The sequence below is a fragment of the Schistocerca piceifrons genome, chromosome X (genome assembly GCF_021461385.2).
Source record: "Schistocerca piceifrons isolate TAMUIC-IGC-003096 chromosome X, iqSchPice1.1, whole genome shotgun sequence".
In the NCBI taxonomy this organism is placed as follows: Eukaryota; Metazoa; Arthropoda; class Insecta; order Orthoptera; family Acrididae; genus Schistocerca; species Schistocerca piceifrons.
This window is the reverse complement of record NC_060149.1, coordinates 504,404,108-504,476,196: the sequence shown is the minus strand read 5'-3', so window position 1 is coordinate 504,476,196 and position 72,089 is coordinate 504,404,108. Positions and strand designations below refer to the sequence as shown.

Here is a 72,089-nt window from a genome sequence, read left to right as displayed (position 1 = left end):
CACCTTCCTCGGTATGTACGGCCACCGCTGCCGTGGAGCCGACTAAAAGGACGCACGCCAACCTTCAGTCAAGTGAGTCTGTTAGTTCGGTTCTGCCTGTGTAGTCTAAGTGTTGTCATTCAGCCTCTGTTGTTACTGTGACTATCGAACCAGCCTGTCTCAAGGATTCGCTGGGATTGTGCTCTGGACTTGCTATTATTCAACTAAAGTAAAAAAAGTTATGAAACACTAAGTGTGTGACTCATTTTGCTCTCTGTGTTAGAACCTACCTACACTTTGACATCCGCCACCGGGACGACCGCCGGCCGGAGTGGCCATGCGGTTCTAGACGCTTCAGTCTGGAACCGCGCGACCGCTACGGTCGCAGGTTAGAATCCTGCCTGGATGTTTGTGATGCCCTTAGGTTAGTTAGGTTTAAGTAGTTCTAAGTTCTGGGGTACTGATGACCTCAGATGTTAAGTCCCATAGTGCTCAGAGCCAATTAGCCCGGACGACCAAACAAATGGACGCACACCAAAGCAAGCAAACAACAACGACTGAAACACAGAATGCCAGGGGCCATGTGTCGCCACCTCCCTTCCACTCTTTTGATGCAATGGATAGAGTACCACCTGCAGCTAGAGAAGCATTTAGCAGGATAAAATATATCCGGCGAATGACGACGCTTCATTTTTTCGTGGTAGGAGTGTATATTTCTGTCGTGTAGGAGCTTATTCCCTCACTTAGTGCTCCAAACCCTACCCTATGAAGAAATTTCTGGGAAACTAGATGTCTTCTTCGAAGCTCAGATTCAAGTAGCTGCTGCTCGTTTCAGTTTTTTTCGTGCACATCGATTCTTTCAAGGAATGAATCGCTTAACTTATGGGTATGAATATGAACTGTAAATTTAACTGTTCTTGTGGAGCCTCAAAAAATGTCTCTTAGCACTATGGGACTTAACTTCTGAGGTCATCAGTCCCCCAGAACTTAGAACTACTTAAACCTAACTAACCTAAGAACATCACACGCATCCATGCCCGAAGCATGATTCGAACCTGCGACCGTAGCGGTCGCGCGGTTCCAGACTGTAGCGCCTAGAACCGTTCGGCCACCCCGGCCGGCTGTGGGGTCTCATTTCAAGACGAAATGCTGCGCAGTGACGCAGTGCCATTATTTAAAACACTGCTGATAACAAAAAACTATCTGAGATTCTAGTGTATCACAACCGTGGTCTCAATGACATGCTTAAAATGATCAAAGTTGCAAGGTCACAGCGGCCCCACTTTCCCAGGGCACACGCCAACCGCTGCCACAAGCAACAGCCTACACAGCACGAGGCGTTCAGCTGCTTCCTTGGCTAGTTAAACTTGCGTGAAATGTTGTGTAACGTATGACTGCAAAAAAACATGTGGAATGCCAAGACTACCATAAATAAGGACACACACACAGCAAATGTGCATGAAAAATAAGCGCAATGTAAATTCTGACCGCGGGACTGCTACGGTCGCAGGTTCGAATCCTGCCTCGGGCATGGGTGTGTGTGATGTCCTTAGGTTAGTTAGGTTTAAGTAGTTCTAAGTTCTAGGGGACTTATGACCTAAGATGTTGAGTCCCATAGTGCTCAGAGCCATTTGAACCATTTTTTGTAAATTCTGTTCCATACAAATCTCGACTTGAGAAAATGCAAATAAGTATGATCTCTCATTCTGAGTCTTTACCCACTGCTCGTAGCAGCCCACACAGGAACTGTGAACGAAACTGGCAGAGTCGCTCAGCGAAACGTTCGGTACAAAACTCTCCGCATTCTAACCAGCTCTCCTCTAGTACATGTACAGCTAAAACTTGGTTAATCACTACTCAAAGTCAGTCTTCCGAATGTCAGAACAGATAGACACATTCAGAGGACAATCCGCAGACTGTTCATTTCTCTGCAGATTTGCAATGACACAGTCAGAGGACAAACCGCAAACTGTTTATCTCTCTGCAGATTTGCATTCAATCTCTGGTGTTTCAGTTGGATTTGGTGCATTGGTCAAACCGATTAATCAAAATACTTATGAACAAGTGGGACACCGTTGACTACAAAAATCATCGCTGTACCTCGCAGCGTACAATGGTGTAAGTATCTCTGTTCTTGGAACATGCGCTTTGCAAGCAAAATGCAGAAATACGGCAGCACCATTGCCTTTCACAGTAGTTCAGTCACGTTCTAGTCCCAATATTTTTGAAATGGATGCTTTTGATTTATTCCCTTAAGATCTTCAGTAAAATGTGCCTGCTAATGGTACTCAGCTTTCCCATGCCAGTTTTCATTATTTGTGTGAAACATACGGACATTTGTTCGACGGCACGCTGGGACACACGGAGAATTTTCATGCACACACTGCGCTCAATGACAATGCAAACCTGTTTTAACGCACTCGTCAGGACCCCACGCCATTCATGATCAAGTTATGTCTCAAGTCAATGGGTTAGAACAAATCGGAGTTTTGGAACACATTTCCGCTTGTGGTCACTAGAAAAGCAAACATGAAGATCAGACTTTGTGCCGACTTTAAAGTTACAATTATCATTCAGACAGTGGTTGATTCTTTCCCACTTCCATGTATTGACGTAATTATGGATCGCCTAGCAGGGGGACAATTCTTTTCAAAATTTGATTTAGATGATATATATTTTCAAATTCTCGTGGATGAGGAAACAAAAAAATTCCGGTGATTGACACGCACATTGCCGTGTATCAGTACCAGCACCTTCCTTTCGGAGGTGCCTTTGCTGCTGCGTAATTTCAACGCTTTCTTGAACAAGTGACATCTAAAGTTCCGTCCTGTTAAAATTATTTAAATGACATCACTGTATCCGTACAAACACCAGAATAGAATCTGAAAAATTTGGTGTCTCTTTTTCAAGTTTTAACTGACGCAGGACTCAAGTGAAATTTACAGAATTGTTCATTTTTCAATACTGAAGCTGAATATTTGGGATATGTCATGGACCCCCACGGCGCTCGTCCCTCAATTAAGCCTTTAGAGGCCATACGGAGATTACTTTCTCCTACAAATGTGCGAGAACTCGAAACTGTTCTTGGAAAGCCGACATACTGTATCAAATTCATTCCGAGCGCAGCGCAGACAGTCGCTCATTTCATCGCCTCCAACGTAAAAATGTTCCTTTTAAAAGGACTGAAGAATGTGAGCAATCTTTCGGGAAACTGAAACATGCGTTGATTAGTCGCTCATGTCTTAGGCATTTCGGCCTGCAAAAACCTGTAGTTCTTGCACTTGATCCAGCATCTCATGAATAGGGTCAGTTTTATCTCACAAGGTTGGCAAAACAGAATGCCCCATAGCATTCGCTTCTAAGACGCTGAACAAGGCCTAAATCAACTACAATCTGCTGATAAAGGAAGCTTTAGCCATAATTTACGGTGTCACAAAATTTCATCAGTATTTGCATGGTCGAAAATTTTTCTAGTCGCTGATCATAAGCTGCTGACTGCACTTTTTCATCTGGGGAAATATGTACCTTATCGTTTAGCACACAAGCAGTAATATTGGACACTATATCTTTCCAATTATTAGCATGAACTTCTTTATTGCCCTATGTCACGGCGTGCAAATGTAGACATTCAATGTCACCTGCAGGCTTTTCCGATTCATTCTCGGCGGACTGCTAAGGCTACTGCACAAGATTATTCATTGCGATTGCTCAAGTACTACATTTGGATTGCTTTGCCTCGTACTCCAGCCGGCCGCTGTGGCCGAGCGGTTCTAGGCGCTTCAGTTCGGAACCGCGCTGCTGCTACGGTCGCAGGTCCGAATCCTGCCTCGGGCATGGATGTGTGTGATGTCCTTAGGTTAGTAAGGTTTAAGAAGTTCTAAGTCTAGGGGACTGATGACCTCAGATGTTAAGGCCCATAGTGCTTAGAGCCATTTGAACCTCATACTCCAAAAAGAATCTCAGATGCAGTAATTCACAAATAATTTGCCCAATGGAACACTCATTCTCTTCGGAATGGTGTAATTTTATTGCATTCTGCTACTGAAGATACACGAGTCCTAAGTTCCACACCATTGCAAAACGCGGGTCTCAAACTGCCACTTACAGGACATTTGGGAATCGTTAGAAAATTGGTTGAAATGGCTCTGAGCACTATGGGATTTAACATTTGAGGTCATCAGTCCCCTAGACTTAGAACTACTTAAACCAAACTAACCAAGGACATCACACATAGCCATGCCCGAGGCAGGATTCGATCCTGCGACCGCAGCAGCAGCACGGTTTCGGACTGAAGCGCCTAGAACCGCTCGGCCACAGCGGCCGGCAATAGTTAGAACAAAGCAGCTACTTCGTCAGTATTTTTCAAGGCTCGGGTTGAAAAACAGATTGAAGATATGACCACCCGCTGCCGTGCATGCTTGGATAACAAGGCAGCGGCGCGTCAAGAATTTCTCAAGTGGCCTCGACTTGACCGTCTTTGGCAATGTATTCATATTGATTTTGTTGGTATTTTTGGAACGCAAGATGGAGTATTATCATCGACGAATACAGCAAATGCCTTCCTGTCATTCCATTGCTTTCTACTACTACGCTAGCACTATCAAAGCACTCGTTTCTGCCTGTTGCATAGAGGATTTGCCACAAATAATTGTTCCAGACAGTAGTCTGCAACTTTCTTTTGAGTTTTGCAGACAAATTGGAACTCGACACATCCGAATTGCAGCTCTCTCTTCTCAATGGAACGGTGAAGCCATCCAAGTTCCGTGATTTGCACTTGAGGGAAAATGTTTTATTGTTGTTTATGAGCACCTATCGCACTATGGCTGCTCACGATGCTTTGCCAACAGAACTCTCACATCGTCGTCGCCACCATACTCTGCTACCTCTCTTTCACCCTTACCACATTGTTTCCAACGCTAACTTCGCATCGAAGTTGTAATGCCGGAAATGCATATCCTCCTATTTCTATCTATTGTACTATAAATTTTTTCGTTATTTTGTTACCTGAAGATATGACATTTCTACATTTCTGTGTCTTTATATATATATATATATATATATATGTCGATGTACAATTGGTTTGTTTTGTAAATACTATTTGTATTTTTTCGCTGGGTCTTGCCTAGGGAAAACTATGCTAACGAACGATTACATCGATAGGTCGTGTGGAGAACCAAAGTGTTTAGGATCTTTGGCAGTGTTAACTCTGCCGCATGGAGCGCGGGCAGGGGGAGTCTGGCTGGAGTAGGGCGGTGGAGCAGGTGTGTTGTGTGACGCTCCCGCGAGTTGCCGCACTTTCAGGGTTTGGCAGAATGTAATTGCGCACGACTTGCTATGATAGTTTCTGACACGGTGTCGCGGACGGGAAGCATTAGCTGGCGCACATCAAGAGCCCGTTTCGCCTGGTAACCGTGTCGAGAAGAAGTCGCGCCAGCATCCAGCTTCTGCAACAGCGACGGCCGACAATGAGTGACTGTCGCCACCTCCTCGATCGACGACTTCAAACCTTCAATCAGCCAACAAGGAAGACTGGAAGCACGTAAAGTTTTAGAAATGCATGGCAGACCTCAGCTTTTCAGACTGTTCAATTTCCCTCACAAAATTACAGCAATGTAGCATGAACATTTGTTGCTCATTGTCCCAATTGCATTACAAAGCAGGGCCCCTTCCTTTTCCGGAATGAACCCGAGTGTCGTCGAAATTCAAACGCCAGCATTAAAGTAATATCATTCCATTTCACTGCTTTAATTTCAAAGTTTAGTTAAAGTATTCATAGCTGGCCACAGTATTTAGATTACACAAGTACAAATGAAGAGTGCGAGTTTTGTTACCATATTTTCGCTTACCTGTGACTGCAGCTCAGCATGGTACGTACTAAATTTTACTATTGTTAATTGTTCAGAATCATTTAATTCAAGTTCAAAGTTAAATCTCTTATTTCTAAATTGCTTAGATTCAAGTAGCTTTTGAAATGATTGTTGAAGTAGCCCAAGACTAACCTTATTTTATTGAATTTCGTAGTGCTTCAGAAACAAAGTTCACTGTTAATTTCAGTCACTAAATTAACTTTCAATTTTCTAGTTTTATTAATTCTTTTGCTAAATTAAGTCAGAGTGTAGCGAAATTTATTACTTCTGACAAACATTCAATTTTCACACAACATGTGTCAACCTTCAGTTGCCACGTTTTTAGTGCTAATTATATGTGCATTAATCTTGCATTTTCAGTTATTATAGTAATTGTCCATAGAACTGGCGACCATAATTTTCCCCAAATCTCAAATATCTAATTAACGCCAATTAATTGTTAACGTAACGACCGCACATTTACTTTCTTTATTAATTTTACCCGTTTCTCAAAATTAATTTCCACCAATTTCGTTTGCATTTTTCCTTTCATTTAGATGTAACCCTTTCCTCCCTCTTTACCGACAAATTAACATTGGTGACGATTGTTTTTCCCAAATTTCCATTAGGTGCTGGCGGTTTAATTTTTCACTGTCATTAAGGTCGATAAGTGAGGGGGAGGTTACAAAGTTCCACGTGAAGGGTAAAGTTTTCTATCGTGTCTATAACGAGTCTCGCAACTGGGAATCCGGTGTTGCCACTCAGACGTCTGGCAGTGCTCGTCATACCATTCACGACTCATCGGGCAACCATCGATGACACCAAAAACAGCTTTGTTTCTATGATTACAGCAATTCTGCCGTAGATTCTCATTTTTCAGACACGCTGCCTGCAACCCGGCCTGTTGCCACCGAGCAGCCCTGCTTATGTCTGATATCCGCTGCACGGATTTTCTGACGACTCCATGGAGATCGACCCATGCCCACCTACACAGCCGCCGCTGCTGCAGTTGACCCGCACCCCTTGCCATTCTCAGCTAAGGCAGTCACGGACACCTAGCCTGCTGCACCCCCTGTGCTCTTGGATGGACGTCCTACGTTCGCTTTCTTAGCAGACTTTTCCGGTGGCTTGCAAGACGAATATTGGGACGTGGGTTGGTTGGCGTCATCTGCAATCGTGCCACAGACTACATCATCAGCAGCGCCACGACACAGAGCTCCACCTATGCGACGACAACGCGAAGTTTTCGGGGGCAGTGGGAGGGGGGGGGGGGAGGGAATGAATGCAGTGTCGGCGACATCTTTGTCGACCGCACGCAGCACGCCGAATGCCATGCACTGCTCACAGCTACGCGGGAGACGGTAGATTTAAACCTGCCTGCCAGTGCGCTACCAGGCGAGCTGAAGCAGCCACACTCAGAACTTCGCTTCAGATTCACTGTATCTACAGACTTATCAACATTAGTACTGAATAATGCGGCAAAGAAATTACTTTAACGTAACTCGAGGCTATTTAGCTTTATTAGCTACCAGTGACTTACCTGACTGTATAAGTATTCAAGACTATTTGATTCTATCAAGAACATTCCTCTCATTGTATATGACTTATCAAAACGAAGGGAACTATAGTACTTCAAGGTTATTTATATCTCAGTTATTAAGTGTACATTTTGTAAATAAACTTGTTAATGAGTTATCTTTTTGTAGATGTCTGATTATCTTTACTGGCCACCTCCATTACTGACACATCAGAAAGTACCTGTTCGTACTTTCAGGCCACCATTACCTTGGAGTCGTGCCAAAATATTTGTTCGTATGGTTTTGCTAAACCCAGAAGTCATCCAGATAAACCACAGTAATATTTTCCTCCGTATGCTACAAATTCATACTCCGGAAAAATATAGCTCTCTAGGCGGTAATTTCCATTCTTTCTACAAGAAATTTTCGCCTATACGTACATTTCTTAAAATTCTTTTAGACGGTGAACAACTGACTTTTCGTAGTCTCATACTCACTTTCGCGTTGTATTTTGGCACTGTATTTATTGACCATAGATTAATCTCCATTATTGTAGTACAGTAGCACGGTCCTACAGACCACCTCATTATTGAAATCGTCCATTTGTGTAAATCTTCTTCCCCGTTTACATCCCTTTCGTGGCCAGCTGAAGGCAGTACTCACACCTGCTAACACACTGCACTGTTCCTTCCCAGAGTCCACATGATCATGCGGCAAATTTTTGTTCTTGGGCAAAATTAATATTCCGTCAAGCTTCTTCATAATGAGCAAGTTTGTTCAGAAACTTTATCATATTCGAAATTACATATTTATATTGTTAACTAACGTCCATTCGGAGCCGGCGTACATCAAGAATATGTGGGCTGGCAATTACGCTGTACATGATTACTCATAATTATTTGTAAATCAGAACGAGTTCCTATAACAAAGCGACACCAAACACACGGAAGAAGCGGACTAAGACGGCTGACCAGCCGGTAGCATACACCGCAAAATTACCTGGCAATCGGCGCAGCGGAATGATGTGTGTAACGTTGTGCCTCCATGTTTCGTGACAGCGGCTATAATGCAGCAAAACCAACATCTAGATGAGATAAAAACAGATATGGCAATCCTTTGTAGAAATAACAGAAGAAAGAGCACACTGACTCTACGATATGAGTTTCTGTACAGAAAGAAAGAAAAGAATAAAGCACAAATACCCAGTAATAAAAAAGTATCAACTGAAGAACAATATTCCCACTCATAAACACGTCACACATGAACGTCACACGCAGTGTCCACTAACACACCGTCCACCATTCCTCCCAGTCCAGCACCTCCATTCCACGGCCACCTTCTACACTACATAAATTTTCGCGGTGCTTCAGTTAATCGGGGAGCAAAGTAAAGTGCAGTGAACGGCAGTGTAATGAAATTCAGTGCGGAGAAAATTACGATCGAAATAATTTTGAGCCCAAAGGTGCTTATAGAAGAACCAAAGGATATAAAAAAGGCATATAAGTAAATGTTCAGCCAACAAACTTTACTTATGAATAATGTGGATACGACGTTAAAGTAAAAATCCGGCAATGAGACACTACGTATCTATCCAAACAACTCAAAACCAATGATATGTGGCTAAGCAAAGAATAGTTTCAATAGTCATTTTGCCTATTGACTACTAAAGTTGCTTGAAAAAATTACGTGAAAAATATTTAATTGAAAAGAAAAAGAATATTTAGTCGCAAAAGACAAATTGTAGTTTTTCTTATCTACAAGATAAAAAGCATTGAACTATCACCTGAGGAAGAATGGCTAGAAGTATTAACAATAGACACTCTGTAAAGTATTCGCCACGTAGAGTGCAGCATCAGAATATATATAAGGAGAAATGTTTCAAAAATGATGCAAATGTCTTGATGTAAGTGGCACAGAAGAATTCATTCACCCTCATGTATATATGAATACGTTGTTGTAGACTCTTACTAGACTGTCCAAATGAAACACAGGATTTCTCTTTTTCTAATAGTGGTTCTTGCTGAGGGTACTATCTTTCTAACAAACATTTATTACAGCTGGAAACTGCTGACATTTTGTTGTCAACATTATGCAAATGACATGAAATAGAGGCGTTTAGTAGTAATATATGTTTAACATGCTCCAGTCATCTACCTTTATTTTTACAGTTAATGTGTACACTATGTTATCGATTTCAGAGTTACATAATTCCATCAGCAAACATCCATGATACTGTCCAATCATTCGGTTATGAAATACAGTGAGCAGTTCCGTAGTCGATTCATTAGACAGTCATATGAATACTGGAAGATAGATTTACACTGAAGAGCCAAAGAAACCGGTACACCTGCCTAATATCGGGTAGGGCTCCAGCGATCACGCAGAAGTGCAGTAACTTGACATGGCATGGTCTCGACTAATGCCTGAAGTAGTGCTGGAGGGAATTGATACCATGGATCCCGCAGGGCTGTTCATAAATCCTCTGGACTACGAGGGGTGGAGATCTCTTTCGAACAGTACGTTGCAAGGCATCCCAAATATGCTCCATAATGTTCACGTCTGGAGAGTTTGGTGGCCAGCGGAAGTGTTTAAACTCAGAAGAGTGTTCGTGGAGCAACTCTGTAGAAATTCTGGACGTGTGGGGTGTCGCATTGTCCTGCTGGAATTTCCCAAGTCCGTCGGAATGCACAATGGACATGAATGGATGCAGGTGATAAAAAAGGATTCTTACGTACGTGTCACGTTTTGTATTATCGCGAAATATGGAAGAGAGTGTCACAGAAATGATATAGGATTTGGCTGGCCCTCATTAAAAGAAAGGAATTTTTCGTTGTGACGGAATCTTCTCACGAAATTCCAATCACCAACTTTCTCCTCCGAATACGAAAATATTTTGCTGACACCGACCTACACAGGGAGGAACGATCACCACGATAAAATAAGGGAAATCAGAGCTCGTACGGAAAGATATAGGTGTTCATTCTTTCCGCGTGCTATACGAGGTTGGAATAATAGAGAGTTGTGAAGGTGGTTCGATGAACCCTCTGCCAGGCACTTAAATGTGATTTTCAGAGTAACCATGTAGATGTAGATGTAGATGTCACCTGTCAGAGTCGTATCTAGACGTATCAGGGGTAATACGCCAACATCACACGCCCCACACCATTACTGATCCTCCACCAGCTTGAACAGTCTCCTGCTGATATGAGGTTTTCTCCATAGTCGTACACGTCCATCCGCTCGATACAATTTGAAACGAGACTCGTCCGACCAGGCAACATAATTCCAATCATCAGCAGTCCAATGTCGGTGCTGAAGGGACCAGGCGAAGAGTAAAGCTTTATGTCGCACAGTCTCAAAGCTACGCGAGTGCAACTTCGGCTCCGAGACCCCTATCGATGCTGTTTCGTTGAATGATCCGCACGCTGACAATTGTTGATGGCCCAGCACTAAAATTTGTAGCAATTTGCGGAAGGATTTCAGTTCTGTCACGTTGAACGATTCGCTTCAGTCGTCGTTGGTTCCATTCTCGCGGTATCTTTTCCGTCCGCAGCGATGTCGGAGATGTGATGTTTTACTGGATTCCTGATACGGTACACTCATGAAATGATCGTACGTGAAAATCCCCAGTTCATCGCTATCTCGGAGATCCTGTGTCCCATCACTCGTGCGCCGACTATAATACCACGTTCAGTTTCTCTTAAATCTTGATAACTGCCATTGTAGCAGCAGCAACAACCGATCTAGCAACTGCGCCAGAGTCTTGTTGTCTTATATAGGCGTTGCTGACGGCAACGCCGTATTCTGCCTGTTTACATATCTGTGTACTTGAATACGCATGCTTATGCCAGTTTATTAGGCGCTTCAGTTTATATTAAGCTGCACTAGATAATATATTGTACATGTACAGCAAAAATAAAAATAGCTGACTGGAAGATGATTAAAACGTATTATTAGTAAATACAGCTGAACGCCCTAGAACTTCATTAGGGAAAATGTATTCAGGGCCTGTTTAAGGCACAAGTGACACAAGTCGCCACTTGCTGTGCCAAACTCAGAGCAGTCAGAGGCGCCACAAATGTAAGATTTGTATAGAGGACGTAGTACAGTTAGTAGCGACCGCTTAAGTCGTCAAGCGTGGGGTGGGAGAAGGGGTGGAGGGGGATGGGGTGGCGTCGGCAGTGCAAAATTTGTATACAGTGTGTATCACCGTTAGTGGCTCAAAAAAGTGGTTCAAATGGCTCTGAGCACTATGGGACTTAACATCTGTGGTCATGAGTCCCCTAGAACTTAGAACTACTTAAACCTAACTAACCTAAGGACAGCACACAACACCCAGTCATCACGAGGCAGAGACAATCCCTGACCCCGCCGCGAATCGAACACGGGAGCCCGGGCGTGGGAAGCGAGAACGCTACCGCACGACCACGAGCTGCGGACTCGTTAGTGGCGAAAACCGACACTGGTAGAAGTGTAGGGGGGAAAAGGAGCGGAGACTGAGGTGCCAAACGATAAGTCGTTCGTGTGTAAAAATGCTCTGGAATTGGATAGCGTTTGAAGATTATATCAATGCCAACAGCTCTTCAGTGAAGATAATTTTAGAAAATGAACTGCATTCCCTTTGTCCATCTGATGCTCGCAAAGGGACAATTTCGTTTTGAATGCCTGTAAACTATATCAGCAGATCCTTACTCTAAAGTGTGGTGTTCATGTCTTTCAGACGGCTGATTGTATTGGCAAGGAATGCAAAATCACTTTTCGACGAGGGCTGTTTCAGTTCAGGAACACACACATTGCTCACTTCCACAAACATAAGTTTTTTATTTAAAAGACGCCAAAAATCTCGATATAACGACTTTCCCCGACTTAGTCAGCTCACCTTACTGTAATAAGCAAAACTTGCGGACTGGCTGTCGATGTCTTCAAGAAAGTTCCTGGCTATTGATGTCTTCAAGAATGTTCTTAAATTGGCGCACGATTCCGATTTCAATTAGTCATACGAATAACGCCACTCATTATATTTTTCAAAGAACAATATTCATCAACAAAAACTCGAATGATGTTTATTTTACTAAACGAATGCTCCTTCCCGCAGAAGCACTAACGCCAGACTTTCGTCTATCAGATGCTGATTTCCTCGTGCACAACATGACGGTAAGCTCATTTCGTACCGCGAAAGCGTTGAGGAGTAACTCCTCAAGCTCCACTGGCAAACGCTACAAGACAGGCGTTGTATATTGTAGAGAAATTTACTATTGCACTTCCGAGAGAGTATTTTCCAAGGAGCCGCGCGGGATAGCAGCGCGGACTGGGGCGCCTTGTCACGGTCCGCGCGGCTTTCTCCGTCGGAGGTTCTAGTCCTCCCTCGGGCATAGGTGTGTGTCTTGATCTTAGTGTAAGTTACTTTAAGTTAGATTCAGTATTGTGTAAGCCTAGGGACCGATGACTTCAGCAGTTTGCTCACGTAAGATCTTACCACAAATTTCCAAAATTTCCAATTTTCCAAGGAAACTCGGGAAACGTATTACTTCCTCTCACATATATCTCCTAAAATAACGACAACGAGGAATCTCAGAGAAATTTGAGGCACACCGACAGTTATTCTTAGCACACATTTTTCACAAATGGAACAGAAAAAAAGGAGAAATCATAATGCTATAACAAGTACCTTCCGCCCCAAGCCGTGAGACGATGTAAATGTGAATCAGGTTTCGTTGAATAGATTTTGAAGACATCATATTAGAGTCCCTATCACAGGTCATGAGGATCTATAACTTTTTGTTAAGGTAATCCAATTATGCGTTCACCTGTCGTGCTGGAGTACAGCAATGTCAAACTGGGAAACAAAAATGAAGCTAGGTGGCCAGCTAAGATACTACACTGATATCAAGGACAAGCGGAGTTCATACACACGTCCGACTGTAATAACGAAGGTTCGGCGTTGGTTGTCTAAATTACACCAAGAGAATGCTATGATTGTTCGCAGAAATTCCCGGTGTGTTTCCCCCACTTTTGCTCCCCTCCATGCACCATGCTATTTATTCCCTCCCCCCCCACCCCCACCCCCACCCCCACCCCCACCCCCACCTTGCATTACCTATCAGTCATTGTCACCGAGCGACGAGCCGTAATGGTTGAGACACGGGACTCCTATTCGGAAGAAACGTGGTCCAAATGCTAGTGGCACCATCTTAATTTGCTTTAACGGGCTTTCGCTAAATCAGTTGAGAGGTGAATGGCGATATGGTCACTAAAGAATGCCGCTGCTGACTCCTTCCCGCAGTTCATCATATTCTCGATGTTGACGAGACGTTAAATTCTAGTACTGAGAACTTACTAATAGTTATAAGCATCGGTAGAAGGCTGCCCGCGTCAGCTATTAACCATTACCAATTACAGCCTACGGAAGCGTGCAATTGCTACAGTAGTACATGCCACTGGAACTAAGCTTGTGTCGTTAGTATTATTTAACTGACTTGTATGTACTTAGAGACGAAGAGTTATTCCTTTAGAGAATAAATCTATAACTGGAAGTCTGGAATGAATATAATTAACCCAACGATGGGCGTATCGCCTAGTGTGCAAGGAATTACACCCCAGGAAAGAGGTTTCCGTCTTACGGATCATGTAATGCAAAGAAAGAAATGTTTAATTTTTGAGAAAATCTCTCTTGGAGATCAGCCGTCTATCTAAAATGCCTTAAAATGGATTAAAAACAGTCTTGACAGAAAATAAAATATTTATTTGTAATGGTAACCGGGTTCGGTCGGAGTGTGACGATCTTCAGACGTATTATACCGAAATATAAATACAGAATGGATTAAGAGGGAAGGCTGGTAATAACAGTAACATATAAATTAGGTATAACTAAAATTAAAAGAAGGAATCATACCAATAGTGGTAACTGACGGCGGTGAATGGAGCATGTGTTGTAGTTCGATGTACGTGAACTGCTGAGGGGAGCAACGGAGTTGCTGGAATATAGCATGCTCCGTCCATCACGTATTGCGTTATTACAATAATGTATATACAGAACAGTTACATCGAAACTAATAATGAACGAAGAATTGCGTATATTAAATTATATAAAGTAGCTGCTATAGTCAGAATTTCGTCAATATGCGACAAAAATATATGTAGATGAGATAAGTAACAATAACCTGTTGAGAGAACATCGATAGCCATCTATGAGGATCTGCCGAAAACTCGTAGATCGTATGCCAGCAAAGACGGTAGTTAAGTGCCGCCAACGATTCTCATGGAGATGGTGTTGACGTATCGATATATCTCATCTTTTTTTTTCTGTTTTTTCGGAGCGAACGTCACATTGCATCCGTTGAGTTTCGTTGTTGATCCCTTCACTCAGTTTTTTTATTACAGACAGCAGGCAGCTCTCTGACCGAAGATGCTGAGCTACCGTGACGGCATCAAGTGGTAAGTGGAAGTGGAAGACGATTTAAGAATTGCTACAGTTACTGGATATTAAAAAACGTACTGCCATACAGACGGACATGCAGAAATGCATGTCAGATTTTTATCCTGCTCCTAGATTACAGCGCCATTGAAAAGACTGCTTGCGTGATGCCGTTGTTTACCGTAGAGGCGGCGTGGAAGTGTCGATTTGCACGTTTTAACGGAAGACGATTTCAAAGCTGTGACAGCGAATAGCTGTTACAGCATAGTGGTATGCAAGTAAGACAACAGCAGCGTCGTGTGTTGGATACCCTAGATGACTGGAAGCAAGTGACCAACAAGATAATATGTAAAATATGAGTACATAGTATCCGATTATCGAAACAGTTTACATAAAAGAACGCTACGACACAAAATGTCATGGATCCACCAAGGTAGTCAAAATATAAAACAATAAGTATAAGTAGTCAAACTGTAAAAGATATTGTTTACAGTCATGAATACTGCATAAAACTCCGTGAAATAGGCGCACATAATGTCAGATTTGCGGAAATATAGGTAACATCAATGGAACATGACGATACAAAACATCACGGACCCATTAAGGAGGTCACTATTCATTATAAGGAACACACTTCAGGTTCATCTTGTAATAAATCGGTATTTGGCCAACACCTGACACATCATAGCCACTTGTTAGGATCTAATACGAATAACATGAGTTATTCACAACGCACCTAAAGGATTTCTACATAATACAATGGAGGAGACAGAAATTTATGGTCACTACAGAAATAAAATCTCGTCCATACTCAACGAACAATTAGACATCAGAGAAAAACAAACATGTGATCTTTATGAAGACTCCCTGTAGAATGTTTTTTGCTGTTTTGTTCCTTCATGACTGTAAACAACTATATTCACTGTTTTTAAAATTCTTGGCTGATTATGTTTTTTTGCATTTTTATTCATGACTGCCTTATAAGCCGAAGATGTTTGAAGATAATTGCCGTAACAATGCCTCCATTGATGTAATCTGACGATCTTGTTCTTGGCTTCTTACATAACACGTTTTCTCTTCTGTACGTTTTTATTCCTCTTTTTATTTTTCCAAATATTACTTATTTCATGTTTGTTGCTATTTTATGGAATTTTTCATGACGTCAAACAACTATATCACAGTGTCTTTTAAATTTTGCCGGCCGGGGTGGCCAAGCGGTTACAAGCGCTACAGTCTGGAACCGCGCGACCGCTACGGTCGCAGGTTCGAATCCTGCCTCTGGCATGGATGTGTGTGATGTCCTTAGGTTAGTTAGGTTTAAGTAGTTCTAAGTTATAGGGGACTGATGGCCTTAGAAGTTAAGTCCCATAGTGCTCAGAGCCATTTGAACCATTTTTAAATTTTGACTGCTTATACTTCCTCTTTTATATTTTGAATACCTTGATGGGTCCATGATATTTTGTGTCGTAGCGTTCTGTTGATTCAAGCTATTTCCATACATTGGATACTATGTACTCATATTTTACATGTTATCTTGTTGGTCACTTGCTCCCAGTCATCTGAGGTATCTAACAACACACAAGCTATCAATGTCTTAGTTGCATAGCAATATTCTGTAACAGCTAGTCACTGTCACAGCTTTGAAACAGTCATCCGTTAAAACGTGCATATCAACACTTCCACCCCGCCTCTATGGTAAACAATGGCATCACTCAAGCAGTGTTTTCACTGGCACTATGATCTAGGAGCAGGCTAAAAATCTGACCTGCATCCCTACAAGCCTGCCTGCACAGCAGTACAGTCAAGTAGCTGTCGCAACTCTGAAATCGTCTTCCACTTGATGGGGCATATCGACATGTCAACGCCATTTCCACGAGAACCGTCGGCGTCACTTAACTCCTGTCTTTGCTGGAATACGATCTACGAGTTTTCGGCAGATACCCATGGATGGCTATCGATGTTGACACAGCAGATTATTATTACTTATCTCATCTATATATGTTTTTATCATATATTGACGAAATGCTGTCTACAGCAGTTACTTTATATAATTTAATATACGTATTTCTTCGTTCATTATTAATTTAGATGTAACTGTTCTGTATATACGTTATTGCAATAACTACTTTACGTCCTGTATGCCTAATTGGCTGTTGCTGACGTAATACGATATGCGATGGGTGGAGCACCCCATATTTAAGCAACTCCTTTGCTCCCCTCAGCAGTTCCCTTTCGTCGAGTGACACCACCTGCACAATTCACCGCCACCAATTACCATTATCGGTATGGTTCCTTCTTTTAATTTTAGTTATATGTCATCTAATTTATATGTTACTACTATTATCAGCCTTCCCTCTTAATCCATTCTGTGTTTATATTTCGGTATAAAACGTCTCAAGATGGTCACACTCTAACCGAAACTGGTTACAATTACAAATGAGAATTTTGTTGCCGTCAAGACTGATTTTATGCCATTTTAAATAAATCTTCGTTCATATTCAAGCAAAACGGTCTCACTTTACTCCTGTTCATGCAGCGAACAACATTGGAATTTCCAGAGCGTGTTAGATGCGTACAATGTCCGCAGGACAAGAACGGAATACTGTCTCTCTGTATCGTGACTACAAGATGGAAAGGAACAGAATGTTGCCACTTGTTTAGTTTAGGATAAGTGTTGGAACGGAATCGTGGACTTACAAGCAATGGCAGAGAACACGAAAGCTACCGTGCATGAGCAGCTGTTGGCACTTTAACGCCTTGACAGGAAATGGTGAAATCTCTACACTACGTCGTCGTCGGTGCGTTAACGATCGAACACTTGGTCATTGAAGACTGCAGGAGGAAATGGGAGGGAGGGGGGAGGGAGTTGGTGAGAGGACCCGACTAAGCATTCGCCGAAGTTATTTACTTACGTAAACGCAATTATATTCCAAAGAGGAAAATCTAGAACAAGAAATATAACGTTCATCCAAAGATAGCACAAAAAGTGAAATTATTGGAAAGAAGCCCAATAATGATATAATATCTTCATAAAAAGCACAAAAAGTGAAATTAATTCGAAAGAAATTCCATTAATGCTCACTCAAATGTGTGGGGAATCATAAGCTGATCCTTTGGTGACGAAGCATTTACTGACGGAACAGCTGATTTTTATTCACTAAAACTTGGAACTCCAAACCATTAAGATTTAGTGGCTGATATGCGTACAACATTCTGCATGCTGATTATTAAAAGCTCTCTTGACAATCAAGAGTACTTTTCTCTTAATGATAGTGCAAATACAAATGGTTCAAATGGTTCTGAGCACTATGGGACTTAACTTCTGAGGTCATCAGTCCCCTAGAACTTAGAACTACTTAAATCTAACTAACCTAAGGACATCACAAACATCCATGCCAGAGGCAGGATTCGAACCTGCGACCGTAGCGGTCGCGCGGTTCCAGACTGTAGCGCCTAGAACCGCTCGGCCACCCCGGCTGGCGGGTAAATACACACAGATGTGAAATGTTCTACACAGATCAATAAATAATTGACTGAAATGTAACTCCTCCGGTCGTCGATATATGTGTAATTCTTAGCAACTATTTTTTGTTATCATATAAATGGCACGTACCTTAGAGTGCAACCAACCAATGTGGCACAGCCGTAACACGCTGGGCTCACATTTGGGAGGAAGACGATTCAAATTTCCATTTGGCCATCCAGATCTAGGATTTCCGTAGTTTTCCTAAATTTCTTAAGGCAAATACTGGGCTTGTTCCTTTGATAAGGTCATGGCCGATTTCCATCCACAGTTCGAAGGAAGACGGAAGGAAGTTGGAGGTCACTAGAAAAGGTGCACAAGCTCAGAACGTGGGAGGAAATCGGCCACGCCCTTTCGAAGGAACCATACAGGCATTTCCCTTAAACGCTTTAGGAAATCGAGAAAAACCTAAACCTGGATAGCCGGACGGGCATTCGAACCGTCGGTCTCTCGAATGAGAGTTCTGGCTTGGTCCCACTGTTAGGTGTTACACCCTAATGTCCTCGACGTTGACGGGACGTTAAACCCGAATCTTTCATCTTTCTGCCTTCATACTGTGCAGTGCTGTAAAAACAAAGCCTCGCTACTGACAGTATTCGCCGAATGATTACTTTACACTGTTCTATCATTTCAGGATCACTCCATTAGCGGAAGCGTCACACGTTAATAAAAATACGTTACTATTCCATCAAAGTATCTTGTTCAATATTTAAAAAAGGTACACTGTTGCTTTCTGAGCATTTGCATGCTAAGGTTCGCAACATTAGGAATTATTTTCGAATTACTCATATTCTTCGTTCTTATTGTTTCTTGCCTCACTCGGTATTGAACAGATAGCTGAACATTTTTGTGAAGGTGCTTTGGGAAATTTTTGATGATTTTCTTCAAAAGTTTTATGTTTGGTGTTATTACAGCAGTCTAATAAGATGAAAAAGCATCAGTTAGTAGTATTCGAGATAACAACATGTAACACCATATATATTTCAATAAATTTGATGCATATCAGTAACATATGATACATCCAACCTTCATTAATCTACGGTTCATGCAGTAGATTTTTGTGGCTGATAGCCTGAAGAAGAATGTGACATTTTACAACAGAAGGCGGCAACTGCCGTCAGTGCAGATCAACACACACAATGTCGACTGTGGCCACTGTAACAGCAACAAAGTATTTACTTAGAGTGATTTGTTAAACTACATGGACTCAGAGCGCACTTGTGTGAAACTTGGTGCAGTGCACTTTAATCCTAAGTGATCTAGTTTAATTTCTACCACTGCAAATCATTCCCTTTGCCAGTATTTGTACAGATAGGAGAGATGTCGGAGTGCAGATGTTAATCGGCAGACTGTCAGAATACTGCACCATGTTGAATACTGCTTTACGATGTGGCGACGTAAGTGAAGAACCGTTGGAGGAAAATGATGACAATTGCTATGTTCTGACTGGTCCCCTTTCCCTCATTTAACTTCCATACTCATACCTAAAAATGCAAACTTCGCTGTACGAAATAAGATTCATGGTGACAAAATAAGTAACGATTAGACAGATGAGCTTTTGCCTACACAGCCGGCCTCGGTCGCCAAGTGGTTCTAGGCGCTTCAGTCACAGGTTCGAATCCTGCCTCGGGCATGGATGTGTGTGATGTCCTTAGGTTAGTTAGGTTTAAGTAGTTCTAAGTTCTAGGGGACTGATGACCTCAGATGCTAAGTCCCACAGTGCTCAGAGCCATTTGAACCATTTTGCCTATACAGCGAGCCCTTCAAGGTGCTAGGAAACATTTGAACAATTATGTCTGTATCCTTTATGACTCTGGAGTGGTCAAATTAAACGTTCAGTAGTACAAGTAACAACGAGTCTGATAATAAAGTTACAATTAGGTAGGGGTATGTTACCATTGTCCTGGGTAAAAACTCTCTGTAAACGAGACAAACTGTACCTAATGGCGAAGAAAGTGAACATAAGAAAACGATCAGTGATATCTCGGACACAGAATGACAAGGCTTCCAAATATAAAAACAGAGTTATGTCACCAAGATGGCGGTACTGGTTGTTAGCACCTTCAGCTACGATTGCTTCAGAAAGCACGTACACTGCATGGGCGTGGCCGCATCATCATTATGGGACTGTAGTAATAAGAAGCCTGTCAGCTCTAACTTCTTCGACTGTCCGAGCTGATTCAAATCAGAAAGTGAATTGCTAGAACATACTGTGAATATAGACTGTTCTTTGGGTACTTTTGTGTCAATGCTGATTGTGTGTGTGTGTGTGTGTGTGTGTGTGTGTGTGTGTGTGTGTGTGTGTGTGTGTCTAAGTTGGAAAGCATGTTTATTAGCTGCGGTGTAGTTGAAACGTCCCCTTAGAAAAATTGTACATGACTGTGCTTAAACTGACACACAATATTTTTAGCGCAACGGAATCTGACTTTCATTAGCTGCGGTGTAGTTGAAACGTCCCCTTAGAAAAATTGTACATGACTGTGCTTAAACTGACACACAATATTTTTAGCGCAACAGAATCTGACTTTCAATAATCCCTACAAAAGAATGGCCCCGACTAACATTAAACTATACCTTTCACAAATCACTTACCTCACAAAAATATTCGTTACTCAAGCTACTGCAATACAGCGAGCGCCACTACTGCCAACTAAATAAAAGATTCAAACTACTGAAGGCACTAACTACTGATAGGCATAGTTATCAAATGAAAGATTTTTATAGAGAAAAAACAATGTATTTACCTTAATATTGTTCAAAAGTCATATTATATATATCAGTTCATGACATCCAGTCTTACAAACTTACTGTCTCTGTCCAGATCATCCGCTCTCACAACTCCGCCATCTCACTCCCCACATCCACCACTGCTGGCAGCTCACCTCCAACTGCGCAACGCTACGCGCTGGTAACAGCCAACTGCCCAACACTACAATAGCCAACAACAATGCAAACCAGCCACAGACTGCACACAGCACAGCCAGTGATTTTCATACAGAGCGCTACGTGGCGTTACCAATATAAAAACCTAAACAGCCTACTTACATAGCCCCCATGCTCCCCACAAAAAATTTTACAAATTGTTTTGGGCAGTGACCAATACTGATTTGAAAAAATTTTTCATAATTACAATAACAAAGAAATCAAATGCACACACTTATCGATACAATGTTGGTCAAAAGCTAAAATTTTCTCACAGTCCATAAAAACGGTCCTGATCGTTCATCACAGTAAAATTGCAGTGTTTTTCTCAAAGTCTGAGCAGTAAAAGAAAATGCACATGGAAGTAGTGGATTTCCATGCAGTCTTGAAGAAGTAGTGTTGTCCTTCCAACGGAAAGACAGTGCTGACTCTTGACCTGCAGACAGGTAATGGTCCACAACAGAGCAAACCCACCACAGAGTCAGTCGAAGTTTTGAAGAATATTGGTAGGTAGGTCGTCACAGAGCAGACCCACTGTAGTCCTGGTAGAGATTACGGTATTGGTGGGCCACCAGAGGTGCAGACCTACTGTAGTCCTTGTAGAAATAATGGTATTCGTGGGCCATCAAAGATGCAGACCCACTGTAGTCCTTGTAGAGATGGCTAGCAGCCATCCGTTGCGACTGTGCAGGTGCACAATCACCATCGAAGAGTCTTGTGGAGAATATAGCAAGTCCATAAACCACAACTCGTGCACTCACAAAGTTTTTTTCTAATTGTCCTTAGAACCACCAATGCTGTTAACCAGTCCCTTGCTGAATTATTAACACACGTCCAAACACTAACAGTCCCAACTTCTCACACATTGTGCATTACTATGACCAACAGAAACATGTGCACTGAAATGAATGCTTACAAGTTACTTAATTTGCTGAACTGTGTGTCCATTACAATTTTGTAACATGAGAATGCAATTACAAAGATACAGAAAACATCATTAAAAACATAATAATAGAGATAACATTTGTAGAATACAGGCTTTACGAAAGAATAGAAATAAACATACACATCAGTGTTACAGGAATTATGACATAAGTAAATATATAAAACAATGAGAATAGTTTTCGAAACATAAATATCACACATGAGCATTGAAACAGAACATCTCTACAAAGTAAATAACATATTATTAGAAAAATTCTACAATATAACTCTTATTAGCTAAACACAGAAAGACAGGAAAAACACAAATTCACAAGGGAACACAAACACATAGAGGGATAACACAAAAGGAAATTTAGTAGCGCAATGCCTGGCAAACAGCAGCAGCAAATGCAATAACTTATATCTAATCATGACAAACCCACAAGCAGAAAAAATAGTACACTAAAGAGAACAATGCTGATGAGGAAAATCTCTATTCGCATTTCAATGTCTACGTCATTAAAGTGGTGCACCACAAAAACTTATTCTAAAAAAAATTACCAGTATTTGAAAAGAAATTATGTATGCAGTTACTGTTATTAGTTCCTTCTTATTGTTCTTTCCTTTCCAAGTGCTCCTTTCTTGAAGAATGTGTGTCATAAGATTATTATTTAATAGATCTGTTGACAGAAAATGTTCACATTAGCAAATGCATTTAATTTTATTTTATAAAACCAATGCTGCAACACAGCTGGAAAACAGATATAAAATGAAATAACCAACTATGTAAAGCAAAGCATAACAATATCAATCAGTAGTCATGTGGCATTTCATAAGTAGTAAAAAAATCTCTCATCTAGAAAGACAGTAGTCATAATCAGGTGTGTAGACATAAACTATTTCTCGTCATTTCATTAGGCATTTCAGTAAATATCAGGAAGTACGATATATTTCCAAGTAATGAGCGTGTCGTATTTTCTACAAAGGAATGCCAGTAGCGAGGTTAATGGTCTCCTTTTTTCTCCACCTGTGCCTCTGAAAGGCACACACTAATGGCTTTTTTCCAGGCGACTGTCGCGCAGCTGGGTGCTTATAGTGCATTACGTCAAGGTGACCTGGCTTTCTTACCGAAACATTTACGACAGCAGTTTGCACTCTCAGTGACAGTCTCATATAAAAAATTTCACAGGTTGATAATTTGCGTTGCAAATCTGTAGAAACAAAATCCTGTAAATATAACAGTGTCCAAAAAATTTTCGCCAGCATAGTGATACATTCACGCATATACACACATTTCATAACTCTTAAAGTACAATTCTCGGTTTCCAACATCATTTTTCACAAACCAGAGTCCCTAACCATTACTCATTATTCCTTGCTTTATTACACATATACATATTCGTAGACACTTCTTCAATATTTCATCATAATAAATACATAGCATAATCAACTTACTCACCTAGCATCACCTTATTGATCATAAACATCCGCAGCAGTGTAATACACATCATCATCATAACATCATAAAACCTCAGCCAAATCTCAAAATCGTCGTAGCTTCCCCCAATAATTTCAAAACCTAAAAAAAATTCTCTGCTCATGTCAAAAGTGTCATCTACCTCAAATGTACTTTAAAAATCATGATCCCTTACCAAATACATCATTCAAAGCTCTCATAGTATCACAATAGTTCCAAAAAAATATGAACATTTCACAAAGTACAGACAAAATACAATTTCATAAGTGTGAAGTTATCCAACTGTGTAATTACGTAAACATCTGTCACTGATGTAGTAAAATAAATATTTGTCTCTCTCAGTTAAATGATCAGATAGCTGTGTAATTCTGCATTAGAGAAATATGGTACTGATGTGTAAAGTTGTATAAGCAAATACCATATTAGCTAGGGCTCCTTGTGCTTGCCACACACATGGTACGCAAAGTAAGCGTGTACCCCCTTGAGGATTAATATAATTATACCCTCAGGTGTTACAGATTACAGCAATGGAATGAAATGTATCACGGAAAACTTTCTTTGTAATTCATAAATCTTGAAAAATAAATCATTTAAGTACAAAATGTATCTCTCAAATGTGTGTCCTGTAGCGCTAAATGTGCGTCTTGCTGTGAGATAATTCTGTGGAAGTCTCGTAGTTATTGTCCTCTGTAAGCATAGTTCTGCTGAAGTCGATGTACTTACCTCATCATAAACGAAAGTGAAATGCTTTGCGTATAGATATCGTAGTTATTACGTACCTTACCGTGATCAAGAAAGTACTATAATGTAACGTATTGTTGTGCTACAGAAAAGGCTGTCTCATTGTAGCTATACCACAAGAGTTACTACTAAAACATGTTTTGCTTTCCAGAATAATACAGAAAAACTGTGCAGATATAAAACAGATACACCGCAAAATAAACAATGTAAATTGTGTCACATATTAGTAGCATCGTGATATAATCGTGTAGCTATCAAAGAAACCAAATGCTAAGTCATCTTTAACCTCACCGAATGTTCTTCAAATAAAGAGTATCTTTTCAAGTAAACCAAAATGTTGCATTAAACTCTCATTAGCAGTATATGTTCTAAGTATGTAAGTCTGATAGTCGTTACGTAATCGTGCAACTAACAAGCAAGAATGTACAAATAACAACACTGTGTCGTCTGTTCACTATAACAATGCATTCGTAATTTCTGTTTAAATAAGTTCTCTTGGTTCTTGACTGGATATTTAACTTCAAACATTATTGCATGTTAACAGGTTCGTAAGTCTGACAAAGCATACTAGAAATGTGAAGTGAAAAGTTTCATGGAAAAGGCAAAGCTAATAAGCGGATTATCTTTCAATAAACGGTTTTACATGTGAAATGTGGTGCAATCTTTTACCCTTACTAGTCCGCAGAGTTTCAACTTCAAAGCAATTATCATGTTGTATATGTCGGTAAGGAATGCTAAAATTTGCTCAAGGTTAGCGTCTATGTTATTTTTCTCTGAACCAGCCGGCGCACGTGGCTGCCTGCGGTGCGAGTCATTGACTGCTATCTCTTTGTCGGCGTGCGTCGTTATTGGGATTAGGAGACCTAACTTCTACAAATTCACCTTGCCGAGAGGGCCCAGCCCTGTTCGAACCCCGCCAGTTCTGATGAAATTCAGGTCTGTCGTTATGATTAGATCGTCTGTGGTCATGTCGGTAGGTCCTGTAGTTTCTTTCTTGTCGGTTAAGTGGTGGAGAATTTCTCCCTGAATTATCACTGCACGGTGGACCGTTGCGTCTGAAGTTATTCTGTCTCCCGTGATAATAATAGTTCTGATTGCCATATTGTCTGTTTCTATGATTGTCTCTGTCATATTCATTACTACGGAAATTTGATCTTTCTCTGTAACTATTACTCTGCCAGTGGTTGTCATATGGATGTTGTCTGCTTTGGTCACGATTTACGTTGTAAGAATAGCCTTGTCGTGTCCATTTATTATTTCTGTCATCGCGGAATTGTGGCGGATGTGACCTGTATTTGTTGTGTTCCTGTTTTCGCGTCCCGCGATTGCCAGTGTCAATTTCTAATTCTTGTAAGAGTCCCTGAAAAGCTTCAATGTCGTCTTTGCAACGTCCTGCCAAAATAGTATGTCATAAGTGTTCAGTTAATTTGATTAAGCAAATGCGGATGAGTTCTGAGGGGCTGTATGGGTTTGACAGGTACTGATTCTTGTGCAACATATCTTCAAAATATTTCACAAGACTGGAAAATTCAGATTGTTCGAAATGTTTCATCATTATGATGCTATGTTTTACTCGGTCTTGTGTAGCTTGAGACCAATATGCTGCGAGGAAGGCATGATAAAATTCTCCTTCACTGTGGCAATCGTGAATGACGGATCGCATTCTTACAGCTGGTTCATTCTCTAAGTAGCCACACATAAATTCTAATCTGTGCTCTAATGACCAGTTGGGAGGAAAACAATGAGGGAATTAATGAAGCCACGCTTGTGGATGAATGCCGTTGCCGGAATTCTTAAATGTTTTGAATTTACGTGTAGTAATAAACAGCTTATAGTCAAAATCATCATATCGGCGAGTCGCATGTCGTCTTTCTGAACCAATTTTCAGAGTATCTACTGTGTCCTTTAAGTTTTCCTGAGTTTCTGCAAGTTGCGTAACACATAAATTCTAATCTGTGCTCTAATGACCAGTTGGGAGGAAAACAATGAGGGAAGTAATGAAGCCACGCTTGTGGATGAATGCCGTTGCCGGTATTCTTAAATGTTTTGAATTTACGTGTAGTAATAAACAGCTTATAGTCAAAATCATCATATCGGCGAGTCGCATGTCGTCTTTCTGAACCAATTTTCAGAGTATCTACTGTGTCCTTTAAGTTTTCCTGAGTTTCTGCAAGTTGCGTAACCGAATTGGTAGATGCAACTGAGTCAATTTTAGCTTGCAAGGTCACATGATTTTCATGAACAATAGTTTGTAGTTCTTTTATGGCTGCTTCGTGATTCTGTAATGCATTTTCATGCCGCGAAAAAATAGGTTGAAAATGCTCACAAATTTGTGTTTTTACATCATTACAGACTTTTTGACATTTCGATTCAGTGTTATGTAACTCAGTAGTTAAATCTTCACGTGTTTGTTCAAGCGTGGTGTCTAACTTTTGAAGCTTTTCCTGTGTTTGTCTCTGATTTTGTTCCATTGTGTCTAACTTTTGAAGCTTTTGCTGTGTTTGTCTCTTATTTTGTTCCATTGTGTCTAACTTTTGAAGCTTTTGCTATGTTTGTCTCTGATTTTGTTCCATTTATTGCATTAATTGCAATAATAATGTGTTAGCGTCTGGAATCTGTTTCTCTATGCTTTTTGGCAGTGCATTTTCACCGGCAACATTCACATTTTGACAAGCAGAAAATGTGTCTTGACTCATCTGAGAAAACGTTGAGGACCCAAATCCTGAGTCTACAGTATTTGCAATATTGTGTTCTGTCATTCCCGATTCCTGGGGCGAGCTGTTGCCGACCAATCGATCGATAATGCTTCCCTGTTCACTACTTGTTTCACTGTCTACACCATTATTTGCCGCCCGCTCCATTTCCCTATGCACAGTTACCAAAGTACTACTTTGAATGTCTGTTAATTCATTACACAGTGGTGCTGATAAGCTATGCTCGTCGTCACTATTATTTCTCAGTTTACTTTGGAGCCTAGTGTTACGTTCTTCACACGCCATTATTGTCACAATATTTCACACGATAACACAGAAAAGCACAATTTAAAGAGCAAAAATAAGAGAACACATTAACATAGCACTGAAAATAATATCTAGTTAATTGCAAGCGCCGCTGCGAAATACTTGGTGCAAATCTACATAGATGCCACAACTGTTTTACTGTACAACAATGAAAGACTGCAACTACAAAGGAGATTCTCTATACAATTGCACGTTAGTAATAAACAAAAGCTACACTAATTACACAAACTACAAGAAAAAATCAGAGGACTCCAGTGAGGTATCCTCGGCTAAGGGTCGACATATAAAACGTCCCCTTAGAAAAATTGTACATGACTGTGCTTAAACTGACACACAATATTTTTAGCGCAACGGAATCTGACTTTCAATAATCCCTACAAAAGAATGGCCCCGACTAACATTAAACTATACCTTTCACAAATCACTTACCTCACAAAAATATTCGTTATTCAAGCTACTGCAATACAGCGAGCGCCACTACTGCCAGCTAAATAAAAGATTCAAACTACTGAAGGCACTAACTACTGATAGGCATAGTTATCAAATGAAAGATTTTTATAGAGAAAAAAACAATGTATTTACCTTAATATTGTTCAAAAGTCATATTATATATATCAGTTCATGACATCCAGTCTTACAAACTTACTGTCTCTGTCCAGATCATCCGCTCTCACAACTCCGCCATCTCACTCCCCACATCCACCACTGCTGGCGGCTCACCTCCAACTGCGCAACGCTACGCGCTGTTAACAGCCAACTGCCCAACACTACAATAGCCAACAACAATGCAAACCAGCCACAGACTGCACACAGCACAGCCAGTGATTTTCATACAGAGCGCTACGTGGCGTTGCCAATATAAAAACCTAAACAGCCTACTTATACTATATACAGCGTGAGTCGTTTAAGACCTAACAACCACTTCTCTTTCATGAACGATTCAAGATGTCACAGAGGGGCACGTAATTTTGTTACATGATGAAACCTGTTAAGTGAAATATCAATTGAGAAACTGAAAGTAGTTTTAAACATAATGATATACCTCTTTAACAGCAATTGAAATCTCTTGAAACGACGTGTACAATGATATTACGCTTGTTAATGTTAGCTTTAAAACTTTTTCGCAAAAGTACGCGAGAAATGAACTAAGACTCAAAGGCAAGCCGGAATCGGCTCTTGCGGTGTAAATGTGTGCTCGTCTTTTCAAGAGCTTTCGAATGCAGTTGAAAAAGTAGAACGTCCCATTAAATAAATTCACGTCTGCTATTATATCTCCTTTGATATAAAACTTAAGAGGAATAAGCACGAACATAATTGCGTGTCACTTTGCGTACTATTATTTACCTAAAACCTCGTTTAGGTATCTTGAAACGTTCGCGAAATAAAAGGGCTCTTACGTATTACACGACTGATGCTGTATACGAGGGTTGGAACTTGAGTAGTGGCAACTATTTATTTACACCTCGTACAAAGTAGATACGTGTTTCAAAGTTTTACTGACCTTCAAAGTAGTCACCAGTATTGTGTATAATCCGTTGCCAGCGACGTGGAAGTCGTAGGATACTCTTAGCAGTGCCAGTTATGTTGACAGTTCGAGCGGCGCGGTCTATTGCCCGACGAATTTATAGCAGTTCTGAAGCGAATGCCGTGAAGTGTTTCCTTCAGTTTAGAAATCGAGTTGAACTCACGAGGGCTTATGTCAGGGGAGTGCAGTATGTGGTACAGCACTTAGCAGCCCCATCAGTCAAACAAATCAATAACAGCTTGCACTGTACGTGCTTGAGCATTGTCCTGTAAAATGACGGTCAGATCCTGCAAAAAGTGTCATCACTTCTTTCTCTATGCTGATCGCTGGCAACAGGTTATACACAATGCTGGTGACTAATTTGAAGTTGAGTAAAACTTTGAAACCAGTACCTTTTTTGTGCAAGCTGTAAATAAATAGTTGCCACTATTAAAGTTCAAATGGCTCTGAGCACTATGCGACTTAACTTCTGAGGTCATCAGTCGCCTAGAACTTAGAACTAATTAAACCTAACTAATCTAAGGACATCACACTCATCCATGCCCGAGGCAGGATTCGAACCTGCGACCGTAGCCGTCACGCAGTTCCAGACTGAAGCGCCTTTAACCGCACGGCCACACCGGCCGGCTATTAAAGTTCCAACCCTCATATTTATATACAGGTTTAATCATAAGTACCTCAATGGTTTCAGAAGACAACTGTGTGAAAACTGTAAGACACACAGTGAATAGACACATGTTAGTGGACAGACCATCTGTCCAAGTTAACAGCTCACATTACTGGTGCTCAACATGGGCACCGTTTTTGAGGTGGCAAACGTCAATACGTGCGTATGGCGGGCGTGTGTGCACAGCGAGAGCAGCCCACGCTCGCAATCTGCTCACTGAGTTTCCCCTCTGAAGAGGCGAAGTAATTCGATGAGGCTGTAGCTGTAAAACTACAGTAGACTACCACAAGTAAGCGTAGGCTACGGTAGTTTTCCTAGTAGTTTTGAAAGTTCGTACCCGCGTTGTGTTGTATACCAACGAGCATTATCTTATAACGATCACTTTCTTTACGTATGCGATCAGTGTCTTATTAGATTCCCCTAAAAACCGGAAGCAGTGAATCTTGTAGGAATAGAGTGAGGATATCTAAAGGTCCATGACTGAACAGTTTTGTTCTACATGGTGATCATCCTCTTTGTTACTTAAGAATAAACAGTAGTTATAGCAAAACTGAAACTGTCAATGTCTAATTCCGGTTTTATTCGAAAATTGTCGATTTGTAACGCAAAACAGAGGGATTATATAGTAAAAATAAAGAAAAAATACAGCGCTAAAAAAAATGCAATTTCCTCAACAAAAAGGCAAAATAGAGAAACCGCAAAACAAAACAAAAATATCAAACATCACTTCAATACTTCGTCGAACTTACATAAAACATGTTTCTGTCATTCATAAAGAACTTTCGCATTTATTAATAATAACAGGAAAGTCTTACCTTTGATCATGATGAAGAACGTTCTATTGAGTACAAAATAACAACAATCATATTTGTGTGCATATGTTTGTGCATGTAAACTCTACTTGAATCGACAGTAATTGTATAAAAGGACAGCAGTTATGCGATCAACTAATTTTTATTACTTATAAAATGCAGTTTATATTCTGTAAGCATATAAAATACAATGACAATGAATGAAGTGAGGTTCTAATTATGTGCAAAACAGACGAAAAAAACAATGAGAAATTATCAGCTCCCATTTTCTCTCTCACACATTCATTTATGTTTCTTTCCCTACCAATTCTACCGATACCACCGGTGAGCCTACCATTTTATGTGGTGTACCAAAATCACTGAACCGCAGTTTTTGTAGAGCACAGCTCTAGACGTGACAAAACGGATTTCTTGTTCTGATACGCCTGCCCCTAGTAGTGGAAGTTCGCCACGGCGCTTACTACGAATAAAAACCTGGAGAAATCGTCTATCCACTTATATGTGCCATTTTTCTGTAAGTCCTGTAGTTCTCACGCAGTCCCCTTCTGAAACCCTGGTGGCTCTTTAGAATAAACTTGTGTAGAGCCCAATGGGTGTAGGAATTCATACTGATAATAAGATCGGAACAGGATAGGGCCGTCGAATAGAGCGAAATTTTCCAGGTAACCACGGGTCGGCAATGCACCATTGAGTTGCTACGGCCATAAAATGACAGCCATTAGCCGATGAGCGTGCGGAATTGTCTACGGTAAGTGACCGTGTTTGGGCGTGTATAGCAGTTCGTTTTCGTCCAGGAGTTTTCGAGAGAATGAGCCAATTATTTCTCCAGCGATGTCAATTTTGTGGCGACGATGGAGGCAGGATTCTCGTGTATGTGTAGTAAAAAAATGTGATTAGAGCAAAACGAGTGCTTAAAATTTCTTTGTTGTTTCTTTTTCAGCACTGTCTGAGTTCACATGTACTGATGTCCTGTATTTCTTTAGAATTAAATTTCGTTAATTATGTCTGTACATTAGCAGAAATTAAAACATGTTGCCCTTAAATTTCATCATTATTAACATTACACCAAGCACTACCACATTTGGACTATATTATTTCAGTGCTGCTAGTGGAGCACAGCTTATTATCATAATAAATAAATGGCCTTACGGTACTTTTAGTGTAGTTACTTTACACTGCCTGAAAGAAGGCAGAAGTGGAGGAGGAAACGAAATGAAACTTCACAGGCTGAGAGGGTACATGGTATTATTAGGACGTGTACAAAATAGAGTCAAATATCCAAAGACGTTGGCGGTATAAGCCCTCTTATCAGTATGACGTTGCACCCACACTGGCCTAGATACACACTCTGGTTCGTTTGGGAAGAGTGTCATAAAGCTGTTGTATTATTTCTTGAGGCAAGCTGGCCAACAACTGTTCAAGTGGTTCAAATGGCTCTAAGCAGTATGGGACTTAACAACTGAGGTCATCAGTCCCCTAGACTTAGAACTACTTAAACCTAACTAACCTAAGGACATCACACACATCCATGCCCGCGGCAGAATTCGAACCTGCGACCGTAGCAGCAGCGCGATTCCGGACTGAAGCGCCTAGAGCCGCTCGGCCACAGCGGCCGGCCAACAACTGTAGTAACTGGTCCATGATATCCTGAATCCTGGCACTGGGATGGAGCAGACATCAAAGCTGCCCTATGCATGTTCTATGGGGGATATATCTATGGATTCTGCTAGAGGCGGGAGTACCTCAACGTAATGCATAAGGGACCACGAGACTGTCGCATCAGTGGTAGCACAAGATGAAGCAGCACGTTCGTGACGTACCTCTGTGTCCTTAAAAGTTCTGTCAGTCACTATTATCCGTGTCCTGAAGTCCTGCCCCATGGCTTCTCCCACCATGACGGCAGGAGCAGCACCGTCGTGCCTCTTCAAACCATTGGAAGAATGAGAACTATATCCCTGATTGCCGCCATACTCCCCGGCGATGGCCGTCCGGGGTTGCGCAGAACAGCGCTTTATCACTGAACACAATACGGCGCCATTCATCAGCAGTCCATGCGTTCTGGTGACGCCTTCACCCCGGATGGTAGCAGAGTTGAAGGGTTTACGATGTGCTTGGTGCACAATACCGCGATCCTCGCTTGTGGTGGTCAGACTTAGTCGAGCGGAACAATGACGACGAGTAGGCTTGTACCTGCCCTCTCGTTCCCATGCAGCTCAAAAGCTGACCACTGTCATATCCGAATGCCTCAAAAATCTGAATATTGCACCATTCAACCAGCCATCCACATCGAAACCCACAATGGGACCAGTTTCAAATTCTGTCAGGTGCTGATAACGCTGTCTGATACGAGTACGCAGCATACCCGTGATCTTTACGTTGGTCGCTCAACATCTGACACTGTTCACGCCTCTTATATACCCTATCAGGCATGCTAACCAAGCCAAACACGGACTACACTAATGGATTCTGCTGGTCGTTCTACTTGTCACAGAGAGTGGCAACTCTACTCAGTTAGATACCCGCCGACGGTGTATACGTGTACCAAATTACGTTGACATCCGACCACATCTTCTTCGTACAAGTCACGCAGGGTAATAGTCAAGCTTCACCCTGTTATCACCACAGAAATTTAATATCTAAAGCAACTAACCACTGATAGAAATTTAAAATTTACCTAACTTCCACTGTTCAGTAGAAACCATTATCTAAAGCTAATTTCGTTCGTAACGGTGCTCTTTAGCCTAATAGGTATTAGCTTGAGCAAACTAGTTCAAATGCACACACCTGCGCTCTCGTCGTTGACTGGCTGCCGTTTTATGACCTTAGCTCCACTATGGTGCAATTCCGACCTATGATTGTCTGGAAAATTATCTCGATTCGACGTCATCTACGCTGTTGTGACATTATTATCAGGTCGTTTTTGTCTGTCACGTATACAGAATGGCGCAGGTAAGCTGTTAACTTATAACACTTTGGGAACCGTTTAATATATGGTAATTCTGTTCTCACGCAGATGAGTCGTGAGAACGTCCTCACTAAACACGTGCAGTCTCTTTTCATAATTACATTAATTACAGATATTTCGGTAACAAGTTCACATTCTCGATTGAAACTATGGTATTTTCTGCTGCTAATATCGTAGTTCTGAAAGAGATGAATTCAACGCAATTTCGGTTTTCCAAGTCAGATTACTACCGGGTGGTTGTAATTAAAGTGCAGCTACTCACAGAGGTGTGTGTGTGCAGTTATCTTGTAGTGGCTGTAATTATTGTATGACAGCGAAACGTGGTAGATATTCTAAAGCGTTAATGCGAAACTGATTTACGCTGAAGAAAAATAGTTTCAATTTCGGCCACTAGGTGCGTATCTGGTGCTGTAAACGCAAGAAAGACACACATAAATGTTTCCATATGTTACGGACAAGGAACGGGTCGTGGGCAGAAAAGGTAACAAGTGAGAAAGGCAATAATATTGACTTTATTATTAACAGCCTCTTTCACAGTTTTGTGCAATACGTGCAGCGGAGACGTCGACGAGATGCTGTACAACGCCAGATTTGCACCTGGTGGTCAAAAATGGAACTAATTTTTTGCCTGCATAAATCGGTTTTGGATTAACGCATTAAACTATCTACCCAGTTTCGCTGCCATACGAAAATTAAAGTCCACACTGGACCTCCGTGAGTAGCCGCATTTTATTTATAACCACCCGGTAGTACCGGGCTAAGTACAATATTTATAACTTAGGTTCAAATGGCTCTAAGCACTATGTTACTTAACATCTGAGGTCATCAGTCTCCTAGACTTAGAACTACTTAAACCTAACTAATCTAAGGACATCACACATATCCATGCCCAAGGCAGGATTCGAACCTGCGACCGCAGCGCGGTTTCGGACTGAAGCACCTAGAACCGCTCGGCCTTCAGCGGCCGGCTATAACTTAGGATTTATCTGATTCGTCTTATGCGAAAGTTTGTGATTTCATACCCAATTAATGAATTACGTAACGTCGTACTAGGTGAAAATACAGTGTTGCACCAAAGCCGGTATAAAAGGGCACAGAGGAAAAATAGCTTACATTCTGCCTACGCGAAGCATGATAGTCGGGTGCTGGTTAGTTAGAAAAAAAATCTTTCACAAACCAAGAGAGACTTAGATAGGCTGCTTCTTTACGGAGAAATCGTAAGGTGCTCGAAGTGAACAGGTCAGTTGTACACACAAAGGTATCTCGACAGATGGTGTCTACTAGCAATGACAATTCAGCGAATTTGCAAAAAATTGTTATTGGAGGGGTACCAGAATGCTACGCGAAGGCTACGGAGAAAGCCTGTAACAGCGGAGGGAACGAAGTAGATGTTCTGCGGGTTGTTCCTCATAACCCACATGTTGACTCCAGAGAAACTGCAACTGCCTCTGAAATAATTCATTCCAGCGTTGTTTTCGTTTTGTGCGCAAACAGCTTCCATCAGTAACATGTGTAACTTTACCAGCGGAATAACCAGCGGGATTCCAGAAGACATATGGAATTCTGACAATTGGCTTTGACACAACATCAGGCCAGTGGTTCTTTCTTCGAAGAATTCTCTTTATCGATGAAACTACCTTTAGAAATCACGGAAAGTTTAATATGAGAAATATGCATTATGGGATCGCTGAAAATGCGAGTTGGCTGAGGCAGGCTGAACATCAGATGCAGGGGATGTGAGCGTTGGTTGCATAGTTATTCGTGTTTAAACAGGTGACATCAAAAGACATGAGCTTAGCATTGGGTGAGATCTGGATGTCTTTCATCTATTTTGCTAAATTAGTTGAGTTTTTCATTGTATATTATTTAGTATATGTAAATAATTATTTCAGTACTATATTGAGCTTTTTGCTTAGGAGGTAATTTGGTTGCATAGTTATTCGTGTTTAAACAGGTGACATCAAAAGACATGAGCTTAGCATTGGGTGGGATCTGGATGTCTTTCATCTATTTTGCTAAATTACTTGAGTTTTTCATTGTATATTATTTAGTATATGTAAATAATTATTTCAGTACTATATTGAGCTTTTTGCTTAGGAGGTAATTTGCACGTAGCCTAGATGTACATAGGTTCATAGCCACACAACTCTGAAATTAAGATCACGTAACATAAAACCACCACTCCATGCTAGCCCTGGCATATAGGAAATCACATGTAATAGCTGTAATAATTTCTGCATAGGCCAGACTGGAAGAAACTTTCTCACATGGTTTAAAGGGCATATTCGAAATAGCGATAATAGCAAATCAAATTTTTTGTTCATCTAAAAGACTGTGAACACACGGTAGGAACAATTGAACATGCATTGCAGGTACTTCATAAAATTCCGAAGGGTCCTGCCATGAACGTTCTATACTTGAAAAAGAAAATGGAAAAATTCAAACCCCAGTGCACAGCCAAAGATGACACACGCCAAAATGAAACCTTAACATACTCATATACACACTGTGGAAACATATGTCAGTAAGTCCATACAGTATGTACGAAAATGTTATAATTTACGAAAAATTATCGAAAATAGAAGTTAACGAAGGCGTACACGTCAAATAAAAAAACGCCTACCAAATAAACATCTATAAATTAATAGCACCTACAATCTTTATAAACGTAGACTGCTGCGAACAGAAAGCTGGCAGAGATACACGTGCAACCAAATAATGTATATAAAATCTGTACAACAGGACTTATACCTTGTAAACATATGATATATATAGCTACGAAATTATCACTTTATCATCATAACAAAGTAATTATTACCTTCATTCAGAAAATATACACCGAAGCGCCAAAGAAACTGGTATACCCATGCGTATTCAAATACAGAGATACGTAAACAGGCAGAAAACGGCGCTGCTGACGGCAACGCCTATACAAGACAACAAGAGTCTGGCGCACTTGTTACATCGGTTACTGCGGCTTCAATGGCAGGTTATCAAGATTTGAGGGAGTTCGAACGTGGTGTTATATTCGCGCACTCGCGATGGGACACAGCATCTCCGAGGTAACGATGAAGTGGGGACTTTTTCCCGTACTACCACTTCACGAGTGTACCGTGAATATCAAGAATCCGTCCGCCCCTGTGGCGTAGCGGTAGCGCTACAGCTTAACACGCAGGGGGCCCGGGTTTGATTCCCGGCAGGGGACTGTGTGTTTTGTGTCGAAGTGGCGTCAACTCAAAAGGACTTGCAATACGGCGGCAAATGGGGCTTCCCGGCCAACAATGCCACACGATCATTTAATTTTTTATCAGGAATCCGGTGAAACATCAGATCTCTGACATCGCTGAGGCTGGAAAAAGGTCCTGTAAAAACAGGAACAACGACAGCTGAACAGAATCGTTCAAGGTGACAGAAGTGCAACCCTTTCGCAAATTGCTGCAGATTTCAGTACTGGGCCATCAAGTGCCAGTGTGCGAATCATTCAACGAAACATCATCGATATGGGCTTTCGGAGTCGAAGGCCCACTCGTGTACCCTTGATGACAGCACAACACACATCCTTAGACCTCGTCTTGGCTGCGCGGAGTGGCCGCGCGGTTTGAGGCGCCATGTCACGGACTGCGCGAGCGCTTCCGTCGGAGGTTCGAGTCCTCCATCGGGCATGGGTGTGTGCGTTGTTCTTAGCGTAAGTTAGTTTAAATAGTGTGTAAGTCTAGGAACCGATGACGTCAGCAGTTTGGTCGCTTAAGAATTCACACACATTTGAACATCGCCTCGTCTGGGCCCGTCAACACCGACAATGGACTGTTGATGACTGGATCCTGTTGCCTGGCCAGACGAGTCTCGTTTCAAATTGTATCGAGAGTATGGAGACAATCTCAAGCTTGTGGAGGCTCTGTAATGGTGTGGGGCGTGCGCAGTTGGAGTGCTATGAGACCGCTAATACGTCTAGATACGACTCTGACAGGTGACACGTACGTAAGCATCCTTTCTGGTCACCTGCATCCATTCATGTCCACTGCGCATTCCGACGGACTTGGGCAATTCCAGCAGTACATTGCGACACCTCATACGTGTAGAATTGCTACACAGTGGCTCCAGGAACACTCTTCTGAGTTTAGACACTTCCGCTGGCCACCAGTCTCCCCAGACATGAACGTTACTGCGCATATCTCGGATGCCTTGCAACGTGCTGTTCAGAGGAGGTCTTTACCCCCTCGTACTCTTACGTATTTATGGACAGCCCTGCAGGATTCATGGTGTCAGTTCCCTCTAGCATTATTTCAGACATTGTTCGAGCCCATACCACGTCGTATTGCGGCACTTCTGAGTGTTCCCGGGAGACCTACACGATATTAGGCAAGTGTACCAATTTCTTTGGCTCTTCAGTGTGGAACGATAGTCAAAATACAGGTGCCAACCATGTTATATGTATGTCAATCCATCTAGACAGTACATAAATAAGTAGCAATCAGTGTTCTACTATAACATTACGATATATAATGGAAATAATGTCAACCACTTTGTGCCGCTGGTCACTCGATAATGACGGTTTATTTGAAACAGAATTGTAGTGAAAGAAAGAGAATAAAAATTGTCACATAGCAGCGACTCTTGACACACTTTATAAATATGTCAGTTGCTGAATTATACTACACTGCAGCCTCTAATGGAACATAAACGTTTCCATTGATTCACGGTCCAGTTTCGACAATTTATACCCAATTCAGTCATAACTGGCTACGTCAGCATTGGAACTCATAGGGCTTGTCTGCTGTGGAAATCCACGTTGAACACAGTGCACTGAAAAGTTTGTTAAGGTGTTACAGGACAGGTTGTGCTGAGAAATAACGTAAAAAAATCGATACTTTAAGCGGTTTCCGATTTGATTAGCATTGAAATTAGCCCATCAGGTCGTTGTGTGTGCAAATTCAAGCATCCTGTTAGATACGGTGGTGCCAATCGTGTTCTTCATTTTATTTTCTCAAACCGAAGAAGAGAGCGATACAGACATTGCACACTGGGCAGCAGCAATCTCGTGTGCTGCTATCTACGCTATGAGAACAACTGACACTAATTGTATCTCTCTCTTGTTCGGGTTGAGGAAATTGAACGAAGAAGAGGTTTAGCAACACAGTCTCTGGCAGGCTGCTTGAATTTTCGTACACAGCGACCTTATTGGCTAACTCCAATCCTAACTGAATCGAAAACAGGGCACTGTATCGAAATTTTTTGACAATTATTTCTCGGCATAACCTACGGTGCACCCAAATGAGTTGTAAATGAGTCTTCACTCAACGACGGACAGCCTCATACAGAAATGTCGGTATCAACTTCGCTTTTCAAAATGAAACTGTAATAATTTCTGCTGCTAGTATCGTAGTTCTAAGGGAGACGAATTCAAAGGAGTTTCAGTCTCCCAAATTCGTTTAGTAGTTATGGAGAAGTTACAATACTTAGAAGTTAGGATTTTTTTCTTTTGAACATGAAACCCAATTTTTATGAGGAATTTCGTTTCGTCATACGAAACATATCGCATCAGGTTGATGGAACGTTCCTGCTTGACGAAGCTAAGATGGTCCACTTACAAAAGCAGAATAGTGGAGAACAATTTGATTGAAAACTGCCACTAACTACACATAGCTACACATGGTTGGCCCTACACATCAACTGGGAGGCAACTGTTATAGAATATGATTCCCTAGTTCAGTGACAGTTCTGCTCTTGTTTCTGCGAGAACCTTGAAAGAAAGGTGCAAATCAAACAGTGAATCGGTTTGTAGAACACAAAATTGAGGCGTACACACTGTTAAATAATAAATTCGTGTCATGAGTTTAGTGTCAAGATACACAGTTACATTGAAAAATTACTATTCTGTCCTACTCTCCGTAGGCAGAACACAGTTTATGATCACTCACTCTGACGGTAACGCAGAGACCTGTGGAACAAACCAGATGTTACCTGAGGTCAGTGACGGCGATGTTCACGAAGTCCAGAGCGTAGTAAAGTCGTCGTAAGCGTACGGAAACAGACCAGGGAGGAATTCGACTCAAAAACATAATACAGGCAAGGCCAAACACGCTACTAATCAATGGCACAAATATAAATCTTCACTGAACTAACGAGAATGACTGGCAAGTGTGGGGCCATGGTGTTTACATGCACTCTTGCGACATTGCAATGCGCCTAGCGCGGGAGTACGCCGCAGCTAGGGTATGTAGGCAGAGTAACTCTGACCTGTGCCCCATATCGATACTTGGGTGGAGCGGGAAATCAGAATCGCTGTCGAATATTAAAATTACATCAGCAACAGCAACAAAAACAAAATCACATAAGACTGTGCTCAAAAACACTTCCTTAAAATTTCGATTATGTCACCAAGTGTTCGAAATGCGCACTGTGTACTGCATTTCACCTATGTCATCACAGATGCAACGACTTCCGGAAAGACTGAAGAGATTCCTTCGGTATCATTACACATGCCACAAAAGTGCGATCTCTTGAAAATCGCTTGGGTCGTCGGAACTTGTACCTACACTTCATCTTTGAGCTAACCTCAGAGAAAGAACTTAGGTGGAAGAGCAGGCCAACTGATAACGTCTTCACGTATATCCAGCGAACAGGAGAAAGATGGATGAGCGCTAAGCTAGCCCTAAGTTACTAGTGAGCCGGATACCCATTTTGCTGGCACCACATACGCCTACGTATTTGTAATGGTACTTCCTCTAGGAGAGCTGGTAGCTCTTCGGTAAGAAATTGTGCGTATCTTTGTAAGTAGGCTGTTTAGGTTTTTATGTTGGTAACGTCACGTAGTGCTCTGTATGAAAATCACTGACTGTGCTGTGTGCAGTCTGTGGCTGGTTTGCATTGTTGGAATTTTACTATTGTAGTGTTGGGCAGTTGGATGTGAACAGCGCGTAGCGCTGCGCAGTTGGAGGTGAGCCGCCAGCAGTGGTGGATGTGGGGAGATAGATGGCGGGGTTTTGAGAGCGGTTGATCTGGACGTGTGTCCATGAGAGACAGTAAATTTGTATATATAAATTTGTATATATATATGTATAATGACTTTTGAACACTATTAAGGTAAATACATTGTTTGTTCAAATGGTTCAAATGGCTCTGAGCACTATGGGACTTAACATCTGAAGTCATCAGTCCCCTATAACTTAGAACTACTTAAACCTAACTAACCTAAGGACATCACACACATCCATGCCCGAGGCATGCCAGTACAAGAAACAATACAAATCGTTTAACATAACTTAATGAAATTCAGAAATACATCAATCATTGCTGCACATTAATTTGTTTAACTTTTAGAAGTAGCATTATCTCAAAATTACTCCTAATTTGACGATAAAATCTATCTTCAGGCTGATAGGGTGGGCATGGGTAATAACATAGCAGGTACAATCATGGACATATTTCTCAACAACCGCGAACAAATTCTAGTTGGCCAAAACTGAAGGAAAAAACATTCTATAGGTCTAAGATATGCGGGCGACACCATTATCCTAATTAATGGGACTCACACAGATATTCAAGAAATACACAGCCCTTAAACAATCTACATACAAATATCAGATTCACGATGGAAATAGAGACAAACATTGCTACAAATTATTTGGATCTCAAGATCAGCAGAAAGGTTGGCTACCACAAGTTCGATATTTACAGACAGCTACCTCCGCCTACTGCATCAGAAATGCAAACTCCTGTCACCAAGTGTCACCAAAACTCTGACTTTTTCGCACTGTGCTTAAGACTATAAGGTATACACTATGCTTACGATGTAAAATTGAGTCAAAAGTTAGGAATATTGTTTCGTGAGTTCTTGGGACTGTACTCTCGGTTTTTTTCACAGAACATGTACACATCTTCTGCTTTTCTACTAAATTAATGATTTTGGAAAAAGAAAGTTAACCTTTTGACATTTTATTTTTTCTAAATGTTAAAAAAGTTACACGTTTTAACAAGTATTTTAAAATACAAATCCCTTAATACAAAATAACTTCATTATTCTTCTAATTCAAATATATTATAAGATCTTAAGGGAATACTCCTGAAAATTTTATCTTTCTGCTATAAATAAACTCTGAGAAAATGTATCCTATATACAAAAAAATTAAAGTTATGGGACATGAGCTTCAAAGTATTTATTTCAATGCATGCCTGTGTAATGTTGATGCATTAAGTTGTTCCGAAAGCGGTGCTGATATTCAAGACAATAAAAGCGGGTTAAAAGCTGTGAGCTATCTGGGGAAGTTAACCTTGCATTACTGAGCAAATGTTCCACCAGGTATCTAGTCTAGCTTACCAAATTCCCAACCAGACAAACATTGTTGTTCCATAATCTTTCGGGCGTGCACTCGGGACAGCGACAATTCTTCTTGCGATATTTCGGCTAGAAACCTCCCAGCCATCTTCAAGGCGAGTCAGAGGCTGAGTTCATAGCGTTTGCGCGTGCCTATTTATACGGAGAGTCACGTGATACAAAGCTGCTGAAGATTGAAAGCGCATGCGTCAATGATATCAAAGTCAAGAATCACAGACTAACATTAATTATAATCTTTTAATAGTCATCTTACAACAACCAGTGATATATATATAAAAAGAGAATTTAAATAAAAAGAAATATATCAGTTTATATTTGGACATTTAATTTAACAGTAATCATTGCATTACTGAGCAAATCTTTCACCAGGTATCCAGTCAAGCTTACTAAATTCCCAATCAGACTAACATTAATTATAATCTTTTAATAGTCATCTTACGACAACCGGTGATATATATATATAAAGAGAATTTAAATAAAAAGAAATAAATCAGTTTATATTTGGACATTTAATTTAACATTGATCATTGCTCCGTTAAAATTTCAGCATATTAAACTTGATTCATAACTAAACTGGTGCCTTATTTAGGATTGTGAAAATGTGAGTTTGTAATCTTACGGAACTCATCAAATATGGGGCCAAGATTGGGAGACTGCGTACAACACTGCATTCATAAAATAACACACGAAGAACGTTGAAACATATGCAAGAGGAAATTAACCACAACCAACCGATTCAATTTTCACCCAAAGAAGTTACGTTCATAGCACAATCCTGTCTGTCATGAAATTACCACTCACTGGTATACTAAATTCATACTAACTCTCTGTGAAATCTTCCCGAAAAGAATAGCTGAGGACTACTTTGATGATTACACCGCATGATTCACGTGGTCAACTTGGTTTACACAAAGAATGTAACTCCACAATAATTTTGATAATTAAAATAAATGACATCGAAACGCAATTTACAAAAGAAAAACCTCGAACTGCTTACTATCGTCTTACTATTAACCTGATGGGTCAAACAATTGTATAAGGACGTGGTACTGGTCTCACAAAGTACACCCCACATGGGTTGAACATAAAGAAAAGTTGCTATGTTGAAAAATATTCTCAAGACGAGACGTTATACTCTCACGCACATTCGCATTTGATTGATGATCTTAGTTAGAGTTATAGTTCATCAACAGGTGATTCCACTTTACTCACAAAGTAGTGACAAAGCAACTACTGGACGATATTCTGAACTTCACACTCGAATTACACTGTGTTGCAATTTAAGATAACATTAGATATTTTAGATCTAAACCTGAAATAAAGGTGATTAAATTCTCAGTTAGGCTGAACTTAAGAAATCCATTTTCCTATGGACTTAGCAGAGATGTGCTTAGCTGTAGATCTTACCACTTCAGACGCTCGCCGCAGACCAACTGGCGTGGGCCCCTACTGAGGGTGCTTCACAGATACAAACGGAAGTGACCAGAGAGGCAGCTTCCTATACCAACATGACAAGGGACGGACAGGACCATACTAAGAATAGAAACCTCTTTGCTTTTAGTAAGCGTAGCTACCTGTTCCGACGTTGGTCCTACTGTTCTCTAGCAGACAGGCTTGTCTGCTACCATCAAGCGTGCAACTAGAAATACATTTGCTCATTCATCCTTTCACACAGACAGGAAGGGGGCTGACAGTATCTTATCATATACAGTATATAAAAGAAAGCAGATGTAGGCTCCGTATGAGACTGTGTGACATGAATTACATGTAAACTGTGTTTTAAAGTGTAGTAGTGTGACAGATCGTTCTTGATTATGTGTAAAAGTAACATGTTCCACTGCTCAGTCTCCTCCCAGATAGAGTCAGAAACACCACAGTAAATTTAGAAGTGGAGTGTATGCCGTAAATGACAACAGATTTAAGAAATTAACAGGAAAGGAACCCAACAGAGACCTTTCAACTGCTCCATTGCTATCATCAGAATTATCCAACAGCTTCCTCTTGATGTCTCTCCTATGCTGTGTAACCATCTCTGAAATGATTTTTACTACATTATCTGAATACCTGAGGCGTTCCTCGTATAAGCAAATCATAGCTGCTGCAATTCACCATCCTACAAAGCGCCCCATCATCAGAAAAATTCTGCCATTGTTACATTGCCCTGATTGAAAGGTGAAACAGCATCATAAACACCAAAATGAAGAGTGTTTGTACCCGTAAACACAGTTTCATGTAGTCTGTTCCATATCAAATGGTTCACACACTCATTTGGATTTTGAGTCCGGCCATGAAGACACTTCTTTAGTAGACTAGTAACTGCAAGGTCACGGGATTTTGGTTTTATTTGGTCCATTATGGCTGTCGGCAAATGATGAGGGCGCAAGTTGTGTTGTTTAGTTACCTTACCATTATTGTACTTCCAATTTATATCTTCTCCTTTTGGACATAGTCCACTTTGAGGTTTCTCACTGCTTGAAGCTTTTTGAAAAAACAGAGCCCATACGGTTCATCTCATTAATTCTGCATTTGCTGTATTCTGTCTAATTGCTAGACACATAGCACTTCTGAACATGCTATAAGGAAGCATCTGTCGTCTGTTTTTCCCATCTAAAATTTTTCCATCCCTCAATTATTTGCCTTGTCATACTAGCCTTGAGAAGTCGAATTCTTGATCCCATCTTTTTCTCAAAGCGTCAATTTCTTTGAATGTCTCTGAGTAACAATCTGCAAGATAATTTACGTGTCTAACGTTGTACCGTTTTAGTGAGCACTGATATATACTTCTTACTCCAGCAACTTCCACTCCACTGCCTGAACCATAATAATTTTCTATGCACTCTTCTTCATGTTTATTTTTTAGTTTATCCTAGTATCTGCAATGTTTGGAAGTTACAGCCAAATCAACTACCTAGCCAGTGTCCATACTTGTAGCTGTTGCAATAACATTCAAAGATGTGTGGCCTCTCTTCTGCCAGCTCCCATCAAAAGCTGCGGACAAGTCCCTCTTATTATTATTTCCAACTACAGCTTCCTCAACAGCATCTTTCATTTTTACCTGTGTTACATCTTCAACAGCAGGACCTATTTCAGTGATGTGTTTGCCATATTTTGAGAGTGGAGCAGGGAGGTTTAGCACACCACATAACAAGACACCCACAGCCCTACCCTTATCTCTATACCGTAAACCACAAACCAGTCTAATGCATACATCATATAGTTTACATGTATCTGCAGTAACATGTGAGGAACTGAAAAAATAGCTTTACGTTTACAATAATTGCACATCAACTCTAATTCAAAAGTAAGTCCTATATGTTCTTCATTTCAGTGAAACGTCATTTTTTCCACATTGTTTGCGGCACACAATGTTCTCCAGGACATCTGATATAAAGACACATAAACTGTCTCATATTTTGTAGTCCCAATATTAAGTTTCTTGAACTGATCTTCAGCTCCAAAATATCACAACCATTGTAGACGTTAGACGCTACTGATGTAGATGATGAACGAGACGAATTCAGAGTAACAATTACTTTTTTGCACCAATGTACACGCTTTTTCAATACCTTCATACTATGTCTTGACACGCTGAAGGGAAAAAACTCAATTAATTAACAAAATATGACATTCAAAACAAACACGCGGATTTATTCACAAAGCAATAACAATAGCGCAAAATCGATTGTCAACTGTCTTGCAATGTATCCAGCAGAAAAGATAACTCCCTTGTGCTCAGTTATTTTTCTGGCAAGGCAGGCTATATCAGGCATATTTCATGCCTCATAAACATGCTGCAGAACATTGTGTGCTGCAATTTTTAAAGAAACTTTTTAAAACACTTCTATGAACATCGTCACAATATTTTGTACACTGTGTTAAAATGGAGACTCTAAATAATTCGGAATCCATTTTCACAAAAATCGATTTTCTCATCGGAAAACTCATTCCGTATTTTATTAACAGACTATAAAATCTTCAGTAGAAGCACACAGAATTCAAAAAGAGATAGACGCAATCCAATATAAAGCGCATAAAAACAATTCCGATCGTAGCATTGTCACCAAGTTATGAAAAAAATACGTGACACCCAAGACGAATACAGTACACGGCCAAATATGACTAATCCAAGAAACAACATCTGGAAAGAAAATCAAATACATATCAACTGCTTATATGGGTACACTCTCGGACAAAATTAACGCATTATTCAGACCTACGAATATACATCTAGCTTTACAGACCACTAACAGCCTCAAACTGAAATTACAATCAAGTAACACAAAACCACCAATCTGTGCTAGCCCCGGTCTATGCAAAATAACATGTAACAGTTGTAATAATTTCTACATAAGCCAGACTGGAAGAAACTTTCCGCATGATTTAAAGAACATTCCCAATAGCGATAAAAACCAATCAAATTTTTTTCACCGTGTTAAAAAAAATGGCTCTGAGCACTATGGGACTCAACTACTGAGGTCATTAGTCCCCTAGAACTTAGAACTAGTTAAACCTAACTAACCTAAGGACATCACACACATCCATGCCCGAGGCAGGATTCGAACCTGCGACCGTAGCGGTCTCGCGATTCCAGACTGCAGCGCCAGAACCGCGCGGCCACGTCGGCCGGCTCACCGTGTGAAAGATCGTCAAGACACGGGACATACAACTGAACACGCATTGTAGGTACTTCATAAAATTCCGAAGAGTCCTACCATGAACGTTCTCGAGGAACTTGAATTTATATAAACATATAAAACCAACGATAAAACATATGGAACGAACGGACGGATCTTAAACATCAGTACTATTTTTTTTTAAATTATTGAAATACTCGAAAAAGAAAATGGAAAAATTCAAAGAACAGTGCACAGCCAAACATGACACAGACTAAAATGAAACCTTAAAATTGTTACGCATGTACACACTGTGGAATCATATGCCAGAGAGGCAATACAGTACATATAAGAATGTCATAATTTACGAATAATTATCTAAAATAGAAGTTAACAAAAGTGTACACGTCAAGTAAAAAACGCCTACCCAATAAACACCTATAAAGTAGTAGCACCTACAATCGTATGAACATAGACTGCTACGAAGATTTCAGATGAAATGGTCACAATAACAGATGATTCTGAAACAACAACAGAACAAATTAATGTAATGAATGAACTAGCAGTATGAGTGGCTAGCAGATAAGAGCTAGATAAAGAAACCTTGAAAGAAAGAACCAAAGAAATTGAAACTGCTTTCCAAACCACACGAAATAAGTAGCAAAATCCAGTGTTAGATCTCCAGCAAGTAGCAGCTGTAACTACAGTGGACGGGGGAGGGGGGCGTCGAGGGGGGGGGGGGAATAAAAGTGGACCAGACGAGTGGATATGGTTGGACATGAATGGTTGCATCTAACAATACCCTGTGACGCGCACACCACTTATACGCCCACCACGCGATCCACACCGGTTCGAAGCGTAGTGCGGGCTGTCTCAGTGTGAGTGGAGCTGTTAGCAGAGGTCAGTCTGGTCTCGCTCCTATTTGCCCACCCACGTCACCTGATCTGTCAGTGTGCGATTACTTTGTGTGGGGAGCCCTCATATCTAAGGTGTATCGCAACAACCCTCATCGTCTTCAAGAACAGCTACAGAATATTTCGGATGAGACTGAAGCAATTCCAGCAGTCCAGCTTACATCCGCCTTCAGCAACTTGCTGACCAGAGCCCAAAAGTGGTCACATTCATCACTTGCTATAGTCGAGTTAGTACTATATTTCCTTTCCTCTGCTGTTTTTCTTTGTACCCTGGAACTCTGATCTCCGAGCCACTTTTATTTGCCCCATCCTGTAAGCGTCTTATCCTCTGTGAGAGATGTTTACTAGCGGAATTACATGGAAAAGAGAAAATATACTTACACTATATACTAAATAAAATTTATAAAAATGCATTAAGGAAAAAATTGAAAAGTTAAATACATTTTAAGACAGAAAAAGATTACAGACACAATGCGCAAAGGAAGAGTTCGGTTTTGTGGTCATATACGTAGAACGAGTGATTCCAAGTGGACTAAACGCATCTGCAATATACAAACGAGAGCTCATGGTACATGAACGTCAAGATAGCTCTACAATAAACAGTCGCAGAGAAAAAAAACTGAAATTTATTCAGAACAGCTATAACAATATTTAAGATTTTGAGACTTTGCGAGACGAGATTCGAACAACTGGGACGAAACGATCGGATGAACGCCGTGCTTGATAAAGTAACGTGATGAAAAACATCTGGCTTAACTTAAAAATAATAAATGAGGAGAACTATCTTAACGGTTGTAAGTTTATCGTGGCTCTTATATGGTCAACCAAAATACATAAATAAATATATTGGTAGAATTACATCACCAACAACGAAAAATATCTCGAACAAAGCCAGTTTTTATTGAATAAATCAATCAGGATAATTATGGGAACAGAAATGAAAATCTTCGATTAACAGCAGTTTCTAAGAAATTGTCATCACCTTCATAGCACAGTACATCGAATGCTCTTCATATCGTGTGTACTTAAGTGTCTACACAGCAACTGTAATGCAGAGTAAGCTATTATTATACACTGAAGCGCCAAAGAAACTGGTACAGCCATGTGTATCCAAATTCAGAGATACGTAAACAACGCCTATATATGACAACAAGTGTCTGACGCAGTTGTTAGATCAGTTACTACAGCTACAATGGAAGGTTATCAACATTTAAGTAAGTTTGAATGTGGTGTTATCGTCGGCGCACGAGCGGTGGGACACAGTATCTCCGAGGTAGCGATGAAGTGGGGATGTCCCCTTACGACCATTTCACAAGTGTACCGTGAATATCAGGAATCTGGTAAAACATCAAATCTCTGACATCGCTGCAGTCGGAAAAAGATTCTGCAGGATGGGGACCAACGACGACTGAAGAAAATCGTTCAACGTGACAGAAGGGCAACCCTTCCGTAAATTGCAGCAGATTTCACTGTTAGGCCATCGGCAAGTATCAGCGTGCGAACTATTCAACGAAACAACATCGATATGGGCTTTCGGAGCCGAGAACCCACTCGTCTACCCTTGATGACTGCACGACACAAAGCTTCAGGCCTCGTCTGGAACCGTCAACACAGACATTGGGTTCTTGATGACTGGAAACATGTCGCCTGCTCGGACGTGTCTCTTTTCAAATTGTGACGAGCGCATGGACGTGTACGGGTATGGAGACAACCTCAGGAATCCATAGACGCTGCATGTCAGCATGGGACTGTTCAACCTGGTGGAGGCTCTGTAATGGTGTGGGGTGTATGCAGTTGGAGTGATATAAGACCGCTGACACGTCTAGATACGCCTCTGACAGGTGACACGTACGTAAGCATCCTGTCCGATCACCTGCAGCCATTCATGTCCACTGTGCATTTCGAGAGACTTGGGAAATTCCAACAGGACAACGCGACACCCCACACGTCCAGGAACACTCTTCTGAGTTTAAACTCTAACGCTGGCCACCAACCCCCCCCCCCCCCAGACATGAACATTACTGAGCATATCTGGGATGTCTTGCAACGTGTTTTTCAGAAGAGATCTTCACCCCGTCACAGGTAGATGCCGTGTTGAAGAGTTCCTAGATAACAGAACGAAGCATGTCATTCTCAATGGAGAGAAGTCTTCCGAAGTAAGAGTGATTTCAGGTGTGCCGCAGGGGAGTGTCATAGGACAGTTGCTATTCACAATATACATAAATGACCTTGTGGATGACATTGGAAGTTCACTGAGGCTTTTTGCAGATGATGCTGTGGTGTATCGAGAGGTTGTAACAATGGAAAATTGTACTGAAATGCAGGAGGATCTGCAGCGAATTGACACATGGTGCAGGGAATGGCAATTGAATCTCAATGTAGACAAGTGTAATGTGCTGCGAATACATAGAAAGATAGATCCCTTATCATTTAGCTACAAAATAGCAGGTCAGCAACTGGAAGCAGTTAATTCCATAAATTATCTGGGAGTACGCATTAGGAGTGATTTAAATTGGAATGATCATATAAAGTTGATCGTCGGTAAAGCAGATGCCAGACTGAGATTCATTGTAAGAATCCTAAGGAAATGCAATCCGAAAACAAAGGAACTAGGTTACAGTACGCTTGTTCGCCCACTGCTTTAACACTGCTCACCAGTGTGGGATCCGTACCAGATAGGGTTGATATAAGAGGTAGAGAAGATCCAACGGAGAGCAGCGCGCTTCGTTACAGGATCATTTAGTAATCCCGAAAGCGTTACGGAGATGATAGATAAACTCCAGTGGAAGGCTCTGCAGGAGAGACGCTCAGTAGCTCGGTACGGGCTTTTGTTAAAGTTTCGAGAACATACCTTCACCGAAGAGTCAAGCAGTATATTGCTCCCTCCTACGTATATCTCGCGAAGAGACCATGAGGATAAAATCAGAGAGATTAGAGCCCACACAGAAGCACACCGACAATCCTTCTTTCCACGAACAATACGAGACTGGAAGAGAAGGGAGAACCGATAGAGGTACTCAGGGTACCCTCCGCCACACACCGTCAGGTGGTTTGCGGAGTATGGATGTAGATGTAGATGTAAATGTAGATGTAGATGTATTCTTACGGATTTATGGACAGCCCTGCGGGATCCATGGTGTCATTTCCCTCCAGCTCTACTTCAGACATTAGTCGAGTCCATGCCACGTCGTGTTGCGGCACTTCTGCGTGCTCGCGGGGGAGGGGCTGCACGATACTAGGCAGGTGTACCAGTTTCTTCCTCTCTTCAGTGTAAGTAGAAGGGAAAGATTGCTGATAATATGAGATACATTGCAACAATTTTGGCTTCCATTAACGTTAAACAAAATCTGAATGGTTCTTGGGCCTGTGAGACGACTGTGCCAAGACATGCGCTTAAAAATAGACAGATTCGCCTACACATCAATCATTTGAGCCTAGAACGCATAACGTTATCAACTAACTACTTGCAGAATTAAGCAAAATTCAGCTCGCTACTCTTTATGTAAAAACTAGGCATTCTGGATTTTCTTTTTTTGTAAATGCTGTGAATAAGAATGAAGAAACATTTTTGCTTGTGCATAATAAATTACTACCTCCCACTTAAGACAAAATAAAGGAAGGGCTTATGTCAGTCCGTTCATTCACATACAGACCGAAACTAAACATTCAGGTATTCAGAAAGTTTGCTGGAAGGAGAAAATTGTGTTTTGTAGGTGACAAGGAGGGGGAAAGGGGAAACACTTCAACCAAAAACTTTCGATGATGGGAGGTAGGTACTAGGGAAAATGTGTGACTCGATGTTAGCTGATTACTAGACGATATTCATCACAAAATCATTAGGATCAGCTTAAATACGACAAACAGAGCCATTGCGTCTTCAAAGATATTTCTCTGAGGAAAGATAAGGAAGTAAAAACGTCTCTACGTTTTTAATGTTAATTATGAAAGGGTCAATCAAATAGTTTTCATTCGAAGAGCGTCAAGTCCAGTATCAGTATAACATTCCGTAAAAATCGCTGTAATCGTTGAGGCAATGATTCCGCCGACGCACCAGGTAAAAAAAAAAAACCGTTTGGTAGAACGCCGTGTTCTGCTGCGTGAAGAAGCCTGTTGCACATCCTCGTCCGACTAGAATCGTCGACACTTCAGAGCCTCTTTTAAGGTACCGAAGGCGTGATAATAGCATGGGGAGAGGTCACATTTACAGGGTGGGTGGTCGACTGTCTCACACTTGTGTTTGTGTAACTTCTGCATTACGACATTTGGGGACGTGCGTTACCGTGAATTTGGTGCATAATTCCACAACTGTGATTTTCGAGAGACAAGCTGCCCCATACCCATTCTACATTCTCCGATGAATGTGTACCGGTGTTTGTCCTTCGGTGGGCAAGAAAAGAATAACATTACGTTGGTCCTGTTTGGACAGATTTGGTAAAGACGTCGCCATAGTTCACGTTTCCACATTCATTCGCACATCGGAAAGACACCAACGCCACACTAACCCCTTGCCTACATGTCGGTGCTCATATACCGGCCTTGTAACTGCGCTATGTTGCATACACCTGTAGCAACGCCCTCAAACGGAAACTTTTTGATCACCCCTTATAGAAAAACACTTAAGTCATAATTCGTAATGATAATGTGATATTCACCGAGTTCGGAACCACAAAGATAAACTGCTTTGATTAAAATCACAGAGAAAAAATTCGGTTTTGTTAATCAGTGTTGTTAACAACTTGATGAATAACAGAATCCATGCTCAGATGCCAAAGAAACAAGTAAAAATATACTTTACGTGCAAAATGTTCACGGCAATATTCGTTTACACTGTAGCAAAAAACAATTAATGAGAAATAACGGGAACCACATTTCAAAAGGTAATTTCCCAGTTTGGAAACATGTAATTCCAGTATAGTTCGCAGAAGACCATGCAGTTTTGGGGTCTGGTGTTCAACTGATCTATTATACTCTCTCACAGTGCTGCATCACATTCATTGAGACCTTACTTTGTTGGTTACAAGGTAACTAACTGTTTGAAGTATTTGAAGACTTTCAGTAGGCTGCAGTTGACGAAAGATTCAGAGGTTGAGTGGATAGCTGAAAACGCCCCAGGATGGAAACAGAAGACAGCAAACAACAAGAAAGCCTGGTTCTGCGGGCTGGTGGGTGGAGAACCGCATTAAGCGACGGTGAGACAGGAAATGAGCCTCCAGCAGGCTCTTACGTCCTCTCCGCCAGTAACTTCAATTTGTAGCCCTAGCCTGCTACACGCTCCTGTTACCGCCTATTCCAATAGTCACACATTTCTATATCGCACGCCTTACACAGTACATAAATAAAGTATTACTTTCAGGGTGTCGTTACCACACTAGTATTTTGGAGGCTACATAAATAATAATTGTGTATCTCTTCTGTCATCTCTTGTTGCAAATGTAGGTGTTGTTTGACATTAACCAGTCGGAGTGGCCGAGCGGTTCTAGGCGCTACAGTCTGGAACCGCGCGACCACTACGGTCGCAGGTTCGAATCCTGCCTCGGGCATGGATGTGTGTGATGTCCTTAGGTTAGTTAGGTTTAAGTAGTTCTAAGTTCTAGGGGACTGATGACCTGAGAAGTTAAGTCCCATAGTGCTCAGACCCATTTTATTTGTTTGACATTATATGGAATGATTTAGAAAAGCTCTAAAAGACACTGCTGCTCATTGAAGTGGTTTATTCTGTATAAAGTATCATTAAGAAGCGAATTCTCTCTCTTTTTTAAAACATTTGCTTCGCATATTGTAACACACATTTAAATTTATTGATTAGCGACATTGTCTCCGCTAATTGGAGATTTATCTGCAAGAATCTTGTTTAGTGCATCAACATTATTTTCCACATTCAGCTAAATAGGCCATTTTCAAGTATTAAAAATTTATACTAGTAAAAACGAGCGTCAAAATACTTTCATAACACTGGCTGTCAAGCCAACACGATGGATGGCTACACGAAGTATCATGATGCATTCTAACTCTGTAAAGATCATCACACATGATAATGAAATGTTGCTGAGCAGATTTTGTGTACACGTTCTTACGGATATACAAGCAGTAGGTGCTCTATATTTTTTTATATATTTTTTTATTCCTTTACTTTTCTGTGCATCCTCACCGTGGTGAACGCATTGTGTGCACAATAGCTTATATTATTGTGTGTGACGGTCATGACGCATTGTGATACTCTGTTAAACCATTCATCAGGATAGCTTCAGAGCTAACATTTTTAAAGTATATTTCACCTCCATACTTAGTTACATGTTTGTGTGTTTGTTAGAACCAGAAAGTAGTTATTGCGACGTTAGTGTTGATATGATTACTTTTAGGACGAGGAGAAGGCTAAGAATAATCTTTACTTAATTCAAGCTTGTAATGTACAAAATATTTAAGTACTGACATACTGAGAAACGATGTATCCTACTTTAGTATTTACATTACACTTTCCTTTCTAAGTATTCAGAATGATAATATAATTTTTGTTAGTGATTTAACAAATAATCATAAGGGTTTTCATTTTCCTCTTCTCTCTGTTTTCTTGCGTTGTTTTATAGTTAATTTTTTTGTGTTACAATAACACACAAGCTGTAGCACGTTTTCGCAAATAAAATTTCTGGAGTACATCACATATTATTTTCTAAACAACTGAAACATAAAGACGATAGTTAAAGATAGTAATAGATTTTCCTGTCGTGTAATTGATAGCTGAGTGTATAACTTTACGTGGCATGGCATATTTCAAGAAGGCTGCCGACACGGCTGAAAACCTATTACCGCAGAAAACCTCTTGGGGCCATTTTCGCTTGATAGCTGATCAATAGGTACTTCAAACTTCTTTATAAGTTTTGAAGTTTGCCAGAAATCACCGCCGTTACCTAAAAATTGCCCTGCGCACTGACACTCTAACCTGTTGGTTGCTGTGATAATGTGTATGCAAGATGTTATGAAAACTTTTTATGTTTTAGTGGCATTCTTCAATAACTTTTGCAGTGTGTTAATTGCCCCGTAAATGACTTACGACGTTCAAAGTTTGTTTCTAAGGTGACTACGAATTTGGCACTATCGGAAATATTACGTGTTATGCAACATATAATTTGGAGTAGTTGATTTCGTGAAAAAACTATTTACTGATCAAAGCATTTGTTTTACTTGCCAATATTAATCCTTCATGTTGTGTTCCTATCCAGTGGATTTTCTTACAGTATTAACAAACAATATACAACTGCAAATAATAATCGATCTTCACAGTTACAACTACAGTATCAATAATAATAACAACAATAATATTAAATTACTAAACAGTCATTGACACGAAAAATTTTCATGCAGCAAAATTTCTCATAAATGACGCGCAAGTGATTCAAAACAATAAAATGAAATATGACCAAGACTGTCGAATTCTCAAATGTATTGGTTAGTACATATTATTAATGTTTTTATTAAAATAGATACTGTAATCACGTAGTTATTATTATTATATCAGTCCTTATAAACATTTTGATAAGTCCCTTACTGGTTACACAATGTTCTGGTCAAATGGGTGTTATAACATATTAACAGGAAGGCATGATGGCATTACCAACAAAGTCAAATCTGGAGAAGAAGTTAAGTAGTATGTTCAGGACTGACGAACAGTAGATAAACGTTACCAAGAGAGAAAATGGAAGAAGAGACATCAGGGCATATTTTAAAAAAATTGGAAAAGAAGATAGTGGAGACGAAAGCTGAGGTGGTGTTGGCAATGGGACTTGTTTTCTTCTGGGCACGAAGAAGACAGCTTGAATATATCGAATGCGAAGATACATCAATGAAAACAGGAAGAGCTCTACTCTTCTCCGTAATGATTAGAGTTTTGGGTCTCGTGAAGATTGGTGGGTAGATTGTTCCGCAGGTGTATGGTTGTCATAGAAGCGTAGAGTACAGTTACGCTTGGCTATAGCCAAGGTGCTGGACGTTTCAGATCTTATCCTCACGCTATACAATGATTATAGGTGAAATGCAGGAACAGGTGTACTAGATTCCACTGAATAAGAAATCAGTGCAGCACCCAGAGCATGTGGAACCATGATTATTGAACACACTGACATAATAAAACAACCGAAAGTTACACACAGACATACATACGTACGTACATACACTCCTGGAAATGGAAAAAAGAACACATTGACACCGGTGTGTCAGACCCACCATACTTGCTCAGGACACTGCAAGAGGGCTGTACAAGCAATGATCACACGCACGGCACAGCGGACACACCAGGAACCGCGGTGTTGGCCGTCGAATGGCGCTAGCTGCGCAGCATTTGTGCACCGCCGCCGTCAGTGTCAGCCAGTTTGCCGTGGCATACGGAGCTCCATCGTAGTCACTAACACTGGTAGCATGCCGCGACAGCGTGGACGTGAACCGTATGTGCAGTTGACGGACTTTGAGCGAGGGCTTATAGTGGGCATGCCGGAGGCCGGGTGAACGTACCGCCGAATTGCTCAACACGTGGGGCGTGAGGTCTCCACAGTACATCGATGTTGTCGCCAGTGGTCGGCGGAAGGTGCACGTGCCCGTCGACCTGGGACCGGACCGCAGCGACGCACGGATGCACGACAAGACCGTAGGATCCTACGCAGTGCCGTAGGGGACCGCACCGCCACTTCCAAGCAAATTAGGGACACTGTTGCTCCTGGGGTATCGGCGAGGACCATTCACAACCGTCTCCATGAAGCTGGGCTACGGTCCCGCACACCGTTAGGCCGTCTTCCGCTCACGCCCCAACATCGTGCAGCCCGCCTCCAGTGGTGTCGCGACGGGCGTGAATGGAGGGACGAATGGAGACGTGTCGTCTTCAGCGATGAGAGTCGCTTCTGCCTTGGTGCCAATGATGGTCGTATGCGTGTTTGGCGCCGTGCAGGTGAGCGCCACAATCAGGACTGCATACGACCGAGGCACACAGGGCCAACACCCGGCATCATGGTGTGGGGAGCGATCTCCTACACTGGCCGTACACCACTGGTGATCGTCGAGGGGACACTGAATAGTGCACGGTACATCCAAACCGTCATCGAACCCATCGTTCTACCATTCCTAGACCGGCAAGGGAACTTGCTGTTCCAACAGGACAATGCACGTCCGCATGTATCCCGTGCCATCCAACGTGCTCTAGAAGGTTTAAGTCAACTACCCTGGCCAGCAAGATCTCCGGATCTGTCCCCCATTGAGCATGTTTGGGACTGGATGAAGCGTCGTCTCACGCGGTCTGCACGTCCAGCACGAACGCTGGTCCATCTGAGGCGCCAGGTGGAAATGGCATGGCAAGCCTTTCCACAGGACTACATCCAGCATCTCTACGATCGTCTCCATGGGAGAATAGCAGCCTCCATTGCTGCGAAAGGTGGATATACACTGTACTAGTGCCGACATTGTGCATGCTCTGTTGCCTGTGTCTATGTGCCTGTGGTTCTGTCAGTGTGATCATGTGATGTATCTGACCCCAGGAATGTGTCAATAAAGTTTCCCCTTCCTGGGACAATGAATTCACAGTGTTCTTATTTCAATTTCCAGGAGTGTAGATACATATAGGGTGAGTCTGGAGGAAAGGTACATGCTTTGACGGGTGATGGTATTAACGATTCTGTCCTATGGAAAGATGCCCTGTTCCGAATGGTTTTCGAGATACAATACGTTTAATGTTACTTTTGCACGTTTTTCTTCAATAACTCACCGAGCGAGGTGGCGTAGTGGTTAGCACACTGGACTCGCATTCGGGAGGACGACGGTTCAATCCCGTCTCCGGCAATCCTGATTTAGGTTTTCCGTGATTTCCCTAAATCGCTTCAGGCAAATGCCGGGATGGATCCTTTGAAAGGGCACGGCCGATTTCCTTCCCCATCCTTCCCTAACTCGAGCTTGCGCTCCGTCAACTGCATTAAATATCCTACAAAATGAGCGTATTCATCTTTTTTCTAGGACTAATAGTTACCGCAAAGAGAGCCCGAGATTATTGAAAATCTCGTATCACGCACGTGCGCTGTAGCTTAGGTAGTTTCTGTACGCTCATTTCAGGTAGTTTTTTGACTTGATAGATTACAAGTGTTCTGTGTCAAACTGTTCGTCTCAACTTCATCTACACTACTGTAGTACGTTGTAAATAATGCAATGTCAGAATAATATATAAATTAAATAACAATGTACGTTAAATCTGTTCTCTCTTGGAAACCATTCGGAATAGGGCATATTTCCATACGAAGTTTTTTGTTCAGAATCACAGATATTATCACTGCTCAAGGCAGGTACCTCTCGTCCTGACTCACGCTGTACATACATATTACGCAAGAATTAATTGTCAGTTCCAGTCGTGTGGAGTTTATGCTAAACGTGCCGTGTTGATCTTCACCACAGTGGTAGAGATTCGACAGACATAATGAATGAACCAATTCTTCCTTCAATTGAGGTAGAAGTATTTCCTTAAATCTTTGAACTGCATGCGGTGTTCGGATCTCGGTTGGGCACAAATTTTCATTTGTCACGACATATTCATTACAATAGAAACCGACGAAATGGTTTCAGTATCACCAGTCCTGCCGACATCAAACCTGGTTGAATTATCGACGTAGATGTGCGCAAATCCCTGGCAGTGCGCAAGTGACGAGGCAAAACCTGTACTGTCCGTGACAGTCACGCAAACAAGATGGCAGTCATCCCATGATATCATCACATTATGTGGCATAGCACCAAGTCACTGCTGTATGACACTTTTCTAGTCATTCCTTCCACATCCACTTCACTATCGTAGCAGCATGTCCTGTACACATCAAAACGATACGGTACGACAGACCTATTATCGTTAGCATAACAAAGCATATAAGCACTTGCATTCACGTTGCCACTTTGTTCGATAGGTTTTCACTTGCTGAGCTTGGCCCAACAGTTACCTGTCCAGTCGCTTCTCGAACTAAGTGTACAGGTGTTTGTTTTAACTTGAGACAACTAAGTATCTCGAGAACGACGCATCGTACGGAAAAAAATGTCCTAGGTGAAAAGTTAATAATAGTAAAGGTTAAGTATGTCTGAGATACAACTGGCCACCACCTGACCTTCCATTTTTATTGCATATTCGCTGTAATCGACAAATAACAAGTATATAATGAAATAATAAGCAACCAACTGCTTAAAAAAACAACTTAATTTCTTTACCGGTTTCGGGCACTTAGTACCTTTTTTCAGAAGGTTATGCCTGAAGAAGGGCACTAAGTGCCCGAAACCGCTAAAGGAATTAAGTTTCTTGTATGCAGCTGGTTGCTTATTATATCATTATATACGACTACAGTTGCTGAAGATGGATAAAATACTAAATATCAAATATACCTGATTTCACAATTAAGAACCGACGCATGTGATTCTACATTTCATTTACTGGCGCACCTGCCATGGATACTCACCGAAATCAAGCACACCAGAGGTGAGAGGAAAGGGACTTCACTGATATACTGACATCAAGAATCCCACCGAGAACAGAAAACTATTACATCAACATTGTTGTTCCCAGATCACGCTAAACTTAGTTTCTAATCAGACACTGAAACGGTTAGCAATATTGTACAATGAAAATTTCAACCCCAAAATAAATTTTTAAAAAAGTCAACCGGTAAACACAAAGGTTTATATTTACATCGTAAGTGAAATGTAGAATTAAATGTGTTCGTTCTTAATTCCAAAAACAGGCATAATTGGTATTTGTCGGTTACAAAGCTATCTACTACACTATTGGCCATTAAAATTGCTACTCCACGAAAATGACGTGCTACAGACGCGAAATTTAACCGACGGGAAGAAGATGCTGTAATATACATATGATTAGCTTTTCAGAGCATTCACACAAGGTTGGCGCCGTTGGCTACACCTACAACGTGCTCACATGAGGAAAGTTTCCAACCGATTTCTCATACACAAACAGCAGTTGACCAGCGTTGCCTGGTGAAACGTTGTTGTGATGCGTCGTGTAAGTAGGAGAAATGCGTACCATCACGTTTCAGACTTTTATAACAGTCGGATTATAGCCTATCGCGATTGCGGTTTATCGTATCGCGACATTGACGCTCGCGTTGGTCGAGATCCAATGACTGTTAGCAGAATATGGAATCGGTGGGTTCAGGAGGGTAATACGGAACGCCGTGCTGGATCCCAACGACGTCGTATCACTAGCAGTCGAGATGCCAGGTATCTTATCCGCATGGCTGTAACGGATCGTGCAGCCACGTCTCGATCCCTGAGTCAACAGATGGGGACGTTTGCAAGACAAGAACCATCTGCACGAACAAATGTTCAAATGGCTCTGAGCACTATGGGACTTAACATCTGTGGTCATCAGTCCCCTAGAACTTAGAACTACTTAAACCTAACTAACCTAAGGACATCACACACATCCATGCCCCAGGCAGGATTCGAACCTGCGACCGTAGCAGTTGCGCGGTTCCGGACTGAGCGCCTAGAACCGCTAGACCACCGCGGCCGGCTCTGCACGAACAGTTCGACGACGTTTGCAGCAGCATGGACTATCTCTGACCTCTGAGACCATGGCTGCGGTTACCCTTGACGCTGCATCACACACAGGAGCGCCTGAGATGGTGTACTCAACGACGAACCTGGGTGCACGAATGGCAAAACGACATTTTTTCGGATGAATCCAGGTTCTGTTTACAGCATCATGATGGTCGCATCCGTGTTTGGCGACATCGCGGTGAACGCACATTGGAAGCGTGTATTCGTCATCGCCATACTGGCGTATCACCCGACGTGATGGTATGGGGTTCTATTGGTTACTCGTCTCGGTCACCTCTTGTTCGCATTGACGGCACTTTGAGCAGTGGACGTTACATTTCAGATGTGTTACGACCCGTTGCTCTACCCTTCATTCGATCCCTGCGAAACCCTACATTTCAGCAGGATAATGCACGACCGCATGTTGCAGGTCCTGAGTGGGCCTGTCTGGATACACAAAATGTTCGACTGCTGCCCTGACCAGCACGTTCTCCAGATCTCTCACCAATTGAAAACGTTTGGCCAATGGTGGCCGAACAACTGGCTCGTCACAATAAGCCAGTCACTACTCTTGTTGAATTCTGGTATCGTGTTGAAGCTGCATGGTCAGCTGTACCTGTACACGCTATCCAAGCTCTGTTTGACTCAATGCGTATCAAGGCCATTATTACGGCCAGAAAATCACATGGTTCAAATGGCTCTGAGCACTATGGGACTTAACATCTGAGGTCATCAGTCGCCTAGAACTTAGAACTACTTAAACCTAACTAACCTAAGAACATCACACACATCCATGCCCGAGGCAGGATTCGAACCTGCGACCGTAGCGGTCATGCGGTTCCAGACTGAAGCGCCTAGAACCGCACGGCCACACCGGCCGACAATTTCGGCTAGAGTTGGTTGTCCTGGGTTCTGATTTCTCAGGATCTATGCACCCAAACTACGTGAAAATGTAATCACATGTCAGTTCTAGTATAATAGATTTGTCCAATGAATACCCGTTTATCATCTGCATTTCTTCTTGGTGTAGCAATTTTAATGGCCGATAGTGTACGAATGGAAAATGATGATTTGAGTAAGCTGTAGATATTTGTTGACGTAGAATCCGAATATGCAATAAAATGGGAAGTTCCCATTTGAAAATAGAAAGTTGACATCACCCACATAGGAAGGGTGGTTAGGAGGTGGCTAGTTGAAGCACAGACAGATGTTCACTTTGCTAATATTAAATTTATGGATGTCCCTCCCACTGCATGGACGAGGGACTTCAGATGAAGATATATATGAGAAAAAGTACCACCACAGCTGTATCATGAAAATGTCTTTATTCTTCACACCACTAGTTTCGGCGCCACCTTACCGCCTTCCTCAGGCCCCACCAGTGCTAAAAGAGTACTTGATTTCCTTGGCGCATTTACTGTGGGATTCTTGTTACTAGCGCACGTGGGTTAGCTCTCTTCAGCTACCGCAAGGGTACTAGTAACAAGGCTCTCACAATAAATGCGCCAAGGAAATCAAACGCCCGTTTGGCAGTGGTGGGGTTTAGGATGGCGGTAATGTGCCGCCGAAATCAGTCGTGTGAAGAATATAGACGTTCTCAAAATACGGCTGTGGCGCTATTTTTTATCACTAAAATTAACTTTTCACATACAACATTGTATACAACGTCTATAGCATCTGAAATTTGTACTTCTGATCTACTGTTCTATACAATCTCCGAGTATTGGTTCATTCGGAAATGGAAGCTGTTCATAAATTAACCTCCGATCGGCTATTAAATCCAAACCAATGGCCGGCCATTGTGGCCTAGCGGTTCTAGGCGCTTCAGTCTGGAACCGCGTGACCGCTACGGTCGCAGGTTCGAGTCCTGCCTCTGGCAAGGATGTGTGTGATGTCCTTAGGTTAGTTAGGTTTAAGTAGTTCTAAGTTCTAGGGGACTGATGACCTCAGATGTTAAGTTCCATAGTGCTCAGAGCCATTTGACCCATTTTTGAACCAAACCAATGTTTATAGCTTTATAGCACTGGCATGGTTGGAAAAGGAGACTTTGAAGGTCACGTTGCGCTAGTAAGCTGCCAAAGTTCATCGTCGATTGTGCCGTACGTATGGGGATGACATTTTAACATCCTCACTATAGTTCGGACCTGGTACTAAGCTACTTTCGTGTTTTCCTCATGATGAAGGCGTGGCTGGCTACGCAGCACTTCACGACTGACGATGAGCTCGAGGATGCTGTCAACAACTGGCGGAAGCACCAGATGAAAAGAGAAAAAAGCTGGTGTCACGCTACGACAAATATTTGAATTTAAGTAGTGACTTTATGGAAAAGTAATGTCACAATGTAACCCTAGACTGTATGTACAAATAAGTTACGTGTTTGTTTCCTTTTATAATAGTCAGTCGGAGGTTACTTCATGAATAGCCTTCGCAATTTTTTTGGGTGTTGCAATCTTCAGAAATATTAGCGTAACTGCTAGGCAGTCGTCTTTGGAGACGATTTAGTCACAAAATCAGTAAAATGAAAGACAGCTAAATACTGACTGATATAAATCAAGCGTCAACAATATGGAAAATGCAGAAGCTTTCTACGAAGGTAATGAAGACAAAGAAAATATATCAACGATGACTTTAGTGTGTAGTAACAGAAGAGAGAAATACAGGAAGGATATCTTTAGAACCAGATGGCACATCTACATCTACGTCGACATGGCTGCTATGCAATTCACACTAAGTGCCTGGTAGAGGGTTCATCAAACTACCTTCAGACTATTTGTGTACCATTCCACTCCCTAACAGCGCGGGAAAAATTTTCGCTTATATCTAGCCGTAGGACCTCCCATTTTTGTTATTGCGATGAGCATTTCTCCCTATTAAGTTGCCGACAATAAAATATTATCGCATTCAGAGGAGCAAATTGGTGATTGACATTTCGTGAAAAGATCTTGCCGCAATCTTGTTTTAATGATAGCCACCCCAAGTCGCGTATCGTTGCCGCGGCGGCGGTCGCCGCCGCCTCTCTCTCTCTTTCTTCCCTATTTCGCGAAACCAATGGTGTCCTTAGGACTCTGGTGTGCAGAGAATATACCATTTCCGACGCGGACGGTTTAACCGAAGAACTTGCTCATTTGATGGCTGTTTTTAAGGAAAATGGACAGTGTGAGAAGCAGATTCGTCGGGATATGGAGTTTGGATTTTTGTGGTAAGGTCTTATGGGACCAAACTACTGAGGTAATCGGTCCCTAAGCTTACGCACTACTTAATCTAACTTAAACTTACTTACGCTAAAGACGACACACACCCCCATGCCCGAGGGAGGACTCGAACCTCCGACGGGGGAAGCCGCGCCGACCGTGACAAGACATCTTAGACCGCGCGGCTACCCCGCACGCCTACGGAGTTTGGACCATCACAGGAGGTGCATGAAGAGAAGCATAGATCGGTAGCCTTTATTCCATATGCTGGGGATATATCGTTTAAGGCTGGAGTAATTTTAAGTAGTTTTAACATTAAGAGTCTGTTCCGTCCACTTTCCAAGATTATGGTACTACTCGGCTCTGTGAAAGGTGATTTGGGGTTTAGGAAGTATGGTATATACAAAACACCTTGTCAATGTGGGAAGGCTTACATCGGCCGTTCGATTCGCACGGTTCATGAGGCTACAACAGCCGGAAAAATCGGTCGTAGCCGAACATTGCTTGAACGAGGGACACGATATGAAATTTGACGAAACTGTGATAGCTACCAACAGTTACGGTTTTTGGAACAGTGTCTATAAAGAGGCAACTGAAATTAGGTTGTCGTATAATTTAATTAATAGAGGCAACGGGCTTCCTCTTAGCAGAACGTGAAATCCTGTACTATTATCCCGCATCAAAACAGAGCGTTCTTCGGCGCGGCCAGTCCGGGTGTTCGAAAATCGTCTCTGAGTGCGATATATCGTTGCCCCCGGTGTTCTACTAAGGGCGGCACCACCTACCCAGTCTTGGAGGGCAGCAATTGTGATGGGTGGCACATGTGCCGTGTACGGTACAGAGGCCTGTACAGGACGTCGATTTGTAGCCTGGCATCAGTTCTTAGCGGGACTCATCAGCAGAAGGAGCCCTCACCTGAAGATGGCGGACAGTTGGATCACCGAAATATTGAATCGAGTTGATTTTAGGATCCGGCACCAAATCCGAAGACACTGTGCTAGAATATGTTTGCCGTTATGTTCTTAGTCTTTTGCAAACAAGCGTTCATGAAGGGTTCGTAGCAGAATAATATTTTTTCATTGTGTCCATATATTGTGGGACTATTCCTCATGACCCTTTTCATGTTTTGTGATAAATGATAATTGATGAATAAATCTCATATCGTGCTTAATGAATCTCCCTGTAATTTATCCTAATAATCCACAATCTCTGCCCCATATCCGTAGAGTCTGACACTCTAAAGTACAAACATAAAGTTTGTCTTGAAATGTGCCTTGAGTTAAGGAAAATGTGGTTTTGTGCAACGAAATTTGATAAAGAAACAGAAAATATTGCACTGCTCATTATATCATCTGCCTTCCTCCCACGTGCCTATCAAGTGTTCAGAAGGTAATAACAAATCAAGATTTAGGAGTTTCTAGATCAACCTAAGCTGGGATTACCGAAATTTGCTATCAGATCTCGTGTTTCGGCAATGCTGATTCTGATTTCGGTTTTAATGTACGAGATATATGGTCTTTACGTGCCGCTGTTGTGGTCTTAAGTCCAAAGACTGACTGGATGCAGCTCTCCATGATACTCTGTTATGTGCAAGCCTCTTCATCTCCGAGTAACTACTGCAACCTACATCCTTCTGAGTGTGCTTACTGTGTTCACCTCTTGGTCTGCCTCTTAAGACTTTTACCCATCACGCTTCCCTCCTGTACTAAATTAGGAATCCCTTGATGCCTCAGAATTTGTCCTACCAACCGATTTCTTCTTCTAGTCAGGTTGCGCCACAAATTTCGCTTCTCCACAACTCTATTCAGTACCTCCTCATAAGTAACGTGATCTACCCGTCTAATCTTAAGCATTCTTCTGTAGCACTACATTTCGAAAGCTTCTATTCTCTTCTTGTCTAAACTGTTTATCGTTAATGTTTCACATCCATACATGGCTACACTCCACACAAATACTTTCAGAAAAGGCTTCCTGACAATTCAATCTATACTCGACGTTACCAAATTTCTCTGCTGTTCTTTCCATAGCCAGTCTACTTTTTATAACCTCTCTACTTTGACCATCATCAGTTATTTTGCTGCTCAAATAGCAAAACACATCTACTATTTTAAATGTCTCATTTCCTAATCTAATTCCTTCATGATCACCTCTTTTAATTCGACTACATTCCATTATTCTCGTTTTACTTTTGTTGATTTTCATCTTATATCCCCCTTTCAAGTCATTGTCCATTCCGTTCGGCTGCTCTACCAAGTCCTTTGCTGTCTCTGACAAAATTACAATGCCATTGGCAAACCTCAAACTTTTTTTTTTCTTCTCCATGGACTTTAATTCATAATATAAATTTTTCTTTTGTTTCCTTTATTTTTTGGTTAATATACAGATTGAATAACATCGGGGATGGGCTACAGCACTGTCTCACTCTCTTCTCAACCACTGCTTCTCTTTCGTGCCCCTGGACTCTTATAACTCCCATCTGGTTTCTGTACAAATTGTAAATAACCTTTCGCTCCCTGTATTTTACCTCTGCCACCTTCAAAATTTCAAAGGGAGTATTCCACTCAACATTGTCAAAAGCTTTCTTTAAGTCTACGAATGCTATAAACGTAAGTTTGCCTTTCCTTAACCTATTTCCTATGATATGTGGTAGGGTCAGTATTCCCTCTCGTGTCCCTACATTTCTCTATAATCTAAACTGATATCCCCGAGGTCGGCTTCTACCAGTTTTGTCATTCTTCTGTAAAAAATTTCGTGTTAGTATTTTGCAACCGTGACTTATTGAACTGATAGTTCAGTAATTTTTTACACCTGTCAGCACCTGCTTCCTTTGAAATTGGAATTATTATATTCTTCTTGAAGTCTGAGGGTATTTCCCCTGTCACATACGTCTTGCTCACCAGATGAAGGAGTTCTGTCATGGTTGGCTCACGCAAGGTTATCAGTAGTTCTAAAGGAATGTTGTCTACTCCCGGGGCCTTGTTTCAGCTTAGGTCTCTCAGTGCTCTGTCAAATTCTTTCTGTACAAATTCTTTTTGCCCTCAAGTACATCTCCCTTTTATAAACCCTCTCTATACTCATTCCACCTTTCTGCTTTCCCTTCTTTGCTTAGGGCTGCTTTTCTATCTGAACTCTTCATGCTCATACATGTGGCTCTGTTTTCTCCAAAGATATCTTTAATTTTCCTGCAGGTTGCATATATGTTAACCCTAGTGATATATGCTTCTACATCCTTACATTTATCTTCTAGCAATTCCTGCATAACCATATTAAACTTCCCGTCAATCTCATTTTTTAGACGTTTGTATTCCCTCCTGCCTGCTTCATTTACTTCATTTTTATATTTTCTCCTCTCCTCAATTAAATTCAATATCTCTTATGTTACCCAAGGATTTCTACTAGCTCTCGTCTCTTACCTACTTGGTCCTCCGCTGCCTTCACTATTTCATCTTTCAGAGCTACCCATTCTTCTGTCCGTCCCTGGTAGCTGAGTGGTCAGCGCGACGGAGTGTCATACCTAACAGCCCGGGTTCGATTTCCGGCTGAGTGGGAGATTTTCTCCGTTCAGGGATTGGTTGTTGTGTTGGTCTTATCATCATCATTTCATCCCCATCGACACGCAACTCGCCGAAGTGGCGTCGACTTGAAAGACTTGCACTAGGCGCGCGGTCTACCCGACGGGAGGCCCTAGACACACGGCATTTCCATTTCCATTCTTCTTCTATTGTATTCCTTTCCCCTGTTCTTGCCTATCGCTCCCTAATGCTCCCTCTGAAACTCTCTACAGCCTCTAGTTCTTTCAGTTTATCCAGATCCCATCTCCTTAAATTTCTACGTTTTTGCAGTTTCTTCAGTTTCAATCTGTAGTTCATAACCAATAAATTGTGGTCAGAGTCCACACCTGCCCCTGGAAATGTCTTAAAATTTAAAACCTGGTTCCGAAATCTCTGTCTTACCATTATATAATCAATCTGAAACCTTCCGATATCTTCAGGTCTCTTCCACGTATACATAATTCTTTCATGCTTCTCAAACTAAGTGTTACCTATGATTAAGTTATGCTCTGTGCAAAATTCTACCAGGTGGCTTCCTCTTTGATTCCTTTCCTCTAGTCCATATTCACTTAATACTTTTCCTTCTCTTCCGTTTCCTACTATCGAATTCCAGTCCCCCATGACTATTAATTTTCGTCTCCCATTAACTATGTGAATAATTTCTTTTATCTCATCATACGTTTCTTCAATCTCTTCATCATCTGCGGAGCTAGCTGCCATATAAACTTGTACTACTGTGGTAGGTGTACACTTCGTGTATACCTATGCTGTTCACAGTAGCTTATCCGTGTTCCTATTTTTTTATTCATTATTAAACCTACTCCTGCGTTACCCTTATTTGATTTTGTACTTATAACTCTGTATTCACCTCACCAGGAGCCCTGTTCCTTCTGCCACCGAGCTTCACTAATTCCCACTATATCTAACTTTAGCCTACCAATTGGCTTCTTTAAATTTTTTAACCCACCTGCCTGGATCTGACGTTCCACGCTCCAATCCTTAAAATGCCAGCTTTGTTTCTCCTGCTAACGTCGTTCTCCTGAGTAGTCTCCGCCCGGAGATCCGATTTGGGCTACAATTTTACCTCCAAATATTTTACCCAAGAGGACGCCACCATCATTTAACCATACAGTAGAGCTGCATGCCCTCGGGAAAAATTACGGCTGTAGTTTCCCCTTGCTTCCAGTCGTTCGCAGTACCAGCATAGCAAGGCCGTTTGGTTAATGTTACAAGGTCGTATCAGTCAATCATCCAGACTGTTGCCCCTGCAACTACTGAAAAGGCTGCTGTCCCTCTTCACGAACCACATGTTTGTCTGGCCTCTCAGCAGATACCACTCGGTTGTGGTTGCACGGCTATCTGCATCGCTGAGGCACGCAAGCCTCCCCACCAACGGCAAGGTCTATGGTTCGTGGGAGGAGGACCTGAAATTTCTTAGGTACATGAAATCCTCTCGAGGGCAGAATATCTTCATCTATACCGCAGGGAAGGACTATGAAAGGATAATTAATATAAACAATGAATCCCTACTGTGGGAAGCCGCGCAGGGTAGCCGTGCTGTCTGAGGCGTCTTGTTCAAATGATTCAAATGGCTCTGAGCACTATGCGACTTAACTTCTAAGGTCATCAGTCGCCTAGAACTTAATAAGAACTAATTAAACCTAACTAACCTAAGGACATCACACACATCCATGCCCGAGGCAGGATTCGAACCTGCGACCGTAGCGGTCGCTCGGCTCCAGACTGTAGCGCCTAGAACCACACGGCCACTTCGGCCGGTTAGAGGGCGCTGTGGTCGAAGAAGATCTTCCGCTGTCGTAGTGCCAAACTTAGAACTTGCACGTACGCCGTGGCATTGCAGCTATCGATACCACAAATTTAATTAGTGTACAAGCCTAGGGACCGATGGCCTCAGCAGTTTCGTCCCATAGTCCTTACCATAAATTTCCTACTGTGGAAGAAAAATAAAAGACGCACGCATCGTTTTCCCTGCTAAAGATCTTCTGATTCGTTCTTAACCAAATGGAACCTATTGTTTTTCTGATTCTGGAGTCGCGTTATACCCCTTGTCGACGTTGTACGGGGTATGATAGACACAGATATTCTTCTTTGGACAGTATGATGTGGAAGTAAGTGCGAAAGTAAGTCTTATACTAAAGTCGCGTGTGGTTTGTTAAATGAATAATGTTGCACCGAGAAGCATTCAGAAAAATCAACAACGTCAGAGTGCGCGGTTTGGGCGAAAGGAATGACGACGCACTTCAAGTCGGCTACCCGGGAGAGTTTGCTCAAAATAAAGAGTGTTTGACTTGGGTAATGGACAGATTACGACGGAAGGCTGTAATTAGTAATTTCGTCGTTTGCCTTAAGGTGTTCGGAGGGCGGAGCCGGGGTATCGTCGGCGGTCGCACGTGTTCTCTGCGGGCCGGAAAGAATGGCGAAGGGAAGCGGAAAGCGGCCCTGTAGCGGGAGACGCGGGAGCTGATTGCGTTACGGGATCCGCCGCAGGCGCGGCACGCGCAATTGAAACTGATTTAAAGCAAACAGCTCGGCCCGCGAATTAGTTTCAAGTAACCCAATAAGGGCGGCTGTCTGCCGCACCGCGGGCGACCAACACAAACACACGGCAATCCGAGCCCGCGCACATTACCCGCTCCCTAACACAATAATGCGGGCGCGACACCCGCCCGCGGCCACGGATAAAGCTCTATTGGGTTACACCGGCTGCGGAAACAATATCAACAAAAAGTCGGGAACACGTGTTGATTAGAGTCGGAACTTGTCGGCCCTCGGCAAATAAGTCTGCAGGCGCACACGTGCCCGCCAGCGGAATGACCTAGTTCGCCAGCCGCCCAGCCGCCCTCCCCCTAATACCGGCTGAGTCCAGAATATACAGTTTCTCTCATCGTCCTCTGTATAGCTGTTGCTGAACGATTCGTAGATATGTACTCCTAGAGCTGCGTTCTACCAGAACTACGGGTAGGTAGTTTTGCTACAGTACATAAATGAATGTGTGAGAGAGGTTCAAATGGCTCTGAGCACTATGCGACTTAACTTCTGAGGTCATCAGTCGCCTAGAACTTAGAACTAATTAAACCTAACTAACCTAAGGACATCACACACATCCATGCCCCAGGCAGGATTCGAACCTGCGACCGTAGCAGTCCCGCGGTTCCGGACTGAGCGCCTAGAACCGCTAGACCACCGCGGCCGGCGTGTGAGAGAGAAACTGGGAGCCGACGAATTCTTTTTGTTTTTTGTTTGTGTGTTTTGCACATCGTTCATTAGTAGTCCAGTTTGTATGTTAAATTGTTACAAAATATAAATTGCATTTTATAAGTAAAAGAAATTGTTGATGACGGTGCCCGTGAACTTTTATGTACGAGGGCCATTCGGAAAGTAAGGTACGATCGCGGAATGGAAACGACAATGAAAATTAGATTAAAATTTGCACAGATGTGTTGATCTGTGTCTCTAGTATGCCAGACTATCACGTTGTGTCGCTGTTTTAAGTTTTGAGCGCACAGTGAGCACGTAAAGATGTCTAGAAAATAGTGTCTCCCGCTAAGTGTGATGGTCTGGTGAGGGATTTCGCCTGCTATCAAGCAGCCAAAATAATATAACTATCATGCGTTTCTTTCGTCATGACAATTCTCGCCTGCACTCTGCAGGGGCTGTGAAAATGCTCCTGCAGCGTTTTCGATGGGACGTTTTTGATTACCCACGCCGGCCGGAGTGGCCGAGTGGTTCTAGGCGCTACAGTCTGGAACCGCGCGACTGCTACGGTCGCAGGTTCGAATCCTGCCTCGGGCATGGATGTGTTTTGATGTCCTTAGGTTAGTTGGGTTTAAGTAGTTCTAAGTTCTAGGGGACTGATGACCTCAGAAGTTAAGTCCCATAGTGCTCAGAGCCATTTGAACCATTTGATTACCCATAATAGAGCCGGTAATTGACTCCCACTGAGTTTCGTTTCTGCTCACATGAACCGTTGACTATGAAGACAACATTTTGGCACAGACAACTACCTGTAGACCAGCATAGAGATTTGAGGGAAAACACAGGCGGCTGCCTTTTGTGACGAGGGCATTGTAAAGTTGGTACAACGCTACGATAAATGTTTAAGTGGCAGCGGCAACTCTGTAGAGAAGTAGCTGCAAGGTCTAGCTAACTGCTGCAAATAAAACGTGTTCCGGCGTAAAGTCAAGCGCCGGCACGCCAGGCGGGAACGTTAGAGCAGACTGAGACGACGTCAGCCAATTGCACACTGACCGACCCCTCTGCAGGGCGAGAACGCGACGGCAGCAGCCTCTACACGGAGACGACATAAACGCCGCGACGCCTGGCCGCGGCCCACTTCCACAGCGGTATCAAGAACAGGCATTTGTATATCAAAGACTTAGGGACTGTATTGCTTCCCTTGTATTATGAATTTACACTACTGGCCATTAAAATTGCTACACCAAGAAGAAAAACACATGATAAACGGGTATTCATTGGACAAATATATTATACTAGAACTGACATCTGATTACATTTTCACGCAATTTGGGTGCATAGATCCTGAGAAATCAGTACCCAGAACAACCACCTCTGGCCGTAATAACGGCCTTGATAGGCCTGGGAATTGAGTCAAAGAGAGCTTGGATGGCGTGTACAGGTACAGCTGACCATGCAGCTTCAACACGATACTACAGTTTATCAAGAGTAGTGACTGGGGTTTGAGACGAGCCAGTTGCTCGGCCACCATTGACCAGACGTTTTCAATTGGTGAGAGATCTGGAGAATGTGCTGGTCAGGCAGCAGTCGAACATGTTCTGTATCCAGAAAGGCCCGTACAGGACCTGCAACATGCGGTCGTGCATTATCCTGTTGAAATGTAGGGTTTCGCAGGGATCGAATGAAGGGTAGAGCCACGGGCCGTAATACATCTGAAATGTAACGTCCACTGTTCAAAGTGCCGTCAATGCGAACAAGAGGTGACCGAGACCTGTAACCAATGGCACCCCATACCATCACGCCGGGTGATACGCCAGTATGACGATGACGAATACACGCTTCCAATCTGCATTCACCGCCCGCGATATCGCCAAACAAGGATGCGACCATCATGATGCTGTAAACAGAACCTGGATTCATCCGAAAAAACGACGTTTTGCCATTCGTGTACACAGGATCGTCGTTGAGTACACCATCGCAGGTGATCCTGTCTGTGATGCAGCGTCAAGGGTAACCGCAGCCATGGTCTCCGAGCTGATAGTCCATGCTGCTGCAAACGTCATCGAACTGTTCGTGTAGATGATTGTTGTCGTGCATACGTCCCCATCTGTTGACTCGGGGATCGAGACGTGGCTGCACGATCCGTTACAGCCATGCGGATGAGATTCCTGGCATCTCGACTGCTAGTGATACGAGGCCGATGGGATCCAGCACGGCGTTCCGTATTACCCTCCTGGACCCACCGATTCCGTATTCTGCTGACAGTCATTGGATCTCGACCAACGCGAGCAGCAATGTCGCGATTCGATAAACCGCAATCGCGATAGGCTACAATCCGACCTTTATCAAAGTTGGAAACATGATGGTACGCATTTCTCC

The 72,089-nt window shown here is 41.9% G+C and overlaps 1 non-coding gene across 1 annotated transcript; it reads left to right on the top strand.

Annotated features, from left to right (window-relative positions):
- The first annotated feature begins 36,466 nt into the window (after nt 1–36,466).
- Trnav-aac lies at nt 36,467–36,538 on the top strand. The gene has a single exon. It is a non-coding gene; the product is annotated as a tRNA-Val (tRNA).
- Nucleotides 36,539–72,089: the final 35,551 nt, after the last annotated feature.